Source organism: Perca fluviatilis, chromosome 21 (genome assembly GCF_010015445.1).
Source record: "Perca fluviatilis chromosome 21, GENO_Pfluv_1.0, whole genome shotgun sequence".
Lineage (NCBI taxonomy): Eukaryota > Metazoa > Chordata > Actinopteri > Perciformes > Percidae > Perca > Perca fluviatilis.
The window spans coordinates 10,621,913-10,682,860 of record NC_053132.1 but is presented as its reverse complement, the minus strand read 5'-3'; the positions used below and the strand labels follow the sequence as shown (position 1 = coordinate 10,682,860).

The 60,948-nt window shown below is 39.3% G+C and overlaps 1 protein-coding gene across 2 annotated transcripts; it reads right to left on the bottom strand.

Annotated features, from left to right (window-relative positions):
• Positions 1-229: 229 nt before the first annotated feature.
• Positions 230-24,008, bottom strand: opn4b (opsin 4b). 2 transcript variants are annotated; one of them, XM_039789243.1, is made up of 11 exons: positions 23,713-24,008; positions 15,202-15,338; positions 14,919-15,052; positions 12,270-12,473; positions 10,370-10,541; positions 9,858-10,019; positions 8,722-8,829; positions 7,332-7,503; positions 7,007-7,198; positions 4,279-4,350; positions 230-3,053 (listed from the first exon to the last, which is right to left on the bottom strand). In XM_039789243.1, exons 1-11 carry the CDS (start codon positions 23,833-23,835, stop codon positions 2,928-2,930), a joined length of 1,602 nt encoding a protein of 533 aa, XP_039645177.1. In that variant the 5' UTR covers positions 23,836-24,008; the 3' UTR covers positions 230-2,927. The 2 variants fall into 2 exon arrangements, with proteins under 2 accessions (XP_039645177.1, XP_039645178.1); XM_039789244.1 differs by lacking the exon at positions 4,279-4,350.
• Positions 24,009-60,948: the final 36,940 nt, after the last annotated feature.

The window sequence follows — 60,948 nt, the reverse complement described above, 5'->3', positions numbered from 1 at the left end:
CCCCCTGAGGGTTGCCCAGACCCCAAATTGGGAACCACTGCTTTAGAGAAGAGTTGTAGAACTCTGTAATGCTTAAGTGCAAGGTGTACAAAGTGATTGATTAAAGAAATAATAAGCAGATTAATTAAACGTGGAAATTATAATTATTTGCAGCCTTTAGTTCAATGCATGGCTAGTGTAAGACATGGAGACACGGCCACCAGTTGTGCAGAATTTAGCAAAATTTTTATTTAGAAAATAAATAACAACACAAAACATTTTGTACAAGAAAGATCAACATGAAACCATCACCTCATGAAACCATCAATTCATTAAAGCAGAACTTATTTGGTCAAAAAAACGTAATTTTGTACATTCATTGATGGGTAGTGCAGAACAAATGAGCAGTGGTGGGAATGTATCAACCTTCAAGTAACATTTAAATTTGTTTATCATTTAAAAAAAAAAAAAATTACTACAAATATAGTCAATAATGCAGCAATCTTAGGAATGCCAAAGGGAACTGCAATGTACAGAAGTGGAGAAAAAGAGCTTTGAAATAAAAAAAAGGATGTCAAAACATAGTTAGTGTTCTGTACATACTGTCTTTGATGAGATATATAATAACAATCCTGAAACCACACTCTAATAACAGTAAAGTAATGCAGTAAACTGTCATCATTATATCTAAAAGTAGACATTACAGCAAGGTTTGGAACCAAAAGTACAGTAGTGAGTCCAGTTCTTCAGTGCGGACACACACACACACACACACACACACACACAGACTCAAATAGGTACACAGTATTGGGTATTGGGATGTACTATGGTGCTGTAATACATTTGTGAACTGATCTACAGTGGGGTACATGATGACATCAGGAGTGGAAAAACCAATGACAAAGAACCAGAGGGTAAATGATCTGACTGTATCCTCTCATGTCCGGTTGCATGTGTGTATATGTGTCTTATCACCCAGTTTAGAAGTAAAACACCTCATATTAAAGCTGCATTAAGTGTGATTAAGTGATGAGAGACTGAGACTGAAATTAGCAGTCAATTTATCCTGGCTAACATACAGTATTAGCAGTGTTTTCCACAGGTTGATTTGATTTTAAAACGGTGGTTTTATGTGCTAGTGTGATGCTCTATCATTTTAAAGTCAGCTGTGAAGCAGCAGCATTGCATAAGGAAGGTCATTTTTTAAAAGGGACATATCGTGAAAACTCAGTGCTTGTGCACAAACATTTGGGTATCTGGAGGGCCTACCAACCCACAAACTGAAATAAGACAACCCAGGCAGTTTCCTGGTGGCTGCCTAGATGAGAAAACATTCAACAAGCCAAAGATGTGGCATTTCACATGCAGGTTTATTAGAATATACTGCCCCTATAATATTTACATATTTTTCTCGCAAGCCAATCAGAGCAGACTTTGCTTTCGGGAGGGGGGTTTAAAGAGACGGATGCTAAAACGAAGCGTCTCAGACAGACGTTATATTCAGACAGACAGTATATGAGAACATTTTTTTTTTAAATTAAAGCATGTAAACATGTTCTGGGAGAAACTAGTATGAGCCTGAAAATGTATGCACATAAACACAGCCATTTAGTGTTGGATAGGATCAAAAGCTCTTTTGTACTATTTAAGCCACTAGGTCACATTCTTACTAAGTTTTTGCATTTTTAAATTAATGCACCACCTGAGATGACAATAAAGTCAATCTGAACTTTCAGCAGATTTTCAGGCAGGTTATTTTTGAAATTATAAATACAAATATACACAAAAAATAAATATATTTTCACATTCACTATATGGGAAACAAAGGTGCTAGAAAACGGTGTACTTTACCAGTTACTTGTTTACTTTGTCTCTCACGTTGTGTAGGAGCAGTTTGCTTGTGCTAACTCTTGTGCTGCTCACAGTTAATAAGCAGCATGGTTTTAGTTTTCTTTGAGAACGAACAAGTTTAAAGTGGCTTAAATCTGCAGAGTGTTTATTCTCAGTGGGATTAGTACTACCACCAGTTCCAGGAGTCATTTGATTTAATTTTAATATAGGAAATACTGATTAATGCATCAGTATCCATAGTATATTCTCAAATGCTCAAGTATAGTTGAGAAAAACCGCACAAACAATAGAAAGACTATAGAGTTGGGTATCGAGAATTGGTTCTGAGTTGAAACTGATTTTATATTAAGAAAAAAACATGCTTTTATATAGAATAGACAAACCTACTGCGCTTAGGTTTATTTTGCTAGATAAGTATGCATTGATGCATGTAGTGTTTAAAATATGGCTGATAAACTAATTTATCCTGTTTGATGACCCTTAGCTGTAGTCATATTGCCTCAGAATCAGCTAATGGTTTGTTAATGGTAATGTTTAAACACATATTTAATCAACATCAATGCAAACCAAGACCAAAAAGAATCAGAAAATGCAATGCAATGTACGGTATGACAAAATGTATTATGGTTTCTTCTACGCAAATATGATGACAAGAATCTGAATCAACAATCACTAAAAATCGAATCAATACCCAACCCTTGAGACTGAACTTTTCACATTGTGTTTTTAAGGCTAATTTGTTGCCTGCGGCTCCGAGGTAAACCATCTCCACCCATTATGATATGTCGGAAATAGTAAAACACATATATGGGTGCAAATATGTACACATGTATTTAAATGTACTGGGTATTCACGCTCACACACTCAGTATGCAAAAGAATAACAGAGAGCATGCTCTGGTTTTGAGTTATAACTAGCAAACAGGTCACACACACACACACACACACACACACACACACACACACACACACACACACACACACACACACACACGGTTACACACTGTTGCACTTCTGTCCAGTTGCTTATGGTAAAGATGTCTCCAGTTAGGCTATGTCAAGGGGCTCCTTGGCAACCGGGCTGTACGTTTTGATCAATTAGAGGTTACCTTGGAAACCAGAGGGACTAGGCAGTATAGACGGGCTGGATATGGAGGTTACAATGACGGATGACATAGTCTTACACAAAGTCCTTGACTCAGACTCCTCCATCACTCTGTCCACCTGTGTAAAGGGGAGGAAGAGAGAGAGAGAGAGAGAGAGAGAGAGAGATGTTGAGGTATTGTGACTGAACCTCAACATGTCGAATGTGAGTAGGTGGTTGGATGTTTGTGTGAAAGACAAAAGCAGCGAGGGTGGGGGAGAGAATTAAGTTTTATCAACTGTTGCTCTGACCAGCAAGACATGAAACAGTCACAGCTAATTAAAGGCATTGATTGGTTGGATTGATGAATGACATCAGGGGGTCATCACACTGTTGACCCCCTGAAATGAATAGCGCCACACGAGAAGAGCAAAGTACTATAGCTGAGCATGTTTAGGTTAGATATTTTAAAAGGATAGTTCTGTTTTATTACAAAATTAAGTTTTGTAATTTTGGCCAAAATTTCTCTGTTAATATTTTATATATTTTTGCTCAAAAGAAACAACATCAAATTTATTTGTATTACAAATCTTAATTATTTCAAGTTAGACTTAGAGCAGCTTATTCTAACTTGGGTGATTCTTACGGTAAAATATTCTTTTCATTTCTGTAGAGCAGTCAGTTAATATTGTCCGTGGAGTCAATCTGTCTTCAAGTCAAGTCAGTGGATGGCATCCAAAACAGCTAACACAATCCAATTGATTGCAGAATGATTGTTTTTTTTTGTGTGAATATGAAGCAGAGGATAAAAGGTTGAAGCTCCTACTTCTTTGATTTTCCACAAGGTTTGATTAATATTGATATCAGAGCAGTAGCAAATGAATGAAACTGGACAGACTGGAAATCACGGTTGATTAGATCTACTAGAATGAGCGGGGGGTAGGGAAATAAGGACTAGAAGAGATATGCAAACCATTTCACATTACTTTACACTTAAAACACTTGTTCAGCTGCACAGAGTTATTTTCACTGAGCTATTTTAAATGTTGTAGAATCATTGAGCAGTGTTAAAGAATGTGTGACATGGCCCTTTAAATAGCCATAAAACACAAATGACTTAAACATAAACAGACTTAAAACAGGTGCAGCTTTTTATAATAAATAAATCCCTAAAAACGACCACAAAACCAACAAGGAATTTATCCTACTGACAGACTGGAGTCCTATGACACAGGCGTATAAGCTAAACCAGGCTTTTTCTACAATGACAATTTTTTGCCGATTAAATTTTTTCATGGGATTTGTTGATTTTCTTGATACATAAAAAAATACATCTACTGCTCAGAGCAAGAGGTGGACTCTTACAGTAGCAGGCAGATGACTGGTTGGCTGCAGGCTGATGTCCGACATGGAGATGTCTTCAGGCTCTGTCAGAGTCTGAACAGTACGTACATAAACACAGCCATTTAGTGTTGGTTAGGATCAAAAGCTCTTTTGTACTATTTAAGCCACTAGGCCACATTCTTACTAAAAAGAGAGCGACTTCAAGCCAAGACTTCATTTAAACATGGACCTTTCAAATAAAAGAGCGTTGTTTCCTACCATTGCTTATCATGTGTGAGGAGCCACAATCATGTGCTAAAAGCAACAGGATTAGTATAAGCATTGGAAATTGGGGCACCAACAACCTCATGTTTTTTCTTCAAAAAAAAAAAAAAAATACATTCAAATTACACACAGTTTGAATGTTGGAAAATTTGTCCAACCAGCAACTCTAAACAAACAACAGACGTGCCAATTAGTAAGCTTTAAAGGTGCTGGTAGGCAGATTTGGTTACCTTTGGACAGAGACAGGCTAGCTGTTTCACCCTGCTTCACCCTGCTTCCAGGCTTTATGCTAAACTAAGCTGTAATTTTATATTTAGCGGACAGACATGAGAGTGGTATCGATCTCATCTAACTCTCTGCAAGAAAGTGAATGAGCGTATTTCCCAAAATCTCAAACTACACTTTAAATTCTAAAAGTATCAGGTATTAAAAGTACTTCAGAGGTACCCTAAAGTTTCTGTAAAGAAATAAAAATAGGCAATATTCGGTAAAAATGAAGACCAAATAAACAAAGAATTCAAATATAGCAAAGGTTATACTAATAACAAAGGGAAATATGTAATTTCCCACAATGAATAGTATTGTCATTGTTTGCAAGAGTACAAGTAGGTAGCAGCAGCAGCTGCGATTATAGACAAAAGTAAAAGTGTATATCCTCTGCTCTGTGCAGAGATAGAAGCAGATGGAGGTCAGAGACTCCTCGACAATCAGCCGTCTTCATCTTCAACAAGTGCAGTATGTTTAAACATGAGTTGCGTCATGCAAGCTGTGGATTAAATCTGAAACTCCCAGATTATTGGATTAGTCTTTGGACCCTCAGTAATGGAGTCCTGCATGACAGTATGGCTGTACAGAGCGTGTTTGCAACATGTGGGTTACTTCTGTGAACTAAGATGATTATAGAGAGACAGAAATGCTCCATATATTGAATGCCCCACATAGAATGGCCTGTCATTTTAAATTGTCCTGGCAGTACAATGCTTAGAACAAAGAAGAAGCACTGTTCATATGAAAAGTTTTGGGTTTTACCTAGTCTGAATCACAGGATGTAGACGGTTATTTCGGTGAATGATTGTAAAGACTTACAAAGAATATATTAAGAACATTTGCTGTCTAACAGGGACGTTCTTGCATGTTTGCCCACCGGTTATGGAGAGTTTCATATTCCAAGCATGGCCTATGGTTAGGATCGTGTTATGCTCGAAAAGAGGTAGGCATTCATAATGTTGCACTTGGTTGTATACATTAAAAGTGACAGAAGTATAGTTAGAAAGAATGAAGAATGAAAAAAGAGATCTTGAGAGCGAAGTTCAAACCAAGCATACATCCTCACCTCCACACAGCTGGCCAATCATGGCAAAGTGGGTGTGTGAATGTTGGCTTTGTCGGTTTAATAAGTTACAGAAATTGTCAGATACAGACCCTTCTATTCGACCTTCCGACAAGCATCTGTGAGTGGTCGGACAATGTCTTACAAAGTAGTTTTTATTCGGAACAAGCAGAACCTGACTCTTGATCAGAACTAAAGAAGCCCTTTGGATAAAAGATGACAGGTCTTCAACGCCTTCTAAATATAACTTGGATGACGGGGAAGATGAAGAGACTTCACAGTCCATCAGAGCTACTTGCTAGTTGAACTCTTGAGTTGTGCATGCATGCAATGTGATGTAATGTAATGTGATGAACAATTGTAATGTTTTTTTAAATGGTTGTGTAGTATGTGAAGCATTTGAACTTTGTGGAACTATTAGTGGTAGTATCAAACAAATACACAGTGGCTGACAGCAATGAACGCTGATACCCTCCAATAGATCTAACCGGGGACATTAAGGGTGATTATGTTATTCCAGTCTAGGGGATGGTAGTGGCCTATAGAAAATTATGTAAAAGTAACGCTAGTCTGGGAGCTACTGTTATCTTTCTGGAACCCTCATTCCTGTGACTTAATAAAATAAAAAGTAAAAAGTGAACAAAAACTCATCAAAGATAGAAACTGGTAGTTCAGAGTGTTAACTAGACTCCATGTGATATGTGATACTGAGACACAGTTAAAGCATACAGTTACAGGGGAGCAAAGCAACATGACCACATCAGATTACACGCTGAAGAAGCCTGGATTACAAAAAGGCCTCTAACCACCATGACCTCATAGAGTTACTTGCCATGAAATACTGAACATAAACATGACATCTATTGGCTTTAACAGGACACCAAAACAACATGACCTCACTTCTCAAATTCAGGAGGAGAGGATTAAGATCAGCCTTGACGTAATGACAAAACAGCAGCAAAACCTCCCATCAAAAACATCATGAAACTAATGTGAGAAGCCCTTTATCAGTCTGATGTCACCTTTTTGACACTTAAAGTAGTACAGTTAGAAATGCATGACTTCACATTGCATACATCCACAGTTTAATGCATACTAGTGCACCATAAAGTATGTAAGAAACAGTATGTTGACATAAACGGCCCCAATACTCACTGTGATCTGTGAGAGGTGACACATTGTCGGGTCAGTGGGGTTGTGGGTGGCAGTCCTCTCAGACTCTCCAGTGTTGGGACCTCTCACCTTTGTCCTCTTGCTGGCAGGGCGCACCTGTTTGACATCACTGGACAACTGACGAATGACAGACGTCCGAGACGAGCAGTCCTCTTCCGTGTCTGAGAAGCGGGCCTTTCAGGCAACACACAGACAAAATAACACACACACTAGACTAAAATCAGCAACTCGTAATTCAAAGCATTTGTCATTGTAAGTTAAGACAGAGACCAGATACCAGATTACCGTAGATATGAGGTAAACTCACTGATTCGCTCTCAGACAGGGAGGCCCTGTGGGGCTTGCTGGGGCGTTTGCACTCTGATTGGCTGGTAAGGGTTGATCGCCGGGTAGACTGGAAACTGCTGCTGCTTAAACGGTCTCTGCCAGTAATACACAGCAATGCCCCGAGGTAGGGAATATACGCACCGAGCGCTGACCTAAGGGAGAAATAAAGAGAAAGATTCAAATCCATAATTTAACCGATTTATTATTTGATAGAGAAGTGTGGGGCTGTCTGACATCCCTAAATGATGAGCTGAATTTCACCTTTAAATAGGAAAGAGCAATCAAAATCTCTTTATAATTAATAGAAAGTAAATGTAGTTACTATGGGGAATATAATTAACGCGATCAGACTCGATACAGCCTGATGGTATAAAACATCCAACTAGTGTTTTGTTGGTGTGATACCGTTGCTATAAATCAAAACTCAGACTAGTGTCAAAAATAAATTCATCTTAACAGTACAAACATACTTCAGCACAGTACTCACGCAACCTGGGCCGACCAAATTACAGCCCAAAGAAAAAGAAAACTACACTAATCAGCAGCGTCTATTCATGAGGGGCAGGCCGCACTAGATACAACTTATCGTTTGGACTAACTTAAATGAATAAATTGCACATCCACCAATTGAACTTTTGCTTGACATTGCCATTAATTCCTCTTTTGAGGACCCTATATGTGGTCAATTTTAGTGCCAAAAACGCCACTGACAAAGTAAAAAATAATCTTCAATTCTATTAAGTGCTGATCAGAAGGTGAACAACCAGAAACTGATCAACATTATATAAATATGGACTAAGTGAGCACCCTAGCTATTGAGACTGGTGGACATAGACACACCTGACAACACGGAGAAAACAGTGTCAGTTCTGCCAATGCTAAGTAGAGAAAGAGCAATACCAAGAATTCGACACATTTTCAAAATAAAATTCAATATTTACTTGGGGAGAAAACTAACAGCAGCAAGCAGCAAGCTATGTCAAAGCATGTCACAGCCTGAGGGAGAACACATGAAACTTTACTGAGCTACTTTAAAAAAAAAAAAAATCTTCAATGGTTTTCACTTTTACCATCATTATTGATTTCTTTATATTTATCAATGATTTGTTTTCAGCATATTTTGTTTAATTTATCTTAATATTGTAGTTGTATAGTGTACACATTTGTATTATACTTGCATTGTAACCTTACTTGACCGGTTTTGGCAATACTGTTCTTATTCATGGTCACAAAAATAAAGTAAACTTGGTTTAGAGAGTAGTGAGAATGATCATGGTTGGGTAAATAGTAAATTCATCATAGTGTTATTTCCAGAGCATTCATTGAATCTGCTGTCAATGAAACTTAACACTTGAGCATGCATACTATACCTGTATTTGGGATGTGATATGGCATATATGATGGGGTTGTAGATCGCAGAGGCTTTGGCAATCACAGCAGGAACAGAGTTCATATACGGAGTCAACATGTCAGCGTACCTGAGAGAGACAGGAGAGATATTAGCAAGAGAAAGACAAATGAGGGAAGGAAATGAGACACATTCATGTGGTGGGTGTCTTCCCTTGTACAGGATTAGTGTAGAGACAAATGAGTGGGACACAGAGTCACACACACATTCATGTTATTGTTTAAAGAACCCATACATAGGCACTTGAACTTTCTGGAAAACAGTGTATTTTTACTGACAGAAGCAGGGGTAACATCCAATCAACATAGCCATCTCACATTTTTAAACAATCTTGCATTTCTGCTCATCCTATAAAATCAAACAGCCTTTCATCGTTTCACATAGTTTTTCACATTATACATTCTTTTAATGAAAATATTGATTATAGATCTGTTCTACTGAATGATGTTCATGTTTATGTGTGTTATGACATGGATTAGCTCTCTCAGAATCCTCTGCTGCTCTGATGCTTTGAGAGCTCCTCTCCTAATCAGCAGAGACACTTTTTTTGCCTAATCTAACTGTATAACCATTTGCACTAAAAGGGACTGGATCAGGATTAATGTCCCACCTGCCAGGCAGCATATGGTTTCAATTCACTTTCTTGAGATAACGTCAGGTAATCCATTAAGGTATAAGGATGTTCTCTCCTACAGTATATCCATAGCATTGCTGAAGCTGCTGCCATCAAAACCCTGCCTGGTTAAAATGGAGTGCTAAATGGATGACCTTTGACTAGAGTCTCTTTAATAACATATTTAACCCTAAACTAGCATTACTGCTTAATAATTGTGGACAATATCTCCCCAAAGCATAGTGCTTTGCTGGTTTTCAGTTCTTATTGAGATGATTTGACATCACTAGACTGTAAAAAAAATAAAGAAAATCTCCTTAGTGGCCGTTGACAAACACACACACACATATAACACACACACACACACACACACACACACAAACACACACACACACACACACACACACACACACACACACACACACACACACACACACACACACACACACACACACACACACACACACACACACACACACACCTACCCAGCGAATGCAGTGAGTGCCACACAGGAGTAAGGGGCCCAGGAGATGACATATAGTAGGATGACGATGAGTGCGATCTTGGCCATCTTCCATTCACTCTTCATCTTATTGAACTTCTTTGCAGAGTCCCTGTTGCCCGCACAGCTGATCTTAGTTAACGCTCTGTCAAACACAGATGCACCATAGTTATGAAACCTTATTTTTGCTTTTAGTTTCAATATAATTTATAATTGTAGATCAAATTTGACAATTCAGATAATTTTTACTTTCCAAGAGAGCTTTTATTGTTTGTTTTAAATTAATTGACTATGACGTGTATTGTAATTAGTATCCAGGCTGAGCAAGACATCAGTATAATGTGATAGAGAAACCCTGACACTTTGTAAATCAACAAGAAATCAGTATATCAACACATACACCCATGTCTTTATCGATGCATGTGGGGCTGCATGCCGCAAGTGTGAACAATATAGGATCATGAATAAACGTAGAGTGTGTGTGCATGTACCAACCGGGTTGTGTGCCTGATGGCTCTGAAGATGCAGTAATAGCTGTAGATGATGATGAAGAGAGGGATGAAAAAGACGAAGGTAAAGAGCAGCATGGTGTAGCAGCGGACAGACGGGGTAAACGTCATGTAGTCCCAGGAACAAGACGTCATCAGACCCTCTGGGACATAAGCACCTGTGGGAGTGCACACACACTTTAGTAATTACTTCCCACACCATGAAGCCTTTGACGTTTTCAGTTGCGGTGATTGACCATTTTTGAAAAGTCTATGCTTTATGCCATCATTGACTGCTGACTCCTCACCAGTGTTGGGAGTAACGGCATTTAAATATAACGGCGTTATTTTTTCAGTAACGGAGTAATCTAATTAATTACTTTTCCCATCGTTGCAACGCCGTTATCGTTACTGAGAATATAAAGTTGCGCGTTACTTGGTTGAATGAAGCGCGAGGTGTCAGGCTTTGGCTACACACCAGCTGCACGCTCTGACTACCACTAAACACAAGACAGCGACAATAGCGATGAGCCAGGGAAATTCAAAGGTAGCTCTCGAACTGGAAGTACTGGCACTACTTCTCCCTCATTGAAATTAAAGGCAAGAATGTTTATGTAACATACACGCTATGCCCAGGAAAAAAAGACTTTATCCACGTCTGCCTCAAGCAACTCAAATCTTATGAAGCACCTCACATCAACACATGCTAACACGACACTTGTTGCTGCTGCTAACCCAACCCCAAGCCCAAATGCAGCTAGCGTGAGCTCCAGCGAAGGAGACAAGCAACGCTCGATTTTTCTGGTCAGCAACAGGTGATACTATAGATAGTGTTTTTATTCTTCAATCAGATGTTATAGAACGTAATAGCGTTATAGAACATACAAAATAACGTCACAGTTACTTTGCTGAGTAACTAATTACTTTTACTGAGTAACTGAGTTACTAACTCAATTACTTTTTGGGAGACGTAATTTGTAACTGTAACTAATTACTTTTTTAAAGTAAGATGACCAACACTGCTCCTCACTCCTCTTAACCGTACGGTTGGGGCCACAAGTTATCAACAACTGCATCAGTAGCAAAAAACATTTCAAACAAGCCTTACCACAACACTGATTATTTTATGGAGCTGACAAAATTGTACTTTCCCTTGAGTGTCACAATCTCCAGCAACATGGCAGCCTTCATGAATGTCTACATTTTGTACAATTGAGTGCATTAGTGTGTGATTTTAATAAATTACAGTTCCAAATACCTACTATATTTTGCTGTCCCCATTGGTCCTCCTATAATCTACAGTATGTCCTTTTTCAACCGACACCTTATAGTAAAAGTGTCTGAGTTTTGAGAAGGAAGGTTTCCTGTCATTTAGTTCAGTAAAAAATCATGGTACAGATTGTGCTGGTAAAATGATTGCTTGTTAAGTCTAGAGAATTCAAATACCACCTCTGTGACAGCGGATAAAAATGAGAAGTGACAACCTGTGACTGTGACAGCAGTTTGAGTTCAGTGTGACTGTGTAAGAAGTAGAAGAAGTAGACGTTTTGCTAGATGTTGGTTTGAACATCTTATTCTTATTTTGGAACACTTACAACAAAGGAAAAATAAAAGTTACTGTTGGGCTGTTGTGATGTCAGCTGGTAAACCCAAGGTAAGCCCAAGGTGATCTGCTTTCTGATAACTGATTTTAAATGTTTTTGGCATATTGACTAAAGGCAAAGTCAGATCTATTTGACATAGTAGTAAACATTTCAGCAGGAATTTGACATAATGAAACAGATAATAACCCTGAAAGAAAGTTACTAAGACAGAGCTGAGAGAAAGAGAAAAAATACTAAATCCATCAGAGGATCACACTGATCAACAATGACTCAGCTTCCAGGTCTAGGTGCAGTTGTACTCACTCCAGCCAAAGAATGGGGGCAGGCTCCAGCCCATTGTGTAGATCCAGGCAACAGCCAGGATGATCAGAGCTTTCCTGCGAGACATCATCCCCAGAGAGGCCAGAGGCCTGGTGATCACCATGTAACGGTCCACCGCGATCACCATCAGTGTCATCATACTGCACATACCAAACAGCGCTCCGCAGAAGGCATACATCTCACAAGCTGGAGGAGGAGAGGTGAAAGAATTAGTAGAGAGGAAGGACTGTAACTATCAGGATAAGTCCTTTTTCTGGTAGTAGATCATGCAGTTCCTGAACAACAGCTGGAAAAACATTAACTGATTATGTTTCTAAACGTACAACTTAAGTTTATTACATTCATTCATGCACACATACACTACTGGTCAAAAGTTTTAGAACACCCCAACTTTTCCAGGTTTATATTGAAATTCATACAGTTCAGTGTCTTATTGTACTCTGAAATGAAAGCATAGAACAAATAAATAATTGAAGTTCAAAAAGAAATCATGGAATCAAGTTATAAACCAAAATGTATTCTATATTTTTGACTCATCAAAGTAGCCCCCTTTGGCAGATATAACAGCTGAACACACTCGTGGCATTCTTTCTACAATGGAAATCAAATATTCTTCAGAAAGTTTTTCCCAACTCTGTTGCAGAAGTTCCCATAAATGTGTGGCACTTGTAGGTTGCTTTGCTTTTACTTTTCTGTCCAGTTCATCCCAAACCAGCTCAATGGGGTTTAAGTCTGGTGACTGTGCTGGCCACTCCATGTTTTTAAGCTTACCATCTTGTTCTTTTTTGCTAAGGTAGTTCTGTCATAGCTTGGACTTATGTTTTGGGTCATTATCTTGCTATAGGATGAACCCCTGACCAACTAGGTGTATACCAGAGGGTACTGCATGGCGCTGCAAAATGCTGTGGTAGCCGTTTTGGTTCAGGGTGCCTTTCACTCTGTACAAATCACCGACCCTGGATCCAGCAAAACAGCCCCAGACCATCACGCTTCCTCCTCCATGTTTGACAGCTGATGTCACACACTAAGGAGCCATCTTTTCGCCTACTCGACGGCGTACAAAAATCCTGCATGATGAACCGAAGATTTCAAATTTTGATTAATCTGTCCATAACACCTTCTTCCAGTCTTCAGTAGTCCATTGGCGATGTTTCTTGGCCCAGGCAAGCCTCTTTTTCTTACTCTGACGTCTTAGCAATGGCTTTCTTGCTGCAACTCGACCTATCAAACCTGCAGCTCAAAGTCTTCTCTTTACAGTTGAAACTGAGACTTGCTTATTACGACCACTATTAAGCTGTACTTGAAGCTGTTGTCCTGTGAGACGCCTATCACGCAAGCTGTTGACTCTCAGAAACTTGTTTTCTGATTCGGTTGTGGCTTTGGGTCTGCCAGACATCTTCCTGTCAGAGTTTCCCCCGGTTTCTAAGTGCCTTTTGATGGTGAAGAATACTGTACTCACTGACACCTTGACTTTCTTCGCAATTCCTCTGTAGGAAAGACCAACATTCTTAAGTGTTATGATGGTCTGTCTCTCTTCAATTATTAATTGCCTTTTTCCCGCCATTTTTATGGCAACACACTACTTTCTGCAGTACAATACTGTTCAAATAATGCTCATGAGGGTACGGTACCACAGTGTGTTCCAACAATAGTTTTATACAAACAGAGGGGGTTGTAAGTAATCCAGACAAGTTGGAACACCTGTGGGAATTGGTAGCACCAACTTTCAAAGCTTGATCAACCTCCATTGCTGCAGAACAGCTTTACGTTGTTTACCCATTTCTTGTTCCCTGAAAAAGGCCTTTTTGTAAAATTCTGAAATGTACATTATTTTTCAGTTTTGGGTAACCTTACTTTTTTTTTAACCTCAGGCAGTTCACCACTTACCTTTGCACCATTTCATGCTATTCATTGGACTTGAACTGATAAAATTTCAATAAAAAACTAGAAAAATTGGGGTGTTCTAAAACTTTTGACCAGTAGTGTATGTGAAAGCATTTACATGCATGCACACACACAATCGTACACACACACAGTCAAAAATACAATCAACACTTAATCATCACTTTATAGCTGCTGTCCCTTCAGGCTCTGAGTGTGTGACAACTCCTGAAGGAAAACATAGCGCTCCGACTATCAGTGTTTGATCATTGGAGTGTGGTGCCTCTTTTACCTCCTCTTAAGCTCTGTTCCTAATAGGTTGCATTTTGATGTATAATGCACACTATAGTACACCCCCTCCGAACCCACTCATGTAAAACACACTACCAATATGCATTATTGCCTGCTCTTTGACATCAATGGAATTTGGATAATGGATGCTGCTTTTTCCACTATAGGTACATAGGTATATGTGTGTGCAGTTAAAATAGGTGGTAGTAGGTGGAAAAACCAAGGAGAAAAGAACCTGTGTGTGTCTGTGCACGGAATCTTTCTTGAACTGTAGGTCACACTCAAATGGGTAGGGAACCATTACAGATCCCTGTGGAATTAAAACTGTGTCCATACATTTTAAAAAGAGAGATCATAATATAATTTGTCTGTTTAGGTTATTGTTGTTGTTGCATTAGGTACTATGTGCAGCATCTTTAAATATATTAAAAGTGTAAAAAGTTTAAATGAATGTGTTACCTTTCTTTCCAAAAATCCATCGCTTGTGCATGCTGTTGATGAAGAAGGTGGGTGTCTGAGTAATACACATGAGAAAGTCTGTGACTGCCAGGTTAATGATGAAAATGTTGGATGGTGTCCGTAAGCTCCTGCTCCTACACGCACAAAAAAAACACACACAGCTGTTGAAATATTGTCATTAATATTGAACTAATGATTTCATTATCACAGATAAATAGAAAAAAACAGTGATGCTGAACAAGTTTTTTGAAGGAAGCTCATTCTAAACTGTACAAAAAAGTACCTGCAGAAAGCATATATGACCAGGAAGTTTCCCAGCATGCCTGTGATGCCCACGATCAGGATGACAATACCGATGGTGTAGTGAGCGTAGTCTGGGACATCTACCGTTGGAAATACGTGGCTTGGAACCACAGAACCCTAGAAACAGGAAAACAGGGAGGAAGGGTTAACTTGTGGTGTTAGAATCATGAAATAAAGTGATGATAAGAAAGCAATGTCATTACAAAAACAATGCTGAATTCATGGCAGATCTCAGGAACATCGCTGTGAAGGAAATTTAATAGTCAGATTTACACAATAGAACGAGTAAATGGCTATAAGCAGAGGTGGAAGATAAATTTTGATCCTTTACTGATAAGTAAAAGAAGCAATACCACAATGGACCAATGACCATTTGTAGTGAAATTGCAAACTGATATATCCTATTTTGGAAAATCTTAGGTACAGCAATCACAAAAATGTAGGGATAATACAATTCAATATTTTCTTCTTAAATGTACTGTATGTGGCGTAGAGGTACAAAGTAGCACACCATAGAAATACTTAGAAGTAGCAGCACCTCAACGTTGTATTTAAAGGTACACTGCAGAGCTTTTGACCACTAGTTTTGGTATGGAGCAATGCTCATATTTGTATCATGCTCCCGCAAAAGTACCCTGGCGGCATAATTCACAAGTCGTTGGTGTCATGCTATTTCGCTGATTGACAGTTGGTGGAGGTAAAGCACAACAAAGGGTAGCAATGTGTCACAAAGGCAAGACTGCAAGCTGTTGCAATGCACGATTTTAAATTATTAAAAAAACTTCTCAAATGTTTTAATGAGAAAGGACATGCATTCAGCCCTCAGGGCCTCAAGGATTCATACAGTGCGTTTTGGTGAGAAAGTTTTGGTCAATGTGGGAAATCAACAGGGAAACATTTTAAGAGCTCGAAGAGATGCTGCGTGAGTCTTTGCGAGAGATGCTGCGTTTTTGCTTGTTAACTCCAACACAGTTGAACTTTGCGCCTAGAGACCTTGTATTTCCCACACTTTGTTGTGTGGGGCACACTGTAAACACACATACAAACACACATCCGTACATGGGGGGAAAAAGCACTCAGATCTTTTTCTTAAGTAAAAGAAGCAATACATAATACAACAGTGTAGAAATACTCTGTTACAATTATTTCAAACTTGTAAATGTACAAAGATTTTAGCATCAAATAAATGCAGTGTAATAAAAATTACAATATTTACCTATTTATTGTAATACAGTAAAACTACTTAAAGGGTAACTACCGTTTTTTCAACCTGGACCCTATTTTCCTATGTTTTTATGCCTTAGTGACTGATGGGAACAACAATCTTTGACATTGTATCTTTGACCAGTATTAAGCGAGATCGCTTAAATTAAATCTTCCGATGACGTAAAACGTATGTTTTCAACACGCCCACAGGGGGTTGGACTGCCGAGTCTGGCCGAGGTATTCCGAATGAAAACGACTGTCAGCCATCTTGAATCTTCGCTAAACAGGCTCTCGGTTTTCAGCAGAAAACATTTACAACAATTATCTGCATTCAAACTACCGGACGTGTGTACCACCAGGAGACATCGGTACAGATCGGAGAATATGGAGGAAACGTTATTACAGACGCAATACTCGGCACATTACGTGAGCTTCGCCTGCACGGAGACCAGCGGTGTCGCTCAATGCCGCTAGCTGGCTAGGGGACATCCTCATCGGCTAGGTGGAAAGCTAACGCTAGCTGTCCACCTGTCCCAGCCATCCTGCTTGCAAGTGTCTGCTCATTAAACAACAAGCTGGACTACATCCTCCTTCAACGAAAATCCCAACGTGAGTTCAGTGACTGCTGTGTTTTTGTTGTTGTGGAAACATGCGTGAACAACAGTGTACCGGAACCGGGACTATCCAGCTACCAGGCTGCTCTCGCCGGCCCGTGGAGGTGGACTGGTGTAGAAATAAAATCCAACTAGCTAGTGCTAACTGCTGTGGGCTGTGTTAACACCGAGTGGCGCAGAAATGTGGTGATTTGTATCCATTTAACTGCTAACTGCTGGTGGAGTTTGTGACTGTTAAATGCCGACCATTCTACATTACACACTAATTCACGGCTGTGTTTATCCCGGTGTTTACAGCCCACCAAGCGCTAATGCTAGTATGCGTTAGCTGAACTTTACGGAGCCTATAAAGTGTGTGTACTAAATGTAGCCTGTTTCGTATGTCGTTTTTATATAATGTCATTTTTATATATGTTAAATGTGTAACACCACTTGAGTCACGATGAAACGTTGTTTCGTGTATATGGTTGAAATGACAATAAAACACGCTTGAGTTGAGTTGAATGCCTCTGTCGGTCTGTCCGGGTCTGTCAAGCGGTAGGCGTGGCTTGGGAGTGGACTCAAAGCAACGAAGCAGGTGCATTCTGGGATTTGGTGTTTTTCATCCATATAAGACCAAAACACATTTTCTGGCTTTTCTCGGCCTAGAAGGCACCAATTAAAAAAAAAAAATCACATTTCTACTACATAAGTGACCCAATTTAAAGATATATTCAGCTTTCCAGCGGTGAAATATTCCTTTAAAGAGAAAGATCCTTTTTTTTAAACATAAAAACACCTGCGAAATTGCGTTCGCCAAAGCCACCAGACTCCATGTAAATAAACATCATCATTTTAGCATCATAAAATACACTTCATTCAAAGTTGACAGAAACTAAATAAAACTAAGAAACTGAACTAAATTATGGCTGCAGAGATAGTCAGGACTGAGCATTTTAAACTTGCAGGGAAGGTGACCAAAGCACTATGACTGATTATTGAACTCGCAATCTTAAGCTCCAAACGTAAGCGCTGATCTCAGTGAGCTATTGCCAAGATTATGACTCTACTGGCTATTTGGGTTATATTTTATTCAGTCAGCCTGGGTTGACTCAATAAAATGATTTTCCTAAACTGGAAGTGGAATGATTGTTAATCAGAATCAGGTCTGTTAATGCAGACAGACATTTAAAGTATGTAGGACAGTTGTTAACAGCACAAAGCCTGATTAGTTATATATATTATCATCTTGCAACACCAGGTGCTCAAACTCAGAACCTTTGAGGCCATAGGCAGTTTCTGATCTCAGGGAGCTATTATGCGGGTGATGTCACAAGTGGCATCGCAATGCCTAGTAGAAAAAGAGCAGGCTTGTGTGAAAATGCAGAATTTTAAACTGCTGTATTTCTCGTAAGACAATTCTGAGAATTTGTGTACTTGGTTAAGACACTATAAAGATGCCTGTAATTTATTTTCACAAAGATCAATGAATGCCAAACTGATGTTTAAAGAGGCTCTATTTTGCATTGACTGCAATGCGTAGATGAGGACACAATTCAAACATTGTTTTTAAATCCACTTTTAGAGATAAAATTCAGAAAATTTGCACAACAAATCTACAGTGACCTTCTAATGTTGTGATTTTTTTCCATGAACATCAAAGATTTAGTTTGGAAGAAATTGCATGATTTGTTTAAACTACTGTATGCAGTAAAACATTTTAATGCACTGTGGTGTCAATTGAAAAAAAAATGTGGGAGGAGTAAGTTTAAAGATTATTTTTTGGGGGCTTTTCCCTTTATTGTATAGTGACAGTGGATAGACATTAAAGGGGGCGAGAGATGGGGGATGACACGCAGCAAATGGCAGCAGGTCAGATTTGAACCTGCGCCGCTGCAGGACTCGGCCAACATGGGGCGAACACTCTTACTGGGTGAGCTAGAGGCCACCCTGGGGGAAGAGAAGTTTTGCAGTTTTTGCAAAAAGTAGAGTAATGGACTTCAAAATTGCCACTCGGTAAAAGCAGTTTGGTGTAAGTTGCGACGTTGTAGCATGAACGGCTGATTTGTTATGAATTTCTAAAGTTTAGAATTTTAGATGGCTGTTGTAGCCTCAGGACAATTAGCTCACAAACTGCACTGATTGAGTTTGGCATAGGACTGGACTTTTGTGCAATGTTTGGTGAGTTTTCATGCTTGGGAACATGGATTGTTTAGGAATAATAATAATAATAATAATAATAATAATAATAATAATAATAATAATAATAATAATAATAATACAAACAAAAACAATAGGGTCCATCCAGCTTTGCTGCTCGGCCCCTAACTATGAAAAGCCGTTTTGGGTGGTCTTTCCACTTTTCCAACAATCACAACTCTAGTTCTGGTTGAAATAAACACATAGTTTACCGATTTACATGTGAAAATATGTTGGAGTCTGATGAGTTTAGCGCTAGTGACCTCAGAGCTGTTTCTGGTTAAACGGAAAGATCTTAAAGAGGTTTTAAAAAAGCCTATCTATGTAGGTTTAGTGGACCAAATTGACACTGAACATTTGCCCCATAGGGTTACATTGCAGCCCGGTCTGTGGCTGCCGCTTACAGCGTTCAAGCTTAATACTGGACCAATTTCCTATCAGTCACTTACACACAAAAATATAGGAAAATAGGGTCCAGATTGAAAAAAAACAGTAGTAACCCTTTAAGTGCAGTTAAAAAATAGTAATAAAGCAAAAGAAATTGTCCATTGTTTCTTATAACTCACTAAAAGCTGACGTTATATCAATATACGTTTTTTTTCGCTTGACAGCAGCATTTTTTTTCTGAGAAGCTGCTGCACCTCAGAGCACAAAGCTCCACTTGGGAATTCCTTTCAGTCATCGCGACACACTCTCCTGCATTAACACCTTCCTTTGGTCTTTTGCTCTGTTTCTTTCAAGCAGATGCACACCCACGCACACACTGAAACACACACCCACACACACGGACTACATACACTAAATCTTTCGGGATCCCACAAGTCTCCTTTGACTGATCTTTGCCGCTGCATTTGAGCATGCATGTGTGTGTGTATATTTGTCTGCCTACACACATGTGTCCATGTGTCCAGAATCATAATTTCAGCAGTCCTACTTTTCTGCAGAATCACAAGCTCTTGTTACTAAGAAGGAGGACATTTGATTAGTACAGTAACATGTGATGGAGTGGTTATGAAAGCAAATGAGTGAAAAGGTTGTGGGGACAGGTGCAAGGAGTGTAGGTGATATGCAGTGGTGTGTGTGTGGAACGTAATCACACTTAGATTTGGTCTGACACCGTCATATGTGACAATGTGGATCACTCAAGGTCTCCCATCCCTCCCTGCTTAATTTCTTCCTGTTTTTTTCTTTTCACAACCCTTACACCCTCCCTGCTGAATGTCTTTCTCATCCCAATTCCTGTTAATTCCCTCCTTCACGTCTGTTCCACAAATCTCTCTCGATCACTCCTGTCCTTCCTCTTGCTTTCTCTCATTTCCTCTAGCAGCTCAGGGCCAGATTAACACCAATCACACGGTTAGGAGGAAGGAGAGGCACAGCGAGCAGCATAGAAGTCTCCGCTGCAGTTTGTTTAGGACGTGAAGATGGTAAATAGTGGATGGTAATGTCTCTCAATACACTCCGTTTTGAGCATGTACTGAAGCCAATGAGACAGAATTTCTGTCTGACAAGATTAGGGAGTGAGAGACAGAGTGGGATAGAGGCAGAGAATTAAACATCCATTGTAAGAATTAAATCTGAATATAAAAAAGCACACACTCTCACACACACACACACACACACACACACACACACATGCATGTACATACAATCATTAACAGCTGTCCACATGTGTTTGAATGCTCATAAACACATTTACTGTTATCGACATATATGCAACATATGTGCACAAATCACTCTGTAACAGCCAAGACTAATTTAATAAATGTGGCAGAAGGGCTTCACTCTGTACTTCTAGGCATGCTTATAATCAGAGCAATGGCTCATTTAGAGTAGAGAAATGTATTTCCATTAGAAACCGGTCTGTAGCCACTCAGGTGTCATACTACAACAGAGAGCCAAGGCACAATGTGACTGAGCCTTGACAGTAAAGGAAGAGCTTTACTTGCATAAAACAAAAGGTGATAATTCAATATTGTACTTTAGGCACCAAGTATTCTAATTCTGATTGGCTGGAAGGAAACAATTAATTTCTAGGAACCATACAAAACCAAACACGCCTGATGAAGGATACATGGTTATTTGCTTTCTGCCATCTATTACAATCAGGTGTTATCCCTTAAATATCCCTTACTGTCTCTCAGTGGAAGCATATTGTAATGATAGTTAGCTACAGTATATGGTATATGTTTAAAATAATGTTGCCAAGACAGTAAAACAAAATGAGTTATTATATTTTTTGTTGTACTGCTTTTTTATTGTTTTGTCTGATGTAATGTATAAAACTGAAACACAGTTGATCTCATTGAAAATGATCATGTGATTCTGCATACATTTGTCATAACCTGACATAAACACATTGATACAAAGTACAAGATGATGGAAAAGGATACATTTAAACAAATTGCTCATTAGGATTTGGGCTAATCTTTGGTTCACAACTGACAGATTAATAGCAGGACTGGCTAGAGAAAGTAGATGAAGACATTTCAGATTTTTCATTTCATTAGTTTTAAAACTAAAACCTTGTGGTCTGGCAAAATCATCTGTTTCAGTATTTGATTGATTTAACTTTCATCATATTTTATCATAGTGAATGCTAATGTCAAAACAACCAATCAAAAACCACTTCTGCCTTTCTTTCAATAGTCCAGAGACTTTACAATCTGTATTGACAAACGCTTATATGCTTATATGCTTATATATATATATATATATATATATATATATATATATATATATATATATATATATATATATATATATATATATAAAAACATAATAATTGAATCTTCCCTTGCTGGATGAATAAAGTACACCTTCTTCTGCTTCTTCTTAACTGCACAGTGTCTGCCCTCGAGAAAGTTGTTAATCACTCAATAAATTTGCTTCTGAAGTGGTTATCTGCAACTTCAGAGGGAAACTCATTTGTTTACCAGCCAACACACTCTAATCTGCAGAGCAGTCAGAGGACATAATCACAAAGGGCCACCAGCACACATGCAAATCCACATATATGCAAACGGACACACGCATATGCATTCATAAATTAGACCCATATTTTTAAATCATCCAGAGATTGTATATTTGATAAATGATCAAAAGGGAAAAAGGCAACAAACAGCGGTAAAAAGAAAAGAGGGCTCTAGAGAAAAAACACAAAACACTTTTAAATGAAAACCACACTTATTACGAAGTCGAAGATCCCATCTGCCTCAGTAGAAGCTGCCCTCGGGCACTGCTTTAGTATCAGCTGAGACTGAAACCGGCAGGTCTGAACTTCAAAGTCCAAACTGAACCATTTACACTTGTTGAACTACATTTACCGTAGTGGTGCCCCCATTTGCTTCTCTGTCTTTCAAACAGCTCTTTATTTCACGTACAGTGTAGAGGTGGATACACCGCTGTATTGGTTTACACATCTGTATTAAAGATTTCCCTGAAGGCTAGACGTAAACCAATCCCACTGTCCGACGAGGGAGACAGAGATGGAGTCTCATTCATCAGACTTGGTAATGAAAGCATTCTCAACACATGTTGACTTTCAAGGCATAGAAATGTGTACAAAGCTTGCAGAGTGAGTGATGTCGATGTCAGAGTTGGCATGATTACACAACTTTATGTATTCTAATTTACAACCAACAATCCAAATCAGTATCCAAACCAGTTGTTTTATGTTTTTATGCTGCTTTGCTGCAAATGGAATTTCCTCTTTTGGGACAATAAACATCTGAATTTAAGATGCAGACCGCATGTGGTAATTATAGGATTAGGACACTGTGTGTATTAGGTCTGTTATGGGATTATTAGGGCACACGTTGTGATTAAATGGGTCTACTGTATAAAAAACTATTTAGGTCAACAACACACGAAAAGTCACTATTGTGCGCAAACAAGTCCTCTGAAATGTTACAGGATTTCTGACAGGAGATGAGGTCCCTAAACACACTACAAATTAAAATAATTATAAGCAAGAATTCATGATTGACATGAAAGGTGAGCAAAGGTGTTGGCACAAAAAAGGGATGCACGCTTTGATCACAGAAGTGACAAATATATACAGAAAACCCACAGCAGCTTTGTACAACCATTGCAGTAGGCTACAAGCTGGATAAACATCAGAGATGACGGAAGTTGCGCTTTACTCCTGCCTTCATTCAGCTCCGGTGGTGAATGAACGGAGCGCAGATGCGCAGGAGAGGAAGATGTGACTCATTCATTCACAGAGTTAACATCTCACTCACACCTCGCTCTACGGAATTGTTTAAAATTATCTGGTGGAGGATTGAAAACTACAAAAAAACATAAACCTGACTGTTTCTTTCGAATGTTTGCCAGATGTTGCTTTTTAGTTGCTCTGGATGGGATCGTGCCGCGCGGTTATAAGCACGGCATCACTACAGCGCACAAAAACTCTCCAGTAACCGGGGTATTCCTTCAAGCACCAAAAAACAAAATATAAACTAAAAGAAGAGTGAGAGCCGGATACTCACAGCTGTTGCAACAGGAGCCAGCTCCATGAGCCGGTGCGGACTGATGGAGCTGATGTTCCAGGGTGCCCGGGCGGTCGGGTCCGGCGTGGGGACCCCCGGTCCAATCAGGAGCCTAGAATCCATTCCCGGTCCACGGTGGTTAACCTAAAGCGGTTGTGTGTGATAGAAGTGGACCTGAGAGGTGTACAGTAGTATATGTGAGGAGGTCTAGGAGTCCAAGTGGCCAGTCATCATCGCTGCCCTGCTCTCAAATCCCACTCTGACAGAGCTAATGGTACAGCAGCTGTGGAGGGGTGGGAAAAAAGTGCTCTTTGTGTCGCGTCCAATCCCTGCTCTAGGGATGCCTTTGAGTCTGTCAGATGTTTCTGTTTTTTTTATTTATCTTCGAGGAATCAATGGAGAAGTTTTCCCTCTCCCTTTTGCATGTCATTCAGTTTCCCTATGCTTTCTCTTCTGCAAAATAAATAATTTACACTATCATGCAAAGAAGGATCAAAACAATAATTTGCCCACAGGAACACACTTGGCTTGTGTTACCAATTTACAGTCTCTTTTCTTTTCTTCCTGGGCATCAGCAAATATCCTAATTTTCATGCACAGCTTGCAGAAGTCTTGCTCACATCTTGTGCATTCATGTTATAGATCAGATCTATATTTATTATATTGCAGCAACCTGACTCATAAAAATGGACTGTGTTTCATGGGCAGGGAGAATATTTGAATTTTTAGTGCATTCGAGGGAAAAGGTTGAGGTCGCAGAACATGCTGCTGCAAAGACTAAAGAATGATAGGAAAAATTAATTAATAAAATAAGGATTAAAAGGAATTTGCTTTTGGAGTTGATTTGGCAAATATTCAGAGTAATATTTTAATCCTAAAGAAGAAGGAGTGAGGAAGTAAGAATACAGACAAAACAATTGAGGGAAGAACTAAAGAAAACAACTAACTCACTTAAAAAGAAAACATTATTTTGTGTTATTCTCATAATCATGTCCATTCTGACTACTGTTCATGGTAACTTTGCTAAAGATTATTTGTTAGGTTCCTAATACAGTTGGAAAGCAAATAAGAGGCTGTGTTTACCTACTATCAGTCAGAATCAGAAACTAAACATTTTTAAATGTAAACTGAAGTTTATTAGGAAAACTTTAAGAGGCTGGCACTGCTTGCCCAAATATATAGGGCCTATAAATAGGCCTATATTGCATATACATGTAGTATGTAGCAGTCAGAATGGCAAAAATATGGCAATAAGACCTGGTTGAAAAATACCAGAATTTGAAATGGTTTAAACCTGCAATAATTGTTTGGTTTTTTTGGGGGCCAATTGGGGGCAGTGTACTGTAAGCAAGCTGTGAACACAACACAGACTGAGGAAAATATCTGGCTCATTAGCATCTGAATGCTCGACTATGTTCACCAGCTCATCGCCAATTTTGTCGGTTTGCTGTTTGGTGCTGAGCAGGTGGGTTTTTAGAGCTTTTTCACTAAAAACAGCTGCCTCCTGTGGGCAAAATCAGCACTATAAGAGCAGTGAGAGTGAACCAAAACAGTAAAGTTTTGGGCCGGACAGCTAAACAATGAGTTGAAAGATGCTAGAAGCTTCATATTGCTGAGGGGAACTGCAGAGTCGGGAGTCTCTGTAGTTTGTCACTACAAGTGACCCCTTTCACATACAAGTATGTGATCCATTGTTTGTAGAAATAAATATATTGATTACAGTATAGCTGCGAACCATCACCTTATCGTGGTGGAGAGGTTTGTGTGTCCCTATGAACCTGAGGGCTGGGTTGTCTGGAGCCTGGTGCTCCTGGTAGGGTCTCCCATGGCAAAGTGGTCTCAGGTGAGGGGCCAGACAAAGAATGGTTCAAAAACCCTATGATTAATCGAGGAAGAGTTACCCTGCCCGGAGGAATCCCGGGGCCCCCGTCTGGAGCCAGGCCCAGATGGAGGGCTCGTCAGCGAGCACCTGGTGGCCGAGTTTGCCACGGAGCCCAGCTGGGCACAGCCCGAAGAAGCAAAGTGGCACCTCCCTCTCCATCCCATGGGCCCACCACCTGTGGGAGGAACCGCTGGGGTCGGGTGCGCTGCCACACGGGCGGCAGTGAAGGTCAAGGGCCTCAACAGACCAGACCCAGGTGGCAGAGGCTGGCTCTGGGGACGTGGAATGTCACCTCTCTGGGGGAAGGAGCCGGAACTTGTGCAGGAGGTGGAGCGCTATTAAGTTAGGTGCTTCTGGAAAACCGTTCCCCTCCTCAGGAGGGGAAGAAGGGACCTATCAAGCTGTGTACAGTAAGGATGGGATGCTGTTGACCTCAACTGAGGAGGTAATAGGGCAGTGGAAGGAGCACTTTGAGGAATTTCTTAATCCAACTAACATGTCGGAGTTGGAGGATGATGGGGGATTGTCAATTTCCCTGGTGGAAGTCGCTGAAGTAGTCAAACAACTCCACAGTGGCAAAACCCCGGGGATTGATGAGATCCGTCCAGAAATGTTGAAAGCTCTGGGTGTTGAGGGGTCTTGGATGGCACGCCTCTTTAACATTGCGTGGAAGTTTTGGACAGTGCCTAAGGAGTGGCAGAATGGGGTGGTGCCCTGTTCAAAAAGGGGGACCAGAGGTAGTGTGCCAATTACAGGGGTATCACACTTTTCATCCTCCCTGGTAAAGTCTACTACAAGATGCTGGAAAGGAGGGTTCGGCCGAACCTCAGATTGAAGATTCCGTCCTGGTCGTGGTTTAACAACGGACAAGCAATTCACTCTCGCAAGGATCCTGGAGGGAGCCTGTGAGTATGCCCATCCGGTCTACATGTGTTTTGTGGATCTGGAGAAGGCATATGACTGGTTCCCCTGGGAGATACTGTGGGAGGTGCTGCAGGAGTATGGGGTGAGGGGGTCCCTTCTCAGGGCCATCCAATCTCTGTATGACCAAAGCGAGAGCTGTGTCCGGGTTCTTGGCAGTAAGTCAGATTTGTTTCATGTCAGAGTTGGCATCTGCCAGGGCTGCGCTTTGTCACCAATACTGTGACATTCATGGACAGGATATCGAGGCGTAGTCGGGGTGGGGATCATTGCTTCTTTTTGCAGATGACGTGGTCCTGATGGCATCATCGCCCTGTGACCTTCAGCACTCACTGGATCGGTTCGCAGCAGAGTGTGAAGCGGCTGGGATGAGAATCAGCACCTCTAAATCTGAGGCCATGGTTCTCAGCAGGAAACCGATGGAATGCCTACTCCAGGTAGGGAATGAGTCCTTACCCCAAGTGAAGGAGTTCAAGTACCTTGGGGTTTTTTCGCGAGTGAGGGGACAATGGAGCGGGAGACTAGTCAGAGAATCGGAGCAGCGGGGGCGGTATTACATTCACTTTATCGCACCGTTGTGACGAAAAGAGAGCTGAGCCAGAAGGCAAAGCTCTCGATCTACCGGTCAATTTTCACTCCGACCCTCACCTATAGTCATGAAGGCTGGGTCATGACCGAAAGAACGAGATCCAGGGTACAAGCGGCCAAAATGGGTTTCCTCAGGAGGGTGGCTGCTCAGTCATCCGTGAGGAGCTCGGAGAAGAGCCGCTGCTCCTTTGCGTCGAAAGGAGCCAGTTGAGATGGTTTGGGCATCTGGTAAGGATGCCCCCTGGGCACCTCCCTAGGGAGGTGTTCCAGGCACGTCCAGCAGAGAGGAGGCCTGAGGGAAGACACAGTACTAGGTGGAGGGATTATATCTCCACCCTGGCCTGGGAACACCTCCAGTCGGAGCTGGTTAATGTGGCTCTGGAAAGGGAAGTTTGGGGACCCCTGCTGGAGCTGCTGCCCCTGAGACCTGACCCCGGATAAGCGGACGAAGATGGATGGATGGATGGAGTATAGCCGCATTAAATCTAGAAGCATACAAATATTACACTATTGAATTTAAAATTACAAACACAACTGAAGAAAATCACATTTGTCCATGTGAATGTATGCACAGCTTTATGCTAGTGCTGTCACAGGACAGACACAGCTTTGATTTGAGCTTAGAGATCAGAGATGCACTAATCTGTGTGTAACTTTGCTAATTTCTTTCTCATGATCTCTGGGGAGGATACAAATGGATCTGAGCTTCTACAGTACGGAGGGAGATAGAGGAATATGTTTGCTTGTGACTAACTGCTCCTGGGTGAACAATAAAGCATGCCTTTCACCTCTATACAAGATGACATTTAGCCAAGGGTGCTCTCCCTTGTGGACGAAGAGAACGGCAGAGGCTGAATGTTGATTTGTAATATGTTGAGGAATTTAAGCGTGACCATCTTCCAGTTTTTGTCCACTCGTGAGGGAAGTGCAAGGTCTTGTGATGCCTCACTTTTATTATATAACAAAGTCCTTGTTTCCCCAACCTCCTTTCTTTCTCCTTACTCCATCCCTTTCTGTTTGCCTTTGGGCTTGCATTTGGTTTTTGCAAAATAAAGCACACTAACCCCTGCCCCCCATAACCCGATTTACTGTTTATATAACACCCTATTCTGTCGTCTTCTGTTTTCAACAACATGTTGCTAATGCTCTATAATGCTGTTTAATGCTCCATAATACAATATAACTACCTTAAACTCGAAGAAGTTAACTCACCTCTGGAATGTTAAATGTTGATAAGAGGAAAATCTGGGAGACCAAGGACCATATTTAACGTGGTGGGAATTTAGCATTTGGCCTGTAGAAAGATGTGATTGGTTACAGGAAAGTGAGTGACAGGAAAGAATATCTTCCACATTTCCCAAGCTTGACCCCTGTGCCCTCAAGGTCTCGGCACGTCTGCCTCTCTCTTAGCACCGCGCTAAATCATTTACTTTTACATTTCTCCATCTTCTGCATGTGAGTTTAAGGTTGCAGCATGTTTAAACATTTATCTTCCATCCCCTTTCCTTTTCACTGAACTATCTAACAAACAAACACATCCTTCCTGCATGGGTGGTGCATGTTTTGATTTTATGTTTACCGCGTGTCCCACAAAGTAACTGGTCCTATGACGGGGAGTTCTGGCGGACATTAAGAGGATCAGAATCTGGGACAGCACTTACACAACCATAGCATTATACAAACAAAGCAGCTAATACAAAGATCAAAACAATACAACTCTGTGTGGCATGATCCCCCTCATCCTTCCTCCTTCCATCTTACATATTACATTCCTGTTCAGGTTAAATAAGGTTATTTATTAATCATTCACTTCAAATCCAATGACCCAATTTCAGGTCATGCATCAAGTTGATCTGCCCAGGATGTTGCAGACATGTTTGATTGTTGTGTCTACATTAACAACCAAATTAGTCTATTAAGCAACATTTACAGAAACACAATTGTAAGTAAATCTTACATAAACATATACAGCAAAAATAAGTTCAAACAATGCAGGAATAACAATAAATTAAAGCCTGTAGCAAAGAAGAGTTATTTCATTAATAGTAATTATAATTAATGAATGTTATTCATTGTAACCCTGGTTCTTTGAGCACAGCCAGAATCATATTTGGGCTTGCCCACTCACTAACTGTGGAGGGCATTGAAATTTTGGATGAACAATTAAAAATAATATACATTTTGATGTTGACAAGTAGTTGGAACTGGTGTTTTAAGGCTAGGTAGGCCTACATAGAGGGATTTGAGAAAATGTAGAGTCCCAGAGGCCTAGATTCAAAGGCTTTCTACATATTTTTACTCATCCTTACCAACACATCCGTGCTGCTCAGGAGATGCTGCAAGTGTCTTGATAAACCATTTGGCCAGCTCCAGTAGCTGCAGCTTTTTCAGTGTGTGCATCCAAAATGGCATGCATGTGAAGCATATGTGCATGTAGGACCAATACATGACTTATTTGTCATTTATATATATTTATATATCTTATCTCTTTATTTTCCAGGAAATAACAAGAACAGAGCTCATTCTTCCTTTTCTCAGGAACTACTTAATTGTTTCCTTGAGCAACAGTTCACTGAAGAGGACAGATTGCTCTTTTTGCTCTTGTTTACTCAGGGGTTGAGAATCTATGAACTAGAGACAGCGGTTTGATCTTTTTTTCAAAGTCAGAAGAAGACAACCAACACACATGGACTGCAGTCAACTGTGTTGGAAGTTTCTTGTGTGACAGCTGAGGTTAGTGTCATTTCAGACAAGATACCTAAGATAAGTGACATTTAAAAAATCTGTCTGGGTGTGATGGACAGCCGGCCAGACTGTGGGACTGATATCACAATTTCCCAGAACCACATCAACAGCTTGTGGCAAATCATAAATTAGAACTAGGCTAGAAAGATGAAAAAAAAAAGAGATACATTGAAAAAAGCAGGGTAGCTCAAGAAAATACAGTAATATTTAGCATCTGTCTAATAAGTAACCATAAACAAAAATATATATATTTTTTATTTTGGTAGTTCCCAAAAAAGAGTTTCAGATGTTATGTTATCGCCCTGTGTATTTCGTCCACAGCAATCTTGCTAATCGGTCCCAAAGGTCCCAGTTAGAGAGTAAATTACATAAACATATTCTTTGTAAATCTTTACAATCATTCCCTGCCTTGTTGCACAATCCAAATTTTCTTCAAAAACATTTTCAGTGTGTATTAGCTTGCTAGCTCAGAGGTTCCATTTGCTTTTCCTGGATGTGACCGGAGTTTAACGTAAACACAAAGAAAGCAGAAGGTAAGGGACATCAGGCGGAACTTCCGGCGCCGCCAGGACTATCTGGTAAATGAACCGTTGTCAGTCCAGAATACTATGAAGTCAGCTTCACAGTCAAGGTTGCTTTACCTTGGCGCCCTTCAGTGTTAGTATAAAAAAAGACTACAAATGTCCCCTTCTCTCTCACACACAAAATATCTGACCTGGAGACACAGAGAGGAAATGGCTGAAAGCAACGAATAGACAGTGCCAATTTTCACTAGATTGTCAAATTCTTCGACAAAAAAAACGCTTAACTATTAGAATAATTTAAAACATAATATAATCACATTAAAAGGGCCACACACAGTGGCTTAAGAGCTAGGAAACCCCAATACAGCCACCAGGTGAAATGTTGTATCACTAAAACCCTGAACAGAAGCAGTCACACATACTGACTGACAAATTACACTGTAAGATACAAACTCAAGTTGCAGAAATTCATATATGCAGTGACAGTTGTGGTGCACACATACACTAACCTAGACGCAGGCATACAGGGGGAAACACTTGAGGGCATCTAGTCCAGCAGATACTATAGGTATCATGTCAGTTGGTGTTTGGATCCAGCTCTTTTTTATTTTCTTCTTCTTTCACCTCTCCTGTTCTCTCTCTGTGTCAGCACCTCTCTTCTGGAGTCATATATACATGTTTGAGAGGGCTGGCAGAGGCACTGCAGGGGTCAGATAAAACAGTCAACAAAACAACTTTCAATGTATCATTGACTCCTTAGCCAATACAGGCTTATTGTAATACCCCATTAGAACCCATTTTGAAGTAATGCTGTGTTGAACTACTGAATCTTGCTATCACATATTTAGCACCTTATTGTTCTTGTTTTAAAACTGCCAGCTGTTGGACAAAAAAGACTAAACTGAAGAATAAACATTTGATTATAAGGTCATTTAGTTGAATTTCCATTATACCAATGAACAGTACAGCCACACCAGCGACCCCAGAAAGAGCCAGAAGTGGGTTAAAGGTCTATTAAGTGATGTTAATCCAATACACTTTTTGTCAAATTCAGTGAATATATCCTCACGGTCACCTAGCTCTCTTCTTCCTGTGTTAATATACAGCCCTGGCTGTGTGAACAGAAAAAAAAACAGAAAGGAGTGCACGAGCCACAAAACACTATTCCAGCCAATCAGCAACAGGCTGTGACAGTTGATGGTGGGGAGGGGGGCATGTCAGTGTTATCAGTCTGTGAATATGGGGGACGGAGCTTCTGAAGGGAGGGGTTGTAGTTGTTTGGTAGTTGAGTTCAAATATCAACAATCATAGCACAGCATCACTTACTGCACCTTTAAAGTGACAGAGAAAACCATTTGACTCCAGAGAGCTGGATTACTGTAACATGAATAATTATTAGGACAGATGAAATGGTATTACTAGGGCATTACTGGTCATGCTGGCAAGCTTTCTGTGGCATACTGGTATTAGATATGCAGCTTAAAATGCTGCTCACATATTGTTGATTGAGTCAATATATATTAACAATATTACCTTAAAATAATATATATATATATATATATATATATATATATATATATATATACATACACACACATACATACATATATACAGGGAAACATACTGCACCAAGACATTAACCAGCATCGGCATGTGTGTATTCCTATTAATTTGGTTATGTAAGGGAGCTGGCAGCAGCCGCTGGTAGAAGTCGACACTGGCAAGCTGCTCCGGGACCTGGAATCGCTCCAGAACAACCAGTTCAACAACATACCAGCACTGAATGACAGATTTTCTAGGAAGTGACAGCTGACACAGACCTATCATAGAATTATCTGGTCTTCTGGCTGTCCACATGATATCTCAAACTCAAATAATGCTTCATTTATGTGACAACAATGTAACAATAAAAATAAAAGTATAACACAAGTACTGATTAAACTACTGAGACAAAAATAAATCAATAACAGTAATAAATCAAATATATAACTTCAATTCACAAATGCGCATTAGAATTTACATATTTGCTCATGCTGTATGCATTTGTCGAATTTGCCCAGATTCTTGTGCTGCATAAACGGGTGCGAATGCCGGGAGTGTTTGTATTTAAAGCCAAATTTGACACGTTATCTTTTATGTTGAATATCTGTATAGCCATCGAAAATTTCTTGAAAATGAGGAAAGGGTTATAGGATGGGTAAGAAAGTAAAAGGGAAAAAAAGTGTGACATGTTCCCCCACAATATTTTTACATTTGCATTTCTCTGCTCATTTATTCAGATTTTTCTGTACACTTTTAAATGTCACTCCCTCTGTTAAGACAGCAAGAATATACAAATGTAAATGCTGCACATAAACCATGTTTAAGTGTTTGGAAATTTGACCTATTGAATATGTTTTGGATAAATTTGTGACATCTGAGAAGTTTATTAGGGTACACCTCACCACATGTGGCTGTTGTAGATATATAATAAACATTTCAAAACTTGACAGAAAAAAGTATAATTGGAGGAATCCAACAAACAGCAAACAGGTTCTATGAAACAAGCTAACAGGTGTGATTTACTGGCACGGTGCAGAACACAGAAATCTGAATGTGGCTCAGAACAGGTTCTTATCTTGTCCAATCTTAGCTCATCTACAATAAGATATGCTGTTGATCTATTAGAAGATACATGAAGAAATCTGCCAAAGGTGAGTCCATAAAGTCTAATAATGTGAATGAAAGATGTCTTCAAGTGTTAATATTTTTTTCATATTACTATCTCTGTCTCACTTTCTTTCTGTCAGAGCTGAATGCGGTGCTCGTGGGATCAAAAAGCTCCCAGAAATGTCTAGTTGGAAACATCATCCTGGGAAGACAGCCGTTTGATCCAAGAGATTTAACATCCCGTTGTGAGAGTGGAGAGAGAGAAATATTCGGGCGAACAGTCCCATTGGTCACAGCCCCAGGGAGGCGGCGTGGATATACCCTGTATCATACACCAGAACCTTTCAAGACAGAAGCGATTCTCAGTGTCACTCTGTGTCCACCTGGACTGCAGGGTTTTATCCTGGTGATTAATGGTGAACTACCATTCAAAAAAGACTCCAAGAAGGCAACAAGCGGGCACTTGCAACACTGGTGTGGGATCACAAGATCGTGGCCTTCAGCGTGGGATTTCCCCCTTTCTGATCAACATATCCCTGCCTCTGCTCAATTTTCTTTTATCCCCAGTGGGGACTAAATGTACCGGCTACAGGCACCGCCAGATGAGGGCCATGGTAGTTGAGTTAAGCCAGAAAAAGTGAGCGTCATGCGGCGATGAGGCACCTAAAACGACTTGTTAAGTTTAGGAAAAAGATCGGATTTGGATTAAAACACTCCCGAGGAACGAAACGAGCGTTTCCTGGGTGAAAGTATTTTGTTTTCGCCGCAGTGAACTCTGCTCTCCGGCTTAAAAGCGTTGTGTTTTATGTTGACACCCCGTTGTGCTATTTGAGATTATTTTCCATCGGATATTGAAGTGCATTAGTGTTTTGGCATGACCTGTCGAGTGGCAATATATTCATGGTATTGGAAGGGGGATTTAATTCTTGCATGTTTTGTTTTGTTGTGCATGATAAAAACAAAAACAAAACCACCCTAACCCCCCCCCCCCTTCCCCCATGCTTTCATCACAAATTGCACCCTGCAAATCTATTTGGAAAATCATATGATTGTGTGACCTATGTGATGTCTTGCGTATCCCTCGGAGACGGTCAGGTTGGTAACAGACAGTTTAATCAGCCTCTGCCTGCAGTTACAAAGGAAGATGACAGTGTGTGAACAATGCTCATCTCATTGGACAACAGCAAGCGTGCTCTGTCTCGTTGGAAATCCTCTGTTGCTGTGAGGAATTTCCTACCTCTACATCCTAATTTTCTCTGTGCAATGCTGTGACACTTAGCGGAGCAATCTACATGAATAATAAATGTACATTATGCAATTGAAATAAATAAACAAAATTGAAGCTGTTCTCTTGCAAATTAACAAAGAGTCACTATAAACCAAAATATAAAATGGCTTCTTCATACTGGACTGTTACTTTTGATCAGTATTTTAACCATAATTAAAATTAATAATTATGTACTTGACTTTTCCCAAAGTACAAAATATCAAGCAGATCACAAATAAATATCTCAGTACAAAACATTTCACAACTGACTACAGCAACATACAACATACTGCAACGTACCTGCATTTACAAAGGAAAATAACAGTGTGTGAATACTCATCTCAGTGGACAACGACAAGCGTGCTCTGTCTGGAATGACGGGATATGTAGGTGCTAGTTAGCGTACAGAAAATATTTTCCAAGTGCTAAAACATGAATAAAACGTCTGGTAACTAAATACAACCATTGCGAAATTAACTTCAGGTAATTATTATATCTGACCAAACATACTGGGTCAACTTTAAAGTCTTTTGCAAGTAGTTAATGCTTTATTGTCCACAAGCATTCACAGACATGTTACCTCATTGGAAATCCTCCGTTGCTGTGAGGAATTTCCCATAATCCTGCGCAACTACTACTCGAAGCAGGTACAAATTAGATGGCATAGTTATGCCAATTTAGTAGACTTTAACCTGAACCTATTCAACTATGTTACAATTGCAAACAGTAAGTTTCCAGAGTTTTCAACTACATCTCACAGTCTAGTCATATATATTAAATAGACCTTTTAAATCTTTTGTTTAATCTTTTCGTTTAATTATTTTGTTATAAATTAAAATGAGGACCAAAACTATAAAAAAATAATAATACCCAAGTTTTAATGAACAACAAAGGAGATGGTGGGAGGACAACTTTTCACTGAGTGGGATCGCAATAACTGGGAAAAACACTATAGCTATCACAGTATGGCCTCCCCACTAAACAGTAAGTATCCAGAGATATACAGAACAACATTTTTTAAAGGTCCCATTTTGCAAACAGTGAGATTTTCCATGTCTTTTTGATTATAAAGCAGGTTGAGGTGCTGTATACTTTGAAAGTATCAAAATGCTTAGTTCACAGAGAAATGCACACAGCCCGTATTCCAAAACTGTGCCTATAAACGAGTCATACTTCCGTACTGTTGTGATGTCACAACTATATATAGGTAGAAAGTGCGGCTACTACAGTCATTCCCTGGCTACAATGACGCTGCAGAGACCTCAAGAGTGCAGATCAGGAAGAAATGGGAACACTGAATAATCAGAGCAGAATGGGCTTTTTCAGATGGGGACTTATAGAGACAGGTGCTACAACGGAGTGTTTCAGACAGAGGGTGAACACAGGTATATTCAGAAAGATAGTATGAAAAGAATTATGTGTTTTTTGAACATTAAAGCATTTAAACATATTCTAGTAGAAACCCAAAATACAGGAATGAACCTGAAAATGAGCATGATATGGGACCTTTAAAACATAATTACAATAGAACAGAGGAACTGTTGACGGTTTTGTTTATGATTTATGTGATTAAGTTCAAGTTAACGTAGTAGTATGGAAGTTAGAGATAGACCGATTATCAGCCCTAGCCCATTATCGGCCCATTTTTTGGCTGTTTGCAGATTATCTGTATCAGCGCATAACCGATAAAGTTAATTAATTAAAAAGTGCACTACAGCTCTGTCTGTCCCTCTGCTTCGGTTTCACTCACAACTGAGTCTGACTTAATGTCCTGCCCACAACGCTGACTATCTTTTATTGTGAATTATGTTGAAAGTTTCTAATTTATTAAAGAATTGCTTAAAGGTCCCATGACATGGTGCTCTTTGGATGTGTTTATATGGGCCTTAGTCGTCCCCTAATACTGTATCTGAAGTCTCTTTCCCGAAATTCAGTCTTGGTGCAGAATTACAGCCACTAGAGCCAGTCCCACAACAAGCTTTCCTTAGTATGTACCATTTCTGTGTCTGTAGCTATTGAGGAGGAGAGAGGGGAGGGCAAGGTGGAGAGTGGGGGTGTGGCCTTGACTAACTGCCACTTTGCTCGTTTGAAAGCCATGATGTCTCTCTCTCATGGGTGGGCCAAATTCTCTGGGTGGGCAAAGCAGAGAAAGGGGAGGTAACCTTCAGATCGGCCCATCTGAGCTTTCATTTTCTCAAAGGCAGAGCAGGATACCCAGGACTTGGTTTACACCTATAACCATTTCTAGCCACTGGGGGACCATAGGCAGGCTGGGGCAACTCATATTAATGTTAAAAAAACTCATAAAGTGAAATGTTCATGCCATGGGACCTTTAAAGCATTTAAACAATATTTTTTGTTGGAGTATGTTAGATTCCAAAATCTTAATTTTTTTACTTAAATATTTTCATTTTCACTGTAAATGCATATTGGTTCCAAAAATCGGTTATCAGTTTCATTAACTACTGATAATTGGTATCGGCCCTGAAAAACCAGTATCAGTCGATCCCTAATAGAAGTATATGAAGGTAAATATGGTGCAAAATGTGGGAGCTTGTAGACTTGATGTAAGCAAACTTGTATTTTAAACATGTATAAAAATATTCACACACGTGAGCTGAATTAGAATGTTCACAGGTACAGATTTGTTTTGCACCACATTTATGGCAAGAAGGGTTGCAAAGGTAAAAGCACGCAGATTTGTCACTTTGTGATGCTGAGAGCACATATGTGAAGTTGCAGTGACCGATGCGAGAGGATGTAATCAAAGTTGTCGTGGTGCTGGAAAACAGACACAAAAAAAGGAATATGAGCAAATGTTGCATTACAAGTTTGCAGTCATTGTATTTATATTAATGTCACTCTACACATTTGTGAATATTTTTCTGCGACTTTACATTCAGAACACGGGTTGTGAATATACAGTATTCTATGAATGAAAAATTCACTTTTCACAACATTTTAAAGTGCTCATATTATACTCATTTTCAGGTTCATAATTGTATTTAGAGGTTGTACCAGAATAGGTTTACATGGTTTCATTTTCAAAAAACACTATATTTTTGTTGTACTACACATTGCTGCAGCTCCTCTTTTCACCCTGTGTGTTGAGCTCTCTGTCTTAGCTACAGAGTGAGACATCCCACTTCTGTTCCTATCTTTGTTGGGAGTCGCACATGCACAGTAGCTAGGTAAGGACTGCTAGCTTGTCAGTTGTAGAGCATGAGGTCATGTTACAAAGTGACGCACATTTGTCACGGAAGTAAAGGCTGGACTACAATAGAGCTGTTTGGAGCAGTTTGTGAACAGTGTTTTCTGTTGGAGATGGTAAGTCCCTTTGGGGTGGACTTTGGGCTTTTTCACTTTGTAAACCTATAGCATGCACAAAAAGATATATAACACAATAATGAAAGGCATAAAGCCAAAAAGCATAATATGAGCACTTTAACATATAAGTTCAAGTGTTTACATCAGGTCTACAATTACAAATACACGTTGCACCGTATTTACCTTCATAGAAGTAGTTTTCTTCGGTAGTTTACATGACATTGCCTTGTAGTGTATTAAATCTAACAACTTGCTCCATGCAGCCCATACCCAGACATAACTGCAAACATTAATCCTAAAGGGCCATGTATTATATTACATTCCAGCAGCATCTTAAAGTAGTTTTATCCTTTGTAGAACAAACATGTTTATTGTATTTTCTAACCAGTGTGTGAAGACAAGCAGACATCTGGGAGTTCAGAAGGAGAGAAAGAACAAATGGAGCACCGACATGAAGATGACTTTGAGACTTACTTTGGTGCTGCAAGTAAAAGACGATGCAGCATCTGGGCCTCTGAACAGATGGATGGGACTGCTGGAGAGAGAGTGGAGCAGATGAGAGGTGGCCATGGAGCAGGCTTGGACATATTTCTACAAAGGTGAATAAATCAAATACCTACAAGCAAGTAACTTCTGTCTTGTTTAGTTTTGTGTTTCTTTTAAAGTTTAGATTCTTTTTTTCCCACCGAAGACGGGAATGCAGACTCCGAGCCAGATAGGTATCGACTGCTGAAATCAAGAGAAAAAGTAAGATTGTGGCTGAAAACCCAACATAAACCATCTGCGCACGGGACAGATTCTGGGATAGACTCGATCACCATCAAGAAACTGGAGGAAGAAATACTGAGAGAAGACTACAGGCAGATTGGAGAAAGACACTGACACCGGCGAGTTCTGTGTCGTGGCAGTGTTGATTTATGTAGCAGTGACCTCTGCAACACATTCTGACGCCTCCGTTCCACAATACAATGAAAGAGTAAATGTACATTTATGTGTAAACATGTAAAAAGTCCTGCTAGCAAGCCTGTTACCAGTACTATTTTGGCCATTTCTTGCCTCATTTGTGACATCTTAAAAAAGGAAATTATTGCGTTTACGGACAAACAACAGCCATTCTAAAAGTCTTCGGCCTGGCCTGAGTTTTCCAAAAGCTTTGTTTACAGTGACCCAAAACGCAGTTTGTGTGTAAACAAAAAGGCCAAAACTCATAGAAAAAGATACGTTTAAAAAAAAAAAAGTATATGTATGTGTGGACTAGTCCCCAGTTCTGGAAAGTAAGTAGTGAACATCAGAAACATTCCAAATATTGCAAAGCTCTGAGGGTTGGACGAACAGAAATTTGCTCATGCTCATAATTCCTGTGTAACGATAAAGCCAACACTCACAACTGTTACTTTTATTTTAGCTATTTTTATCTTAATTATAAATCTGTACTGTAAGGTTGCATGTTGAGGTGGTGGGTTAGGGTTAGGCAGTGTGTGATGTGATCATTCATTTAATCCATTTTGCTTTTTGGGCAGCATAGGTCATTGATGAACTTTCTCCAGCTTGTTGGGCGGTCTTCTCTGCTTCCTTCCAGGATGATGTTTCCTTGAGTTCTGCCTCCACTTACCTTCTCTAGCTGTAATTTGTTAGTTATTGTCTTTGGCCAGTAGATTTTCGGGAGGTTTTGTAATCATCCGTTTATAAAGGTTTGAAGTTTGCTTGCTTGTTGCTGTTCATGATTCTGCCCCGTAAAATAAATCTGATTTGACATTTGAGTTGAAGATGCAGATTTTAGTTGTAAAAGATTTTTTTTTTGAACTCCATATTTGTCTTAAAATTAAGAAGGATGATCTTGCCTTTCCTATTCCTGTTTGTATGTCTTTATCACTTCCTCTGTCCTTCCTAACAATGCTTCCCAGGTATGTAAATACCTCCACTTTATTTTAGTGCTTCTCAGTCCAGGTTTATGGCATTTTTGTTTTATGGTTGATATTCATCACCTTGGTTTTTGATTTATTGATGAGGAGTCCAGCAGAAGCTGCAATTGTGGCGTGTTTTGTGAGTTTGGTCTGCATTTGTATTTATGTAGACATGTGACAAGAGGACTATATCATCTGCAAAGTCCAGATCTTCTAATTGGGACTACAGTCCACTGTATCCCCAGGTTTTGTTTGGTTATGGTTGTCTTCATGATCCAGTCAATGTGATTTGATGAGTAGGTTGAATACTGGGAAATGAGATATGCTCCATTTTCCCAGGAAATACACCTGGTGAACCCAGGATAACTAGTATGTATGTGCCGGTGTGCACTGTTGTATTGTATGTACTGAAATAAAGATGCTTTATCGAATCCTTAATAAAGCTACCACGCAAATGCCACAGCTTAATAATAAACCCAACCTTGAAATGTTGTTATTATAGTAATAAAGCTGGATAAAATGTTCAGGTGCAGTGTTTTTATCCCCAATTACTTTTCATACAAGAACTGCAGTTTACAGTTCAGCTGTGGGGCAAAATACATTTTATAATAGCTGTTAATGTAGCAGAGAGTAAAATCTGTCAACAAAAGCTCTGCAGGTAAGGCATGTAACTGCATGCTTTGGCAGGTACTTTACTATTAAAGTCATCTTCTGGACAAAAACTTGGTCCAGACCAAGGAAAGAAATTAAACAATGTAGGGGTATTTACTTTGTTTCACTACAGAGTAGGACACAAACACAACACCCATCTAACTGATCAGGCAAAATCCCTGCACTCACGTGGTGACAAACATGCATGTGACCATGGTTACAAATTATTAGTATTGTTCGTTTTGCTTTTACACCACAATAAAAACTGCACCATCCAATTAAAAACCTTCACACGAAAACAAACAAACCAATCAAAACAGGCGAAACCTAACCAGACAGGTTAGGTGTGAAAGCACCCTTAACTACCAAGAACAACATTCCTGTGCCTTAAACCAGCGACACAACCCACAAAAATGGCTGCAGGAGACAAGATTTTTTCCTTCCCCACCACTGCATACATCAACAACCTCAGATCAGCACTATAAAGATGTCCATACGCTACCATATAATATAACCACTTTGGTGAATTCAAACTGTTAAAGAGTTTATAGGGAAAAACAGAAGATTAAACAATTCTATATGGTGGGCATTGTGTATTATCCACCTCAATGTACTTTTATGAAGAATTACCACATAATGTAAACAAAATATGAAAGAACAACATGAAAAATAATATCATAAACATCACAGATGAGAAATAGAGGGGTGACAAGGATGAAATGAAGTAGACAGAAGGGTCTGAGAGGGTAGCATCACATGAAGAGTGACAAAGAGTTGGAAATGTGTTCCTGAATCCTGCTGAGGCCTCTGAGTTCGTCAGCAGGACTGTTAGAGGGGATCAGAAGGACAAGGGATTACCGACAGAATGGCAAGACGGGATCACAATGAACATTAATCCAGAGCTAAACCCTCTACATCTCTGTATACACAGAGACACATATCAATATACGTATATACTGTAAAAACACACTCGCAGCAGTGATGTGTAGTGTCGGTTAACATGCAGTGTTATAGTATATAGTATAATAAAAGCATTCAATATGAAATGACATCCATACATGTTTCAGCAAATGCCTTTGTGTAGCTCAGGCTGAACAATGATTTTCTTTCTTTGTTGTGACCCTTGACTCCTCTTCAGGGAGACTTTTTAAATGACTTTCCACTGGACACACTATAGTTCGCTGTTTTCTGATGCATCTATGTGACTTGAAAATGTTTCAACTTGACCCTTTATGATGTTGCAAGGACTAGAGGAAAACAGAAAATATAACAAAATAACAGAGAGAAGTGAAGTGTTATACGTTTTCTAGCTCAGTTTATGCACACACACACACACACACACACACACACACACACACACACACACACACACACACACACACACACACCACACACACACACACACACACACACACACACACACACACAAGATTGTGGTCAATCTCTCCCCTCACCATAACAAAGTGCTGCAAGCGCCTAAACACAGGTTTAATCATGTGTTAGTTGCTAAAAGGTGGGTATGGTGTTGTACGTTGCAGGGAAAACAAATTAGATAAATTGTGAAAAATTTTCAGATACGTTCAGTATAAACATTTTGGGACTTGGCAAACTCTGCTTTTAAAACCCTAGCATGAAATTTCTGCCTAAGCGGATTTGCTGTTGCAAATTAGTAGTATATAAACAAAATGCTAGGGCACACTCTGCACCCTCTACAAGCTTACAGCTACACAGAACAAAAAAACAAACCGATTCATTGCAAAAGCCATCACATTCAGGCAAAAGTCAAACTTAAATATGAATGCACCTTTACAGTTCTGGAATAGAGGAGGACAGGACACAGATATGTGAGGCCATGGTATAGTGCGTATTGCTTAGATTACATGACATTATAAGGTGTGCATTAGGGGTGTAAGAAAAAATCAAAACACTTGAGTATCGCAATATTTTATTTTGCAATACTGTATTGATTTTCAAAAAGGCAATATCGTTTTTTTTTTTTTTTTAAACGTTAAAAATATTCATGTAAGACAGTGGTTGACGTTTATGTTGTGTTTAAACCCCCTACCGCTAGATGGCTATGCTGAGACACACCACTAGTGTCCTTGCCTAACAGTGCCACAACAGCAATAACCCAGTGACAAGCTTTCTAAGAACATAAGAAAAAAATTAAATCAGGGTATAAAGGGAAAAAAGCTGCTCTTTAATTATGAGTTATCTATATTGCTTTCTCCTGGAACAGGTTAATTTATTATTCATTTAGTTTTAGACAACAAAATGTTGTTTTCACAAGGAGATAATTATCCTGCTCTCTCATTAACATATTTGTTCTGAAACAAATGATCGGAAAGTCTTCTATCTGCTGGGCATAAGCATTCTCTGAGGTGCTCTGCAAGTGTGTGATTCCACAGTAGCAGAAACGAACACATCCAGCAAATACACAGTAATATCAGCATGCATTTGGAGTCATGTTTCTGGCCACCTGGTCAATTGAAGTTCAATATTCACTCTCTTTTAGCTCTGTATTTGGTCTCCACCAACTCCTAAGGGAACTATCTGGCATGTTAGTTGCTTAACGCTCCACTATGTTCCCCAGCTGCAGTCGAACATCTGGTGTGGACAGTCTCACACTGGCTGGAAAAAAAACTTTGAAAACAACTGTGCAGTACCCTGGATCTTGTTCTTTCGGTCTTCATGAGCATAGGTGATGGTAGGAACAAAAAGTCACCAGTAGATTGGGAGCTTTGCCTTCTGGCTCAGCTCTCTTTTCGTCACAACGGTGCGATAAAGTAAATGTAATACCGCCCCCGTTGCGCCGATTCTCCGGCCAATCTCCCGCTCCATTGTCCCCTCACTCGCAAACAAGACCCCAAGGAAATTGAACTCCTTTACTTGGGGTAAGGACTCATTCCCTACCCGGAGTACGCACTCCATCGGTTTCCTGCTGAGAACCATGGCCTCAGATTTAGAGGTGCGGATCCTTATCCCAGCCGCTTCACACTGGGCTGCAAACCGATCCAGTGAGTGCTGAAATTCACGGACCGATGTTGCCATCAGGACCACATCATCTGCAAAAAGCAGATGTGTGGCAACACACCCGACCCCAGCGGTTCCTCCCACAGGTGGTGGGCCCATGTTATGTACTCCTTGGCAGACTGACTGAAATATGATGTGCATTCTTTTTAGAAAACAATTAGCTTTTAGAAATGTTTCATGATATATTGTCTCATTCAACTTTTGATTTTTGTTAAAGAAGAAAAAAAGAAATTCGCAATACTCAATACTATCGAATCGCAACGCAAATCGAATCGGCACCCATATATCATGAAAGAACCGAATCGGGACAAAAGCATATCGTCCCAGCCCTATGATGTACAGTATGTATGATGTATCCTATTGCTGCAATCCCAGAACATATCCTAACAAGAAGAGAGGGACCCTTTGACTTTGAACTCTATGGGGAGAAACTATAAACACAACACGCTGGGCAGAGAATATCTGCAGTAACACAGAAAATGGAAGGTTTGATTGGTTAAAATGTGTGCAGTGTGCATGTAACTGATTGTAAGAAAATTGCAGCATCAATGATTAGGTAATTTTCTACACTGAAAAGGAGTGTAGAAGATTGCACAGTATTATGTTATTTGTGTTCACATCTTTCATGACGACACGGGTGGTACTGACTTGGAGGATGTCAGTGAATGAGACAGAGGACATCAAATCACAACATGACGGCGGATGTGTCTTAGTTTGAGTTACCACAAAGAAGCGTATGGATGTCCCGTGTACTCCTCACATAAAAGGCAAATGGCTTAGAATAAAATGACATACAAGAGATTAAAAAGGCACCGCGGGTGAAGAGATTTTATACAGCTGATAGACGAGATGAACGAGGGCATGTCAAAACTGACAAACAGCCAGTTGGAACTCTTTCTTGTATGTATAAAAAGAAGAGATTAGGTGAGAGAGACTGAATGAGGGAGAGAAAAATATTAATCATCAGGTTTTTGAGAGGGTAGGGTTGAAGAGTGTGTGGGAGCAGATTTTAAATGTGGAATCAAAATGAAAACAGGACAGTGAATTGACTTTCAGGGACTTTAAAATGAAAAATGATAATATGGCAAAGGGTGCACAGATTTTAGCAAAAGATAAGCCTCTCTGCTCTCAACTGACCCTTGAAGTGAAACATTCTGGGGTAGAGAACACTGCCGCGGCATTGTGGGTGGGAAGCATAATGGTGGAGCAGGAGGGGATGGACAGCACAGAGAAATCATTTTGATGTTCTTTACTAAACATTTGACAACTAAACAAAAGACATAGATAAGATTTAATTAGGATTTCGCCACCTGCTCAGCGGGTACATAAAGTAAACACATAAACCCTTAAACAAACACAACAATGTTTACAGTACAGTACTGCCAATGTAACACGCATTTACATGCATACATTCAAATCCTTCTCACTCTGAGCATACATTGCCCTGTGCCTCCTTGCAACTAGTGATTATTTTCAATTTTTTTTATTTCTTGATCATTTTCTTGATTCATCGATTCAGCGTTTAGACTATAAGATTTTAGAAAAAGTCCATCACGACTTCACAGAAATCTTTCCGGCAGTTCAAAACAAATAAATTCAATTTATAGTGACAACAACCTGATAAAAGCAGAGTATCCTCACATTTACAGTAAGACGCTGGAAACAGTTAGCGGTTTGTGCATTCTTAAACAGTTTATCAGAATCGTTCCTGATTTGTTATTTGTGGTTGAGCCACTGCAAATCATAAAAGGATTTTGGAAAACATTTTGGAAAATACACATATTCGCTTTCTTGCTGAGCGTTAGATGAGAACATTGATACAACTTATGAAACGGAAAGTGGTATCAATATTCTCACCAAGAAAGCGAAGAAGTGTATTTTCCAAAATTTTGAATTACTCTTATAATCAATTAATTGTTTAAGCCTAACTTCCAAAACTGAGAAGAATGTGGAATGCAAAGCCTTTTGTGCCGCTATACGATCTCCCTGTGGGCCAATCAGACGACTTGACTTGGTTAAACCGTCAAGTCAGCTAAAGATAACATGGGGTTTGGCTAACAGGCCTAAAGGGAGAAAGGGACGATTGGTGAGATAATGGCCCATCTGTATGTATGTGTACATAAGGTAGGCATGTAATACTGAGCCTGTTAAACCTGGTTCACAGGAGGCTGCACTGATGTCCTCATGTAAACAAACATCTTTTAAGCAAACTAAGTCCACGTTTCTTGTTAGGCGGTGACCTCTCACGGCTTTAATTATTATCGCAAGAGCAAACGAGGAAGTGTGATAGCAATGTATGAAAGGCACCAAATTCTGCTTAAGGATGTTGGTTAGGGTGGTGGAAGGATCAAACAAACAGGAATTTCACTGAGGAGACCAGGGTTCATATCCCAACCAAAAGTCAGCCTGTCACGCCTAAATGTAACTAGTTCCATTTCACAACGTTTACTACTTGTTGAAAACTGCGGCCGATATGTTAAATAGAACTGTCACATGACTACGGTCACATGATTAAAACACCACTGTGCGGCAGTAAATAGAATGGCCATATGTGTCGTTTTGAAAATCATTGTAAATCGACCTATAATGACATTTAGGTATGAGGATGTGTTGGCCTGTGACTCCCAAATCTGCCCTTGAAAAAAAGCAGCACCACAGATGACTGTATCAGCCCAGTATCTCTAGGAATTCCACTCTTGTTGGATGGTCCTGCTGTATAAAATTTACTTAGTGCCAACATTCAGTACAAATGCATTAAGTAATGTAATGTTTATGTAGCATGGAAAAAAAGTTTGGATATAGCCAGACTGAATGCGACAAACTACAAAAAACAACCAACTTTCTAGTAATTTCTTCTAAAAATCAATTAATTCCTCCCAAGGAGCACAACAGGATGGCGCTGAATTCTTCAATTTAAACTGAAGTGAATGAAATACAGAGAAAATGTAACAGTCTAGTAAAAGAGACTAAAGTTCATGTCATGTCTCGGACCAACAATAAATTACTTTTTCTTGTTCTTTTTTTTCTCCCCCTTAATTTTAACCATACTGTTGGCACTGAACTTTAAACTGACGAGTCAGTCATTGGACCACTTCACTTCCCCCCTCCATGTAACGTTTTAATTGATTGTTTCAGTATATTATTATTAACGTGTCTTCTGGCTGGAGCTGCTGCATGAGTGACAGGGAACGGTTAAGCCACCTGATCTGGAGGGATAAAGTGGGGAGATATGAGACGGCGAGGATGATTGAAAGACAGAACATGGAGACAAAAAGGGAGGATTGTAAATGCACTGAAAAAAGCCAAAGAGTCAGAGAGAGAACAAGAGAAAAAATGACATATGCGGCAGAATGGAAGAGAAAGGGGAAGAGTGGAAATAAAGCGAAAGAAAAAAGTTAAATATAGAGAGGCAAAGGGAAGGGGTCCATATGCTTGGAGAGAGCGGATGGCTTTGGCATCAAGCATTACTGTGATGGATTAAGGGTTACTGCTCAACTGCCTAAAAACAGCCTAAAATAGTGGAATACTTCCATCTCTCTCTCACACACACACACACACACACACACACACACACACACACACACACACACACACACACACACACACACACACACACACACACACACACACACACACACACACACACACACACACACACACGGGAGCATTCTGCCATGGGCTGAAATAAAAAATGACAATGATAATAATAATTGCAGTGATTACCGCTCGTTCCATATCTCCCAGCCATTACTTCTGTGTTTTTATTCTTTTTATACTCAACTGTGTAGTCTGCACTAAATCTTCTCAATCTTTGGGGCTGTCAGCAAGCACAGCTTGGGAGGAAATTACAAAGAAAATATACATCCACTTACTCTGGAATCACAGATGTACTGCTGAAGAAATGTCATCAAAAGCCCTGAAAGGGAGTTCTGACTTTTATTCTGTAGAAAATAATGGCAGGTTGTTGGGTTTGTGTCTGTGTGTCTGTTTAATGTTGAATCCCATTCATTTTCTCCATAAGGACTTTGATTATTAATAGGGTATTTTCTATTAATTTTGTCGAGTTTCGCATAGGCTTTCATTATGAAAAGTACCTGGCGACACAGATTCCCATAGCTGGGCCTGTGTGCACAAAGCGATAGAGGAGAGGGACGCTGCTCTGCTCTGCTCACAGTGACATGTTGGATGTCACTGATGTTCCCACCCGGATCAACGCCTTTATACTGTATAATGACAATACTTCCAGCAGTTGAAAGTATTCCTCTCTCCGTCATCCTTCATCCTTCACTTAGTTTTTGGCTAGAAGATGACATGACCCGCCCTGGCCTTGACCTGCCGCTAGTAAATTAGTGTGTACACATCATCATATAAGAAAGCCTACCTGGGACAAATAAAACAAATCACATTCTAGTAATGCAGTAAGGCAACGTTGTAACGGTAACGGTAATATACTGTATTTACTGTTTTGGAAAGTGTAATCCCTTACACTATTCGTTAATCGGAAAGTTACACTACTCAGAAAATCATAATATTACAGTAATATATTACTGAGTAATGCATTACGCCTCAACACTGTCCTTGGGTAACTCAGTTCACAAGGATATACATGAAATTACTTTAGTCTTGTCGAGATAACCATCTGGAAAGGCTTGCCCTTCTGAAGACCCTTTTCAATTTCTACTCAAGGAGGTTTGTTTCTGCTAGCCATCCACCCCCATCCCGCCGTCTCGTCTCCGCCGTATCTCCATCCCCCTCCCCTACTAATACCCCTTTCACACCAATGGCTCAATCAGGGTTATACCCAGGTCGAATGTGTGTTTGAATGGGGTAACCCTCCTCGATCTACTCGGCTTCGCGACCCAGGTCGCCAAGTCGGTTTGATCAGGGTAGACTAGGGTCGATTTCAATGTGAATAGTGCAGGACCTGGGTCGCTAACAACCGGGATGGAACAAATTATGCGACTGGTTGGAAATGACGGTGGGGCAGTAGTCAGAGATCGCCGCCTAGCTAGGTTTTCACCATAGACTGTATAAAACTAGGATTTTCACAGGCAGCTTCAACAATAGCAGAACGGAGCGGTTCAATTCATTTCCGAACCGTCCGCTGGCAGTGGGTGCCCGTATGTTTACTAGTCTGCCTTTTGCAGAGCGGTAGCGGAGTTTTACAGGCAAAACTGCATATAAAAACACAGCTTTAAAACGTATGAAAATAAGATTAGTTTAATTCTCTCGACACAGCCGCTCTTACTCCCTCTCTCTGCCATTTCTTTTTTTTTTTTAAATAAGACGTGAAGCAAACAGCAAAACTCAACTTTACTTTTAATGAAATCAAACAAAAGAGAAATGTTCTCCCCTCGTCTATTTAGTACATTTGCCTTTTTTGCAGTTCTTTTGGTCATCTCGTAGCTGGTTGGCTTGGTTCCATATATTATACAATATATAAGCATTTTCTGAATACTAAATGGGGATACTGGATTGGGAAACTCACTTCCGGAACAACAGCTGTTCAACTTATGAACTTTATGAAACCAAAGTCATGGTTTGGAGGCCAGGGATGGTGCACACAGACAAAAATAGACCAATAAATTAAAAAAAAGCGTTTTTTACAGGACGCCTGGGATGCAGCAGAGGGACACATGGGGTAAAAATAGCCTGAAAGTATCTATTTCTCTCTGATGTTGTCTTCTCCAACTCATCTCCCTCCTCCGCTACTGCACTATTTTTAGCCCACGATGACTCTCCTAGGGAGCATGAGCGTCTGTCTGCCACCACACGTGAGTCCTGTGCACGTGTGGTCTCCATTAGTCGTCACTAGCTCAGGCGTTAAGACACAACACACAACACCGCTGCCGGTACCAAGGAGGGAGAGGAGGAAAGAGAAAAGGAAGACAACAGGGAGGACGGACAGATAGTAATTTGGATAGATTATAATAATTTGACTGGTTTGGTTACTGGTCTGCTTTTGTGCTGCTGGAATGTGTTCTTAAGACATCTTCCCAAAAAGAGCTGAGCTGTATTTCACAGGTTAAGAAATGCAAGTGAGGGATCACTTCCATCTGCATGCGTTTTCTTTAGCACAAATGAGACATTTTGAACTTAAATTTGACAGCGGGTGAGCTTTATGTAATATTTAGAGATGGCAATGTTGGTCTGTTGTGAACAGTCAATTTGGACTTAAATGCAATTGACTTTGGTGATCTTCTGACTTTTCCTCGAGCCCCACCAGTAGGTTGACATTTCTGGCTAGTGAAATATCTCACAACTGTTGGATGGATCACCATGACATTTGGTGCAGAGCATGTGGACATGCTCATAATGGCTCAAAGCGTCACAGTGCATAAGTCTCACAGGGCTGCTAGCACGGCTGGAAACTCTTAGCCTCGCTTTAATCTGCATCTTAGCTGAAGTGAGAAGCGCTGACTGAGATCATCACATCTTTTTTTGCCCCATATGAAAAATTATTTTAGATCATAAGATCACCAAAATGCATGCCCTTAACCTACATGCCCCTTCTCCAGTCTATGGCTGTGACCATGTCTCTGATTATCAGTGGCTTAACTGTGGTAATTATTGATGCTATTGATAAATCCATTGTCCGCTGTTCGTGGTGCTGAAATAGCAGAAAAATTTGTAATTCGCCTTTTTTTGTGAATTGCACCCTTCTGTCAGTTTTGTCTTGAATCTAATAGTATAATACACCACTTTTTGTGCATCACTGGAATATTTGAATAAGCAACTCTGAAGGGTCTTAAATCAATGTGTGTATGCTTCAATATACCCTAAAGGAGTTTTAAATTTAAAGTCAAAAGATCTACTCTAATCTTTTCATATGGCCTACGTGGTGAACTGTGGCTTTTTGAAAAGGACCATTAACTAAAAGAGGCGTTTTTCTTGCTCAGTCCCAAATGAACGCAACCAAGCACTGCCAGTCTCAAGGAATGTGGTAGACTACAATGATTCTGTCTCCTTTGAAGAGAATCCCATCACAGTTCGTTATCTCTTCTTTGTAATTCCAGTTGTCCTGAGAGGAGCCTGGCTCCTCTTCTCTGCACCATCTGTCTTAGTGTACGAGTTTTTTCTTTATTGTCTGCATGCTTTTACATATTATCTAAATTGTCGGTAGACACATGCATTTTATCCTACAATATTGTGTAGCGTTGGGTACTGAATTCTGTACATTTTTGGGTATCGACCGAAATACGTAGGTACTTCTGAGAACTGTTCATGTTAAATCAAACAGTGCCAAATTTCGGTACCTGAGAGCACATAAGTCGAGCTTATCTGTCCTCTCTGCATGTTGACAGAGAGCTGGGCTCCGACACACACACACACACACACGCAGAGGTGCGGTGCTGACGGACCGATATTACGTTGCCTCGGCAGTTTATTAAGTCGCAGTGAGTCATGGCAATGCCGGTAAAGCGGATGCAATGTGGCTTTTCAAAACTCCACGCAGACAAGCGGTCGCGGTGCGGTTAACACTTTCTCTGTCTGTCTCAGAGACAGGCAGTGTTCGCTATGCCCTGGTGACTGACTGACAGGCTGGAGATTGTAGGCCCAACAGTGTTCTCTATGCCCTGGTGACAGACTGTAGCACATTTCAGCAACAAGGCAATTCAAATTGCTTTACATAAAAGAGCAATTAAAAAGCGAAAATTAAAACTGACTAAAATAGAATAAGATACAAATACAAGAATATAAGTTACAGTGCAGTGTAAGAAATTAATAATTATTTGATTTAATAGGTTACAGGGACGAGTTTGGGAGGGGAGAGGGAGGTCCAAACACAATTTTGTATTGCTCATTTGTCCATGTGTGTAAGTTGAATAGTTATCCAGAAGATGCATCCACCGACAATTTCACAGACCGATTGACATCATAATATTTTACATCTTACAACATAGCTCTTGGAGTGTTCAGATGGGATGAAGTTTCAATTATAAATTACCTTTCCAAGTCTTTTGCAGAGTTTGAGTTAAGATGTTCATGATTTCAGACAGCTGTTCAGAGCTTTCAGGTGAGCAAAATATTTGTCCATCTTTTGCCGCTGAAGGAGACTATAATGGCACCAAAGAAACAACAGCACAATGAGGACGAGATGAAGGAGATAAAACTCTTAACTTTATGTCGGAGGAAATAAGCAAAGTGGCAAACCAACAAACAAAACTACTTGGGCTAATTGGGGAAGTACGGGAGCTGAAATTCATAATAAAGGAGAAGGATAAGAAAATAACTGACCTGGAGAGACGAGTAGATGACACGGAACAATATTCTCGAATGGATGACTTGATGCTAAGTGGACTTGTGACAAAACATCAAACCTGAGAACATAATAATAAGTTGCATATATAGAACTCCAGGATCCTGCCTAAACTTATTCAATGAAAAAAGGATTGAAATTAATGAAATATTATGGTATGGTAAAATGAATGACAGAAAGATGTTTTTTATTTGTGGGGATTTCAACATAGAATGACAACTAAAAGAATAGAGACTTTATGGACATAATGTACAGTTTAAGTCTTATTCCTACCATCATAAAACCAACCAGAATAACAAGGGACAGTGCAACATTAATAGATAATATTTTCAGCAATGACATCATGAACAGAGTAGTAAGTGGACTGCTTTTTAATGACATTAATGACCACCTCCCTATTTTTACAACCGTACAAAATCTCTTTAAGAACAAGATCCATAAAAATATTGATGACCACCCATTAATAGTCACTCCCCTGAGAATACCAGAAGCCATCAGGGCTTTTAAAGAAACTTTAAATTCACAAAGCTGGAATAACGTATACTCAAAATACGATCCAAACAAAGCTTATAATGAATTCCTGTCTTCTCTCACTACCCTGTATGATTACCACTGCCCGACACAAAGTCAAAGAAGGCAACAATATGAAGATAAGCCCTGGATCACTAGGGGACAAGAAAATGCCTGCAAAAAGAAAAATCTATTATATAAAAACTATCTAAAATACAGAACAAAGGATACAGAAAATAAGTATACATTATGTAAAAACAAATTCACAACTATAATGAGATACAAAAATAAGGAATATTATAATAAATTATTGGTTCAACACAAAAGCAATATACAAGGCACATGGAAAGTGCTTAACAGCATCATTATAAAGTGCACAGCAAAACCAGCTTATCCAAACCACTTAAAAAAAATAATGAAACAAACATAACCAATACAAGAGAGATTGTCAATGAATTTAATGATTATTTTGTGAATGTCGGCTATAATCTAGCAAAGGATATTGTGGAGTCAAAAGTGAAGGATGATATAGGTGAGGATAACATCAACACGCATGCCAAAACCTTCTTTCTGAAGAGAATTGAGGAAGAGGAGATAATTGAGGTAGTAAATACATTTAAAAATAAAAAAATCTCCTGATTGTGATGATATTGATATGACACTAGTTAAAAAATATATAGAAAATATAGCAAAACCATTAACCTTTATGTGTAACCAATCATTCCAAAAGGGCATATTTCCCAACAAAATGAAAATAGCAAAGATCATACCCATCTATAAAAATGGAGACATACACTTCTTTTCAAATTACAGACCGATCTCTCTTCTTCCTCAGTTCTCTAAGATATTAGAACAACTTTTTGTTCCAAGAATGGACCACTTCATTGAAACCCACACATTATTGAGTGATTACCAATATGGTTTCAGATCCAACCGATCCACAACAATGGCAGTTATGGAATTAGTAGAGGAGATATCAACAGCAATAGAATATAAGAAATTCACAGTAGGAGTATTTATAGAAACTAAAAAAAAGCATTTTACACTATAGATCATGCAATATTAATGACAAAATTAAAAACATATGGCATAAGAGGTGTAGCACACACATGGCTTAGTAACTATCTGGACAACAGACAGCAGTATATACAAATACAGTAATGATAAATCTGATTTAAAGAAAGTAACACGTGGGGTTCCACAAGATTCACTACTCGGTCCAAAGATGTTCATATTGTACATAAATGAGGTTTGTAATTTGTCTGAATTGTTGAAATATGTGTTGTTTGCTGATGATACAAAAGAATTTTGCTCTGGTGATGACCTGGGGCTGCTTTCAGATACAGAAAGAGATAGAGATAGAGAAAGAGCTGAACATTTTAAAAAGATGGTTGTCTTTAAATTTAAATGTAACTAAGTTCATGATATTTGTAAATAAAAAAAAATCAATTATGAAGCAAATATCATGATAGAAAATGTGGAAATAAAGTCTATGAAAGCAAATTCTTAGGAGCGATTATAGACCACAAATGATGCTGGAAACCACATATAAAACAAGTGAAAACAAAAGTATGAATTGCGATATTACATAAAACGAAAGATGTGTTCAATTCAAATTTACTACATATAGTGTACAGTTCCTTAATATTGTGTGGAAATATGGGGAAACATGTACAAAACCATAACTAACTCTATTTTTATATTACAAAAGAGAGCAATAAGACTGATTAACAGAGCAAAATACCTTGAACAAACAAACAGATTATTTATAAACTCAGACACACTTAAATTTAGAGACTTGGTGGAAGCCTAAACAATGCAAATAATGTATAAAGTCAAAAACAGGATGGTTCCAGAGAGGTATCCAGAAGCAGTTTGAGATTAGAGAGAACAAGTATGAACTGGGGAATGTGCATGTTCACAAAGATAAAGATTAAAACAAATGTAAAACAAAGATGTATATCAGCAAAAGGAGTAAACGTGAAATATTTTAGATGAAGAAGTAAAAATGAGTTACACGCTAAAGATTTTTAAAAAAATACTAAAAGTAAATACTAAAAAGTAGGATGATAAACAAATATAAAAGTGAGGCATGAATGGCAATATGTATATGAATGGGAATGTATTTTTTTTTTTACTTCTGCACATGTGTTAATATATACAATTCATAATACATTTTATAAGATTGATAATATCCTGAGGGACCTGAGAACAAAATAAAAATAAAAAGAATGTAAAAAGGGTAGGTGTAATAAGCAAATGCTGCAACCTACACCTTTTCGATCAGTGTTGATTATAATAGTTAAGATTACACTGCATGGACTTTTTTACCATTTATGTTACGTATGTGATGTTGTGTAACTATGTGATTAAACAATTGATTGAAATAAACTAAAACTAAAAACTAAATTTCCTTCACCTTGTGTGGTTCTATTTACTACTTATTTGTCTTTTGACAAATTGTGGCTGAGGTATTTAATTTAGTATATTTCTGCATTGTTTCCTCTAAAACCGACTTTATGCTATCCAAGCTTTTTTTCACATGTAGTTTATCATGTCATTTATAATGGATGCCTTAAGAATCAACAGTCCCCATGTGGTGTTGAATGTGCACAGTTAAGAGCGATAATTATCATGTGCTAATATCATGGGATTTTATTTCATTTAGATTTTGTGGATCAAGACAAATTTTGAGTATTCCAGTTGGCTTTCCTTTTACATTCAGTGGAGTCATCAACCTTCCTAACAATTTGAATTTTTATCAATTTATCCCTCAGTCAGGCAGTTTCTTCCAGTGGTTTGTTCTCCCTCTAGGCAACCCAAGCCCTGAAAGGCATGCTTTGTTTACTTCATCTGTTGACCCACTTCATTTTAACACAAGCTTTCAGGCCTAATATTGGCTTTACTTTTTCTTTAACCACCACTCTAATTATTACCTCTAATTGCAATTCTAGTGGTTCTCAACCTGGGGTCGCCAGATAATTTCCGGTGATTGCCAGATGTTTGTGGATACAAAAATAAAATCACATACTTTAGACTAGAGAATGGTCACGTACAGCCAACCTGATGATCCGGGGGTTTGAAAAGGTTGAGATCCACTATTCTAGACTACCCCAAATTAACTGAAGGTCTTATTTTTTTCTTATTATCTGAACTTTTCTCAAGAAATTGAGAAAAAGGAGGCTAAATGGTATGACATTTCAGACTTGAATTTTGATTAATTTCTTTAGGGTCATCCATATGTCCCCAGGGCTCCTCACTTTAAAAAATTGGTAAGAGCTATCTTCACAGTTCAAAATGCATTAGAACAAAGGAAGATGGACATAAAAAATGCAGTTTAATGGTGAATATATGTTCAGCCACTGTGGAAGTACCAATGTACAACATCGGTAGGCTATAAGCTGTAGGCAGGAGATTTCAACATAAATGACTTAGGAAACATATAAAAAAAATTTGGGGCAAAAAAAAAAAATTGCGCAGAGAATATTAATTTTTTTATTTTTTTTTTTTTTTGTTTTTTTTTTTATTTTTTTTTTTAAAAAAAAAAAACCCCCGGACTACACACACACACACACACACAGTGCAGTGTGAAATATCTATGCAACTCTAGGATGGATTGTGATGACATTCATGTTCCCAACATGATGAATCCTAATAACTTTGGTGATCCTTTAACTTCTAATGGAAGCGCAATCATCACATCAAATTTTTAATTTGGTCAATACTTTAGTTCATAACCAAATACCTGCAAATATGCGATATATCCATTGGCTGTACTTTGACAAACCTGATTGGAAAGGTGTGGGGGAAGAAGGTTTCTGAAGACAAGCCCTCACAGTACTGTAAGTGGCCTCTTAAGTCTTGCTTTTTTTTCTCCACACGATTTGCCTGTACACCAACAAATGCTGGACAGGTACATGGTACATGTCCACGTCCACATCATTTCTTTTGAACTTTGTAGTTTGTCTTCGTTTTTATGCTTTGTGTTTCTGTTTTACTACAACTACCGATATGCTGTATGTTTGCTCATGTGTGTTTGCATGTTAATGTTTGTTTCAGTTGGGTTGCAGTGGTATCGATGCTTGACAAATGCTGATTGCATTTTTCAAAGAGAGGTCTGCTTCTCTTAGCAACGTCTCATTCATTAAATAAGAAATCATCCAACTCACTATTCTATCTCTAATTAGAGACGCCTCCGTAACATCAACATGTTTGATGTTTTTATACACACTGATCGAAACGTCTCCTTGCACACACATAAAACACTTGTATTGTTCATACGTCAAGTCCTAATTAATTGTCTCAGAAATAATTGCAATTAACAATATAATTGCCTCTTACTTACTCAATTTAAAAATATTTATTTATTCATTACTTTGTTAAATTAAAGTTTTGAATGAATTTCAGGCTACATCTTTTGTTTTTTTTAAATCACAGTTATATGACTCAGATAATGTAGTAACACAAATACACAGCCTATGAAGTAAACAATGCCTGCTTATTACCATCAAACATTTTTTCTAATTGTATCCCCCCACCTTGTCATTTTTGTTGCTATGAACGTGTATAGGGTCAAGTGCCAACAACTAACAATTGAAATAATAATAAAAAATATATTGTCCGACCAATTACTTATATAATTACTATTTGGCATATCTAAACAATTACCAGTCATACGCCTCAAGACCTTAGCTAATGTAAGCAATTATTTGCGGTTAAACAAAGAAATTGATTAAGTAAACAAATTGACAATTAGACAATTATGTAATGATTATTACAGGCCTACACCCTGGCAGGTACTCTGACAATCTTTGTCGCAATTTTCTAAAATGTTGCCAGTCTTGAAATCGAGCCGAGAGTTTAATTTTGTATTTTAACAATTAACTGCAAACTGCACACTTCTGATATCGAGGCGGAAGTTTGTTTTAAGCAAAGGCACAAGAGATGTGAAAGTACAGTACACAAATGACTGCACTTAGCAAAAAACATGCTACAGTATCTTTGAATTCAGGTCACTGGTTCTCAAAAGGATAGCAGGACTAACATAAACACACACTGACATATAAGAACCATTAAATGTACTCTCTGAGTACCAGAGAGAGGTGTGTGTGAAAGGTAATGGCTATTGATTCATCAGCCTTTCTCTGCTCTGTTCTGCAGGGATTCCTGAGTTTTCTTCTTTCTGTATTCGAAGAAATAACTTTGTCAAACCTTTAATTGTTGACTTAGGCTAAAAGAAAAAACTATTACAACAAAAGGCTGTTTGTTTGTGTGTGTGTGTGTGTGTGTGTGTGTGTGTGTGTGTGTGTGTGTGTGTGTGTGTGTGTGTGTGTGTGTGCGTGTGTGCGTGTGTGCGTGCGTGCGTGCGTGAATGCATGTGAGAGGCCAGTGTATCACCGCTTACATCTAGTGGTAGAGGCACAAACTGCAGACTGGCCATCATAACACAATATTGAGGCCTCATGGACTAGCACACTTGATGGGATGAGATCACCAGATTCACAGTAGAAAAACTGATCAAAGTATAAATGTACACACTCGGTTCATGTTACTGCATTGTTCTTTACTTCGTGTTAAATTAAACATATTTTTCACAATGGAAAATGCATCCTGAGCAGCTGAATCAAATGCATGGATATTTATGACACCATCAGTTCTGGAAAATCTACTCAGAGTGCAGTGGTGGAAGAAGTATACTCTAGATCTCCACCTGACGTGAAGCGTGATCGATTAACGTCAAAAACAGCCCTTACTCAGTCAAATGTGAACACACAATAATGAAACACTCATTTTCAGATTCAGTGTGAATTACACTTACCGGTAACCCCAATGTCCATCGCGACGTCCATAAATCCGTTTAGAAATCATAGGAATAAAACACGCTCATTATAACTCCCGAATTGTCTGATAATCTTCACATTTTTAAGTTTTCTTTAGTTTCAAAGTAACGTAATGATAGTTGTATGTGCATCCAATGGTAAATTACAAACAGGAACCGCTACTAGATAATTCGGCGTACTTTTAGTTCAAGTTGTAGCCCACAGCTAACTAATTGACACCATGGATGGCAACATTCTACTTCCTGTTTACATCAGACAAAGACGCCCCCTCCCCAAAAAGAAATAAAAAAATAATAATCATGGCACTACAAATACAGAAATGCCGTATGTTCATGTCTGAAACGTCATTGGCAGTTTGCATGCACAAAAAAATAGGCTACCAATCTTGTTGACATTCAGACTTAAATAACATTGTAAATAAGATGTTTGTGGTATTCTATAAAGTGCTTTGATTATTCAGCTCTTAAAAGAAAAACAGCAATAGCTTAATTTTATATGAGCTACTTCACACATTTAGAATATAAAACAGTTATCAGCATGTTATGTTTGCACTTTCTCTATTTATAAAAGCACAATAACATTACATAAAGGACGTAATCAAATTAGAATTTCATGTTTTTGCTGGTGCAAACCCTGCAAAGAGGCTATGAAGGAACTGTTTGATATCAAATAAAATGGGGGCAAGCACAAGCAGTATGGCTAATTAAAGGTCCCATGACATGCTGCTTTTTGGATGCTTTTATATAGGCCTTAATTAGTGGTCCCCTAATACTGTATCTGAAGTCTCTTTTATATAGACCTTAGTGGTCCCCTAATACTGTATCTGAAGTCTCTTCCCCGAAATTCAGTCTTGGTGCAGAATTACAGCCACTAGAGCCAGTCCCACAATGAGCTTTCCTTAGGATGTGCCGTTTCTGTGTCTGTAGCTTTAAATGTTATTGAGGAGGAGAGAGGGAGGCAAGGTGGAGGGTGGGGGTGTGGCCTTGACCAACTGCCACTTTGCTCGTTTGAAAGCCATGATGTCTCTCTCTTTCTCATGGGCGGTCCAAATTCTCTGGGTGGGCAAAGCAGAGAAAGAGGAGGTCACCTTGCTCCTTATGACCTCCATAAGGAGCAAGATTCCAGATCGGCCCATCTGAGCTTTCATTTTCTCAAAGGCAGAGCAGGATACCCAGGGCTCGGTTTACACCTATCACTATTTCTAGCCACTGGGGGACCATAGGCAGGCTGGGGGAACTCATATTAATGTTAAAAAACCTCAAAGTGTCATTTTCATGCCATGGGACCTTTAAGACAAGATGTATTTTGAGTGAAAGTATTTCCAAATATGTAGTTTCTTATCCCGACAGGCCCCTGATTCAGTCAGCAAACTATAACTTTGTAAAAAATAAAAATAAAAATTGACATTTCTAGTATCTGAATTCATTATCTCTATTGAAATTAGTCCCGCGACATGTAGTTTAGGTCATTTTTCATGCGTAAGTAGTATGGTACAAGACCTGACACCTATTTAAAGATTTATGTAGGAGCTTTTTCTGAGCTCTAAAAATCTATTTTCATGATTTAGTTTTGTACTAGGTCATTGCAGTTCTCGGGTCGACATCATTCTTTTGTTCTTGTTTTCTCCTGATTTTTCCACAAACCAATGATGACACAGACATTGTATGGTGGTTACGCCCCCTGTGGGAGTGCATTGGTAATAACTTTATTGCAAAAATACAGGTTCCCTCTTTCCCCGAGCAACACCACCCCAGAACTGACACACACAGTCTACACACACCCACATACAATAAACCATCTGCAGTGGTTAACTCTTTACTCTCCAAACCTCTCTTGTCTTTGACCGTCACATCATTCACAAACATACACTTTCATCCTTTAGTTTACAATAATTTGCTCTCTTTCTCCCTTTTTGCTTTCTACCTACTCATTGCTCTTTTTGCATTCCATTGGTTGAAACATAGTAGTTAGATGCAGAACAACAAAGTTCACCAGCAGCATTAAACATGAGATCTCCTCCACCTCTCTTTGTCTCTGCCAGAGTCCATGAGAGCGCCCGTGGGTGGGTGTGTCTGCCTCCTGACTGTCTCTGATACAAGATCGTGAGGGAAGGTTGATTTGCATAGCGGACTCATGCGCTACAATTGGCTACATTCTCCCACATCCAGAACCCAAAAAACAACAACAATCAAACAAACAAAAAACAACAACAAAATCTGAACCTAAATGAAAATAAAAACAGCAATTTTAAATACGCTCTCTGAGTTAAGTGCCAACCTTTGGTTTAGTTACAACGATCAATCAACATCAGTAAATTCGTGAAGAATTTAACATGGGCCAGTTGTTGTATAAGGACTTTGTTATTTGATATCATATTAAATAAAGCATATAATAAATGTACTCTACACACTGCTCCTCAGAAAAAGGGGTGAATTAAGTTATAACTGTTCATTACTGTATAATAACTGTTCATACAACTGAGGAATGGTTGACATCTCTGAAGAAGATAGCTCACTGGCTGAAAAAATACCTCTAATACATATATATTATATAAAGCATATTCATATTAGACATGTCACTGTCTCAGGCTGAAGATGAGCATTTTCTATTCACATCTGAGGTCTCAAAACCAGTTTCAGTGGGAGGGAGAAATATTTAAGAGTAAATTGATAAGTGCCACTGAAGTTCACCTGAGGCCTTTAAGTAAAACAAATGCCATCGACTTCTCTCCAACTGCTCCTCAGTCAAATAGCCTTCGGAAAGTGCACTTCTGCCATGTAACCTTGTAAAGCGCACTTGAGTCAATCCCTTTTTTTCATTGATAAAGCCTACAGTAAGAGAAGGGTTTCCTAACCTACATACTCTCATTCCTTCTCGACTTTCCTCCCCGTTTGGCCTTATTCTGGTGCTACTGTTTCCTGTTTCGGAAGAAAGAAAGAAAGCAAGCGCGAATAACAGACAGCAAGAAGGACAGAAAGGAACAAGTAAAGAAGCAGAAAAAAAGGAAGCGCTTTTCTTGTTTAATCTCCCGGTAGAAACGGGAGAGCTGTCATTAGGTCGGCGAGCAGTTTGGGGGCGGAAACTCCAGCTAGACACTTGTGAAGTGCACTCCACTTCTATTTGAAATGCAGACAT

What these genes read in the sequence shown, in the direction of transcription:
- opn4b (XM_039789243.1), bottom strand. Translation starts at nt 23,835, where the DNA reads ATGGATTCTAGGCTCCTGATTGGACCGGGGGTCCCCACGCCGGACCCG. An exon ending in ATATCACATCCCAAATACAG is followed by an intron (nt 7,504 to 8,721) that starts GTATAGTATGCA and finishes TTTCTCCCTTAG; the next exon opens with GTCAGCGCTCGGTGCGTATA. An exon ending in CCCTGTCTGAGAGCGAATCA is followed by an intron (nt 7,199 to 7,331) that starts GTGAGTTTACCT and finishes GTTGCCTGAAAG; the next exon opens with GCCCGCTTCTCAGACACGGA.